Below are 68,129 nucleotides of genomic sequence, written 5' to 3'. Positions count from 1 at the left end.
GTGGAGCTGAAGGGTGGGACTAATAACAAGATAAACAATGTAGGGCATACGGGATCTGTGAAATGTGTATAGGTGCGGAGCTATTGTGAAATAGCACAGTTACAAGTGGAAATCAAACTGGATGGACAACAGAAATAGAGGAAGGACTAAGAACAAACAAGAGAGAATTATTATAAAGTAGACTGTGTCTGTAAAATGTGTATAAGATGTATAAATTGAAGGTAAAAACAGAAATGTTTATCAGTTTACTCCAATTGGGGGATCGGTGGTAGGGTTTGCGGGGAATAATAATAAAGGTATACTCTTTAAAAAAAGTATGTATGTCTATGTAGGTATGTGTATGTATATATGTGTATATGTATGCATACGTGAATGGATATATATATTTACCCCAGAAAATATGGGGGATTGGAAATGATGCAGACAATTACATTGGAAGCAACATTATTTCCGCAATATTAAGCTGATCCACCCCCCCCCCAAAAAAAAAGGAAAAAAAAAAGAGCACAAACAGATCTGGAACCCAGGCTACCTCAAGATGGTTTGCTCAAATGAAACACCAGCACCAGGAACACTGCTCGGATATCAAGGAGGAGGAAGTAGGGATATCTAGGGAATACCCAGATGCATGAATGTTGCATTATGAGGAAACGTTAGAGCTGGACTGAAAAACACAATTAGCCCTAAAGGGAAAAAGTTCCCCAACCACACACATCATAATTTCCAACTTTCTTCTCCCAGGCTAAATTAAACAAACAATTATTGTGATCCAGACAACCACAAAATAAAGAGAAAATCCCACCAGTTGCACAACACTAACCCGCCTCCAGGTGGTAAGGGTAGGCAACAACACGTCTCCCATGCTGATCCTCAACACTGGGGCCCCTCAGGGGTGCGTGTTTAGTCCCCTGCTGTACTCCCTATTCACCCACAACTGTGTGGCCAAACACGACTCCAACACCATCAATAACTTTTCTGATGACACAACAGTGGTAGCCCTGATTACCGACAATGATGAGACAGCCTATAGGGAGGAGGTCAGAGACCTGGCAGTGTGGTGCCAGGACAACAACCTCTCCCTCAATGTGAGCAAGACAAAGGAGCTGATCGTGGACTACAGGAAAAGGCGGGCCGAACAGGCCACCCATTAACATTGACGTGGCTGTATGGGTAGCGCGTATGGCCCAGTACATCACTGGGGCCAAGCTTGTGCCATCCAGGACCTATATACAAGGCGGTGTCAAAGGAAAGCCCAAATAATTGTCAAAGACTTCAGTCACCCAAGTCATAGACTGTTCTCTCTGCTACCACATGTCAAGTGGTACAGAAGCACCAGACCTAGGACCAAAAGGCTCCTTAACAGCTTCTACCCCCAAGCCATAATACTGCTTAACATTGACCCCCCCCCCCCCCCCCCCTTAATTTGTTTTCACATTGCTTCCGCGCGCTGTTTATTATCTATGTATAGTCACTTTACCCCTACCTACATGTACAAATTGCCTCGACTAACCTGTACCCCTGCACATTGACTCGGTACCGGTACCCTCTGTATATAACCTTGTTATTGTTATTTTATTGTGTTACTTTTTTATTCTTTTTGACTTTAGTTTATTTGGTAAATATTTTCTTAACTCTTTCTTGAACTGATTGTTGATTAAGGGCTTGTAAGTAAGCATTTCATGGTGAAGTCTACACCTGTTGTATTTGGCGCATGTGACAAATAAAGTTTGATTTGATTTGATTTGAAAGTCCCACCATTTGCACAACACTAACCCGGATCACACTTGTTTTGTGTTTTGACACTGGTTGTATCCCAAATGGCACCATTTTCCCTTTATAGTGCTCTACTTTTGACCAGGGCCCATAGGGCTCTACTCAAAAGGAATGCACTTTATACTGAATAGGGTGCCGATTGGGACGCACCCTCTCTGTCGGCCATTTAGCTTCACTGCACATGTTTACAGCTCTATTAGGAGGGATATGAGGCATGAGGGATATTTATTTTGAAGTTCTAATTTGTCCAAACTGTCCAAATAGATTTTTGGCAAAATATCGAAGCAAATGTAACTCCATAATTAATTGTCACTTTCACTTTGTGTTAAAAAAGAGAACTCAACTCAGAAATGAAAACCTTTGCTACATGAAAAAAACGTTCAGCATGGAAATATTCCCTCAAAAAATATGGGCAACTGCTTATCGTCTATTCCCGGAAAATTTTGTCTCTCTCATCCTATTCAATTGCTTTATGTTTAGACTATGGATGGACGTGTCTTGAAGAGACAAAATTTTAAAATGATTGTCTATTGTTGAGAAAAGCTTTTGAAGACGGTGCTGCTCTATAAGATGTGAAAAATATTGCTTGGTTAATTTTCTTCCTCTTGGAGTTCCCTTCCAGCAGTAGGTAGACCATCACATATTCCCTTGGCAGGACTTTTAATGGAACGGCTTTAATGGAAAGAGGTGACTAAGAGGAAAAGTGCCAAAGAAACTCAGGCTGTCTCTGCCACTCCACTACCTAACTGTTTGGTCTGTCTGTGTCTGCCTGTCTGCCCATCTCTCTGCCCGCCTGGCTGCCTGCCTGCCCGCCAAAAGGCTGTAAATGGAGGACCTGGGGAAAGATGGGAACAGCATGTTCACCCTCATAGAAACGTTGTACAAACACTCCCACTAACGCTCCGAACACACCGACAGCGTCGTTGCGCAAAATGGTACGCAGCATCATCTGGATATGTGTGCAACAAAAGTTCAACATTCACCTTCTGCTACCATTTCTGTCAAGACGTCTACGCATACAGTTTGACGCATACGTTCGATAACTCCAATATATGCACCACACAGAAAGTACTGCAACTGCCTCTGCAACGCAATGCTGCAAGGCAAACGCAGCGTTTCATTGGAAATAAATGTTGGAAATTGGAAATTGGAAATAAAATAAATGTTCTGGTGTACCAAAATGCAATGACGCTGTCGGTGTGTTTCGAAGCGTTACTGCAAACCTGAGGACTCTCCCTGTCACGACACTGACGGCACGATGACCTCATTCTGGGCGCCGTAGGCTACTGTTTTTCTGTCTCTTATCTCATTGGGCCCTTGACATTTTGTCCCAGATCATATCACAGGCAAATCCTACCAGGCCAGAGGCAACAGTATAGGAAGAATCACTTGTACTGTACAATACAGTGAGCTGACCACAGAGAAAACACTAACAAACACCCTTTACATAAAACAGTATGCACTTCATGTCATAGTATATACACACCCTGTCACACAGTATACACATATTGTGTCACACTGTATAACATTGTGTCACTCCACATGACAACTGACATAGCCATTCATGACAATACCTTAATGATATCTGGGCTAGCAAAATGTGGTTCCCTAGCTGTCAAAGTGGGTGTTATATTGCCATACACAGCTTTGATGCAGGAAGGGGAATGGGGTTACCATAGATGCCAGACTGGGGGCGTCGTTTCCATGGCATCCGAATCACAGCTGTGGTTAACAAACTGAGACGTAGACAGCTCTTTTTACACAATCGCCCCCAAATATCGCTGTTTGATAACGTCTAAATAACATTGTAACAGTGTCACACCCAGATTCCTTGTGAAAGTGCTGCCTACCTGTTGTTCAGTGAGCCAGGCACACAAATAATCATCATAATACACTGTATTTGAACACAAAATGTGTATTTGCCTTTCATCAAGGAGGCCTCTCCAAATACACTGACACAAGCCAGTGTTTAAGCTGGTCAGGAATGCTGTGTCTGGCAGCGAATATGGAAAAGTCAAACAGCAACATGTGGACCAGGGGTGGGCAAATAGTAATGTCAAAACAGAGAGCCACTACTGTAAGCCGTGCTGTTTGTTTATTAAGCAGGTAAGATCGAATCGTACTACCCCGGCTCCGACACTTGTCGGATGTGGCAGGGCTTGAAAACCATTACAGACTACAAAGGGAAGCACAGCCGAGAGCTGCCCAGTGGCACGAGCCTACCAGACGAGCTAAACTACTTCTATGCTCGCTTCAAGGCAAATAACACTGAAACATGGAACACCAGCTGTTCCGGACGACTGTGTGATCACGCTCTCTGCAGCCGATGTGATTAAGACTCCAACACCATCATTAAGTTTGCCGATGACAACAGTGGTAGGCCTGATCACCGACAACGACGAAACAGCCTATAGAGAGGTCAGAGACCTGGCCGTGTGGTGCCAGGACAACAACCTGGTGCCAGGACAACAATGATTTTGGACTACAGGAAAAGGAGGACTGAGCATGCCCTCATTCTCATCAACGGGGCTGTAGTGGAGCAGGTTGAGAGCCAGAAGAGGACTGGCCACCCCTCATAGCCTGGTTCCTCTCTAGGTTTCTTCGTAGGTTTTGGCCTTTCTAGGGAGTTTTTCCTAGCCACCGTGCTTCTACACCTGCATTGCTTGCTGTTTGGGGTTTTAGGCTGGGTTTCTGTACAGCACTTCGAGATATTAGCTGATGTACGAAGGGCTATATAAAATAAACTTGATTGATTGATTGATTGAGAGCTTCAAGTTCCTTGGTGTCCACATAACCAACAAACTAACATGGTCCAAGCACACCAAGACAGTCGTGAAGCGGGCACGACAAAGGAGACTGAAAAGAATTGGCATGGGTCCTCAGATCCTCAAAAGGTTCTACAGCTGCACCATCGAGAGCATCCTGAACAGTTGCATCACTGCCTGATATGGCAACTGCTCGGCCTCTGACGGCAAAGCACTACAGAGGGTAGTAAGACTCCTGAACATGTTTCTGGACATTTTGAGCCTGTAATCTAACCCACGAATGCTGATGCTTCAGATACTCAACTAGTCTAAAGAAGGACAGTTTTATTGCTTCCTTAATCAGCACAACAGTTTTCAGCTGTGCTAACATAATTGCAAAAGGGTTTTCTAATGATCAATTAGCCTTTTAAAATGGTAAACTTGGATTAGCTAACACAACGTGCCATTGGAACACAGGAGTGATGGTTATAATGGGCCTCTGTACGCCTATGTAGATATTCTATAAAGAATCAGCCATTTCCAGCTACAATAGTCCTTTACAACATTAACAATGTCTACACTGTATTTCTGATCAATTTGATGTTATTTTAATGGACAAATAAATTAGCTTTTCTTTCAAAAATAAGGACATTTCAAAGTGACCCCAAACTTTTGAACGGTAGTATAGCTGAGTAGATAGGAACAGACTGGTTTTAATACCTGCCCGACATGTCAAAAAACTAAACAGGTCCATTCTTTATGGAAGTAGAGCTAGTTCAATACAATCACATTTTACCAGGATATTTTTTATAGCCCTTCGTTCTTTTAAAGACTCCCATCTTCCTTCCCCAGAGAGTGTCGGAGAGTGGGCAACGACGGCTGAAAATAGATCTCGGCGAGTACATATGAATCAACGCTGCACCTTATGCTTAATTAAAGATGAACGAGAAATCGGCTGGTGGTGCGGCGGAGGTTTCTAGAAGCCTTCACTTACGTCCCTGATTAGACTTATGTAACACTGGTTAGTTAATACTGCATGGGCCTGTTGAAAAAGTAATGACATCCGAGACTGTGGCGGAATCATTCTTCTGATGACTGCCTTGTGTGAAATCGGGACCCAATATATTGGCAAAGCGCTTGTATAAAAAAGAGAAAGTTGCCCAATTGCAACTACTCAATCACTTACAAAGTACATTTTTATGAAATCGCTTTGAATAGATAATGAAGCCCTCCCAAACAGCATGTCACAGGTTTAGTTTTTCTTGCCTCTCAAGCAACAGTTACAGTGCCTTCAGAAAGTATTCACACCCCTTGCCTTTTTCCACATTTTGTTGTGTTACAGCCTGAATTTAAAATTGATTACATTGAGATTTTATGTCACTGCCCTACACACAATACCCCATAATGTCAAAGTGGAATTACGTTCATAGCAATTTTTACAAATCAGTAAAAAATTAAAAGCTGAAACGCCTTTAGTCAATTAGTTAAATAAGTTCAGGAGTAAACATTTGCTTTACAAGTCACATAATCAGTTGCATGGACTCAATAATAGTGTTCAGCATGATTGTTTTATAACTACCTCATCTCAGTCGAGCAGTGAATTTCAAACACAGATTCAACTACAAAGACCAGGGAGGTTTTCCAATGCAAACACTGAATATCCCTTTGAGCATGGTGAAGTTATTAATTACACTTTTGAGGGTTAATCAATACACCCAGTAACTACAAAGATACAGGCATCCTTCCTAACTCAGTTGTCGGAGAGGAAGGAAACAGCTCAGGGATTTCACCATGAGGCCAATGGTGACTTTAAAACAGCTACAGAGTTTAAAGGCTGTGATAGGAGAAAACTGAGGATGGATCAACAACATTGCAGTTACTCCACAAGACTAACCTAAATGACAGAGTGAAAAGTAGACCTGTACAGAATAAAACTATTCCGAAACATGCATTCTGTTTGCAATAAGGCACTAAAGTAAAACTGAAAAAAATGGGGCACAAAGGTTAACTTTATGTCCTGAATACAACGAGTTATGTTTGGGGCAATGTTATGTTGGGGCAACAAGTTATGTTTGAGGCAATGTTATGTTGGGGCAACAAGTTATGTTTGAGGCAATGTTATGTTGGGGCAACGAGTTATGTTTGGGGCAATGTTATGTTGGGGCAACGAGTTATGTTTTTGTCATCGGCATGGACTAGGCAGTTTTTTGGGGATAAAAAAACCCGGAATAGAGCTAAGCACAGGCAAAATCCTAGAGGAAAACCTGGTTCAGTCTCCTTTCCAACAGACATTGTGCGACAAATTCACCTTTCAGCAGGACAATAACCTAAAACACAAGGCCAAATATACACAAGGACAAATATACACTTGAGATGCTTACCAAGACAACACTGAATGTTCCTGAGTGACTTAGTTACAGTTTTGACTTAAATTGACTTGAAAATCTATGGCCATACTTGAAAATGGCTGTCTAGCAATGATCAACTGTCACGTTCCTGACCTTGTTTTCCTTTTGTATAGTTGTGTTCAGTGGGTCAGGACGTGAGCTGGGTGGGCAGTCTGTGTTGTTTGTTCTATGTTAAGTGTCAGTGTTAATTGACCTTGTATGGCTCTCAATCAGAGGCAGGTGGTTTACGTTTTCCTCTGATTGAGAACCATATATAGGTAGGTTGTTTCACATTGTTTGTTGTGGGTGGTTGTCTTCCGTGTCTGTATGTCTACCACACGGGACTGTTTCGTTTGTCGTTTCGTATATGTAGTCTGTTCCTGTTCGTGCGTTCTTCGTAGTTTGTAAGTTCTCAAGTCAGGTCTGTCTACATCGTTTATTTTGTTTTGTAGTCTGTTAAAGTGTTTCGTGTTTCGTCTTACTTTAATAAACTTCAGTATGTCATATAACAACGCTGCGCTTTGGTCCAATCCCTACTCCTCCTCTTCGGACGAAGAGGAGGAGAACAACCATTACATCAACAATGAACTTGACAGAGCTTGAAGAATTAAAAAAATAAATAATGTGCACATATTGTACAATCCAGGTGTGCAAAGCTCTTAGAGAGTTACCCAGAAAGACTCACAGCTCTAATTGCTGCTAAATATGGTTCTAACATGTATTGACTCAGGGGTGTGAATACTTACGTTAACAAGATATTTCTGTATTGAATTTTCAATAAATTAGCAACAGTTTATAAAAACGTGTTTTCACTTTGTCATTATGGGGCATTGTGTGTAGATGGGTGAGAAAAACATTGATTTAATAAATGTTGATTAAGGCTGTAACACAACAAAACGTAAAATAAGTCAAGGGGCATGAATACTTTCTGAAGGCACTGTATGTTAAACATATATAATAACATTGCCCACCAAACTCACTTACCACAATAACACATCCCAAATGATTATAACAGGTGACATAATGTAGTAGTTTAGTGCTAGTTAAGACTGCATTATGGAGGCCCTTATAATGTGCAATGAATGTATTGCTCAGCAATGTTGGCGTAAGACCTCCTGCTCCAGGCTGAGTGCTGAAGTCTGTATAGTAGTGAGTGTGGTGCCCAGGGGCTTTGGGACATAAGTCATGCATCGTTCACCCATTACGTAACACTGGCCCAGCACTTTCCCGGGACCCCCGGTCGGAACCCAGGAACAGAGTGGCCATGTCTGTGTGGCGTTGATGGATCTTGATGGATGGCTTAAGTGCCGAAACTGTCAGTTTAGTTCTTCTGTATTAGATGCAGGCCGTGTATAACTGCCCACGAGGACATTTCCTCCCCCTGGGAAAAGGAAAAGAAGGGGATGGGGGGTGAACAAGAGAAAAATGCTTATTATGGGAAGAACTGAGGGGTGTTTCTTAGAACTCTGCCTTTTTAAACTGCAATCTATTAAAGATGGTGTGTGTGTGGACTTGTATGTGTGGGGGGCAAACAGGTGGTGAAATCCTGAATATCCTACATATCCGCTGAACAGAAGAGAAAGAGAGAGGAGAGGACTTTCAAAGCACCCCTGTTTTGTTCGCCTTAATGATTTACTGTCAAAGGTTGTAAAAGCCAAATCAAACAGAATTTCTCAGAACAACAAACCCACAAAAACGACACTAGAATATCGAGAACTGGGATCACAAACCAGTGCTCAGATAACCGGCATATCATCAAATGACACTCGTCAGGCATTGGTAATCAATCATCATCAACTCCAATCTGCAGTCTTCCAATCATAGAATTATATTTCTATGCTTACAATAACATTAAACCAGTATGTAACACAGACAGTAGTACAACATTAATCTATGTTGCATAGTAGCTCCATTTGACATAATGATATAATTGCAGGGAGTCATAATATGAATGGGATCATTATCGTGTAGAGACGATTGTTATCACTGTATAGACAACAGTGTCAACAACCTGCCCTTCCGTTTTACTCCCTCTGTTGTAGAACCAAACGTATTATACTAAACTTTTCTTCAGTAGGCACACAGAGGCAGCTAAAATCTGCCAAGTATTTCAGATGTACAATCTGTATTTCAATCTGTGTTCAAACAAACATATCAAACTTTGACAGTGGCCGTGCAACCGTTAATAAAACTCCCTAAACATATTTTTGTCACCGCCACACAAATAACATTATACACACATAATCCCAAGTGACCCATTATGTCATTACACCATCCTCTTTTTAAAAGCTGTTTGGTGGTGTTTTCTCTATCACTGGTCTAGTTTTTTTATGAGGGCCTTTTCATTGCGTGCTGTAGAAGCTGTTAGCGCTGCCTGCCTGCCGGCCACTCCTGTCTGCTAGATGATTCCTGGGCTGGCTTCAAAGAGCTCCTGTCTCCGGATGATAATGAATGCAGCGTGTCTGCCTGTGCTGTGCCATGGCTCACTGTCAATCTGTTCCCACAGTCTCCGTTTACACGTTACTGTAAACTCACTGAGTTCAGAGCTCAACTTTCATAGTCCTCTCTCACTGAATAGCTGCTATGGGCTTTTCCTCAGTTACCTCAGTCACTTTCTGAATTCTGTTCATTCTTGCTTTTTAATGTATTTTGTTGTCTATTTTACTGTAAAGTGTATGAGGATGTTCAAAGCTTTAGTTATATAAATGCTCTTTGAATATAGTTTAATTTGATTTGTTCACTTTGCTTGCAAGAGGGCTGTTAATGGTCAGTCACTGAATGTTCTCACTTCAACGTCCGTCTTGCATGGCATGACCTTATAGCAGCCCTATGCTTTACAGGGAGCGAAGAGGACACAGTTAGTATGGTGAGTCAGAAAAGTGACCTCTTTCTACCCAATTAAAATGACTATCTGTATGATGACTCAACAGTTATGACCAGTCAAGGCAGAGAGTAGGGTAATGCGTACACGTGCTATATACTACTGTTGATATCGTTGAAGAAATAACAAAAAACACATAGATAGAACGATAGATAACCGAATAGTGTAGAGAAACCGGGTCATCAATAAAACAAGAAAGGAGCCCTTTCAAAAGTGACCACACTGTGTTATGGCCGGGTCGAAGGGATTCATTCTATTCATCCAACTGAAAAGGCATTATTTATGCGTCCTGCCTACCTCTCTACCTGCTTGCTCTCTGTCCACACTGTTTGGTCTCCACATGAAAGAGGGTGGCCTGGTGAACAAAGCAAAGGTTTGACAGAGCTCTGGCCACCTGTGGTCGAGCAACCAAGACATTTCATCAGCAAGGGGTTGAGTGAGGCTGTAGTCATGTGAAGTGGGCTAGACCATTTCACCTACTCCTACTGTATGGGGGTGGGTAAGCAAGTCTAACTCGCAAAAAGGAATTTGGTTATTATAGAGAAACATACCTTCTTAGAGGGTTTTGATGGTACAGTTTAACTAGGGAAGGAATTGTAATATTAGGGCATATGATACAAATATCATGTGGGATATTTAGATATTGGCATGATTATTGGACTTGAAGCTTGCAACACACACTCAGGCCATGTCTAGACAACTCATGCAGCTTTAGTATTCTGCTCATGGAATTACAAATGCATCATGCATCTTTTTATTTATTTAACCCTAACAACACTGGGCCAATTGTACACCACCCTATGGGACTCCCAATCACAGCCGGTTTTCGAACCAGAGTTTGTAGTGACACCTCTAGCACTGAGATGCAGTGCCTTAGACCACTGCGCCACTCGGGAGCCCACATCTTTACCTACATGTAAATGTGTCTACAGTATCCACAATGTGTCCGGATTCTGTTTCCCCGCACTGTATTCAAATGCCAGTATGCATTCTACAAACGGTGGAATAGGCTAAATAGATAATAACACAACACCTGATGGCAGTAGCTAACTACTGGAGCTAACTACCCAGCTAACCTCTGTAGCTAAAGTAGCTAGCAAATCAAATCAAATGTATTTATATAGCCCTTCTTACATCAGCTGATATCTCAAAGTGCTGTACAGAAACCCAGCCTAAAACCCCAAACAGCAAGCAATGCAGGTGTAGAAGCACGGTGGCTAGGAAAAACTCCCATGAAAGGCCAAATCCTAGGAAGAAACCTAGAGAGGAACCAGGCTATGAGGGGTGGCCAGTCCTCTTCTGGCTGTGCCGGGTGGAGATTATAACAGAACATGGCCAAGATGTTAAAATGTTCATAAATGACCAGCATGGTCAAATAATAATAATCACAGTAGTTGTCGAGGGTGCAACAAGTCAGCACCTCAGGAGTAAATGTCAGTTGGCTTTTCATAGCCGATCATTAAGAGCATCTCTACTGCTCCTGCTGTCTCTAGAGAGTTGAAAACAGCAGGTCTGGAACAGGTAGCACGTCTGGTGAACAGGTCAGGGTTCCACAGCCGCAGGCAAAACAGTTGAAACTGGAGCAGCAGCACGGCCAGGTGGACTGGGGACAGCAAGGAGTCATTGGATACTTGTCGTCACTTCCTCTTGAACTTGCAGACGTGTTGCTGTGCGTTTTGTCGCCAACCTTACTTTGCTACCTGACAACTTTATGGTTTTTACTTTTTAATTACCGTTTATATTTTTTGGTTTTTCCCTCAACTTTTTTTTCCATTCAACTTTTTCACTCCGGACGCTTTATCTGGACATGGTTCGTCAGCACCTTCAACAGCCGAAGCTAAGTAGTAACATTAACATGATGCCTTCTAATTGCAGTCGCTGTACTCATAATATACAGGAGAACGATCGCCTTACGGCGAGGATAGCTGTGCTGCAAGCCCAGCTTCAGACGTAATCATTAGGCAAGGGTAATTTCAGTGTAGGAGAAGATGAAACAGCGTCTGTGCCACCAGTAAGTACAGATAGTAGTATAAATCCCCTCGCGCAGTCCCCGCAGCCGGACAACTTTCTCATGGCTTCTGGAGGGAAATGCTGTAGGAATGCTCAACCGGTGTCGCTCATTCAGCCGACAGAAACGTTCAACCGGTTTTCCCCATTAAGCAGCGAGTCGGAGTCTGAAAACCCTAGTCATTGGCGACTCCATTACCCGCAGTATTAGACTTAAAACGAATCACCCAGCGATCATACACTGTTTACCAGGGGGCAGGGCTACAGACGTTAAGGCTAATCTGAAGATGGTGCTGGCTAAAGCTAAAACTGGCGAGTGTAGAGAGTATAGAGATATTGTTATCCACATCAGCACCAACGATGTTAGGATGAAACAGTCAGAGGTCACCAAGCGCAACATAGCTTCAGCGTGTAAATCAGCTAGAAAGATGTGTCGGCATCGAGTAATTGTCTCTGGCCCCCTCCCAGTTAGGGGGAGTGATGAGCTCTACAGCAGAGTCTCACAACTCAATCGCTGGTTGAAAACTGTTTTCTGCCCCTCCCAAAAGATAGAATTTGTAGATAATTGGCCCTCTTTCTGGGACTCACCCACAAACAGGACCAAGCCTGGCCTGCTGAGGAGTGACGGACTCCATCCTAGCTGGAGGGGTGCTCTCATCTTATCTACCAACATAGACAGGGCTCTAACTCCTCTAGCTCCACAATGAAATAGGGTGCAGGCCAGGCAGCAGGCTGTTAGCCAGCCTGCCAGCTTAGTGGCCACTAGCATAGTCAGTGTAGTCAGCTCAGCTATCCCCATTGAGACTGTGTCTGTGCCTCGACCTAGGTTGGGCAAAACTAAACATGGCGGTGTTCGCCTTAGCAATCTCACTAGGATAAAGACCTCCTCCATTCCTGCCATTAAGAAACATCTCAAAATAGGACTACTTAATGTTAGATCTCTCACTTCAAAGGCAGTTATAGTCGATGAACTAATGACTGATCATAATCTTGATGTGATTGGCCTGACTGAAACATGGCTTAAGCCTGATGAATTTACTGTGTTAAATGAGGCCTCACCTCCTGGTTACACTAGTGACCATATCCCCCGTGCATCCCGCAAAGGCGGAGGTGTTGCTAACATTTACGATAGCACATTTCAATTTACAAAAAAAAAAAATGACGTTTTCGTCTTTTGAGCTTCTAGTCATGAAATCTATGCAGCCTACTCAATCACTTTTTATAGCTACTGTTTACAGGCCTCCTGGGCCATATACAGCGTTCCTCACTGAGTTCCCTGAATTCTTATCGGACCTTGTAGTCATAGCAGACAATATTCTAATTTTTGGTGATTTTAATATTCACATGGAAAAGTCCACAGACCCACTCCAAAAGGCTTTCGGAGCCATCATCGACTCAGTGAGTTTTGTCCAACGTGTCTCTGGACGTACTCACTGCCACAGTCATACTCTGGACCTAGTTTTGTCCCATGGAATAAATGTTGTAGATCTTAATGTTTTTCCTCATAATCCTGGACTATCGGACCACCATTTTATTACGTTTGCAATCGCAACAAATAATCTGCTCAGACCCCAACCAAGGAGCATCAAAAGTCGTGCTATAAATTCTCAGACAACACAAAGATTCCTTGATGCCCTTCCAGACTCCTTCTGCCTACCCAAGGACGTCAGAGGACAAAAATCAGTTAACCACCTAACTGAGGAACTCAATTTAACCTTGCGCAATACCCTAGATGCAGTCCTGAGGCATGGTCCTAGGGCTCAGGTCCTCCGAGAGAGAGAGAGAAAGAGAGAATTAGAGAGAGCATACTTAAATTCACACAGAACACTGGATAAGACAGGAGAAGTACTCCAGATATAACAGATTGACCCTAGCCCCCCGACACATAAACTACTGCAGCATAAATACTGGAGGCTGAGACAGGAGGGGTAAGGAGACACTGTGGCCCCATCCGATGATACCCCCTGACAGGGCCAAACAGGCAGGATATAACCCCACCCACTTTGCCAAAGCACAGTCCCCACACCCCTAGAGGGATATCTTCAACCACCAACTTACCATCCTGAGACAAGGCCGAGTATAGCCCACAAAGATGCAAGCAACGCTAAAGGGATTGCAAACGGGTTAGCATAACTCTAGCCAAACCAAAAAGCGTTTTTCAAAATATTAGCAAGCTGGCTAGCATTTATGAGGCCATTAAGCATGTTCCTCACATGCTAGGAACATATTTCCTCTAACTTTATAATGAAAAGGTGCCTCTCGGTTCCAAAACAGTTTTCTGGAGACTTGTGGGAGGAGTGCTGATGACGTCGCCCACTGTATATGCTATCGGTAGTGCTATGTGCTGTCCAGACTGAAGAGAAATCCACACCCAATGCATCCCTAACCACCTCCTGAAGCGGTCAGCCGGAACTAAAGACAATCAGACCACAAACCCATCTTTTCAATGTGATTTTCATATTCTGACAGCAGAAGTCGCATGTAAGTGTCAAGTGTAGGCAGTGGTGTAAAATACATAAGTACAAATATCTGTATTTTTCTATTTATATTTTTGACAACTTGTACTTTTACTTCACTACATTCCTTATGAAAATAATGTACTTTTTACTCCAAACATTTTCCTTGACACCCAAAATTACTCGTTACATTTTGAATGCTTAGCAGGACAGGAAAATGGTCCAATTCACACGTATCACAGAACATCCCTGGTCATCCCTATGTCTGCATGTAGGAGTGTGTCCCTGGCTGTCCGTAAATGAAAATGGTGCCATCTGGTTTGCTTAATATAAGGAATTTGAAATGATTTATACTTTTACTTTTTATACTTAAGTATATTTTAGCAATTACATTTACTTTTGATACTTAAGTATATTTTAAACCAAACACTTGTAGACTTTTGCTCAAGTAGAATTTTACTGGATGACTTTTACTTGAGACCTTTTCTATTAAGGTATCTTTACTTTTACTCAAGTATGAAAATTGGGTACTTATTTCCACCACTGTGTAGACACTTAGTGCCCTGGAATACTGTCAAAAAAGTTATTACTAAACTATTATTACTAAACTATTATTACTACTATTAAAAGTGAGAAGCAGAGTCACAGTTGACATGATTCTCCATGTCAGAGAGGAAACACTGTTCTAAAAAATATCTATCTAGCGGAATGTTCCGCGATGTTGTGCCCTGTTGAATTTGGCCCATGTCAAAATCTCATTTTGGAGTGGAGTTCCCCTTCAAATATAGAAATCAAGGATCTCATTATTTTTATGGTTGCTATTAAGAACAACAACCTGTTGTCTTTTTCACAGTCAACTGACCAATAAACAAAGGTTCAATAAAGTTCCACACATACAGTGGGGAGAACAAGTATTTGATACACTGCCGATTTTGCAGGTTTTCCTAATTACAAAGCATGTAGAGGTCTGTAATTTTTATCATAGGTACACTTCAACTGTGAGAGACGGAATCTAATACAAAAATACAGAAAATCACATTGTATGATTTTTAAGTAATTCATTTCTATAGGCTATGCAATTGCAAAAGAAAACAGAGTGATGGCCTCTATTAAAAAGAGGAGGATCCCATCAGCTTTCCATAGGCTAGGCCTGCTATATTTATTTATCAACTTTCCTTATATTATCACGTCTTATCTTTACAACAGGAGTATAGACTACATTGCTGGCATGAAAATGAACCACGGAAAAAGCGTCCTCCGTTCGCTATTTGAGTGCAAAGATTACATGTATTTTTTCCACTGCCCCTGTTTTGCTACAGGCACATGATAATGGTCCATTCTAAATCAAAACAAATTGTAAACATATTATTTTGTTTATGTAAAGACAAGATTAAATCAAGAATAGTCTGATGAGTGACAATATTAGCCTATCACTTTATATATTATCACTTGTGAATGATGCCCAGCATAAGGCAAGAAGCAATTGCTTTATTTAAACTTTTTCAAATCATAGTTGCACACCTCATGTAGCCTAGCCCATAGGCCTATGTGTTTTGATAAGGCTTGTATCATAACTAAAGTGGACAACTCACTTCTTAAAATGAAGCACATTGATCAGCTTTACAAGGGGTGTAGAGCTTAACTGGCATACATAAGCAGCACGTGAATTTCAAATTTGGGGAAGACAATATTCACCATAAAAAGGTACCTTTATAATAAAAACATTTCATGCATAATCTCATTTGCAGTCACTTTTGATAATGGTGTTGTCCCGCTAATGGAACATTTGTGCTTATAGCCTACTGCCATGTGCTTATTGCTGTGCTTAATGTGAAGAAATAGCCTCAACGTTCTGATCTATTGCGTCAGCCACATTGCATAAAATGTTTTTTTAAGCTAGTGGTTGTATTCATTTGGGATCTATCGCATCGCACAACTGTCCCAGACTATGTTTGGAATATTTATTTCTCACACAGAATAGAATAGGTCAACTTTTGTACTATGGGGTATAGTGCTGAAACGTGTAGCGTGTAAAAAGTGTCTGTCCCTGGTAGCAACACTCATTAACGAGTTCCAAACTGCCTCTGGAAGCAACGATGGCACAATAACTGTTTGTCGGTAGCTTCATGAAATGGGTTTCCATGGCCGAGCAGCAGCACACAAGCCTAAGATCACCATGCGCAATGTCAACCGTCAGCTGGAGTGGTGTAAAGCTTAGATTGACATAGCCTGGTGCTTTTTCTGTTCGGTAGGCCTACTCATCTTGTTGGCAGATGAAAAGTAAATGTGGACAGTTCTTCCTATATCTCAATATGCATCTCGGAATTGGATAATTCCGTGTCTGTCTCAACGTGTAGATGTGTCTGTCTTCCCTTGTAGTCTGTGAGAAAGACCCGTTCACGTGATGGAGAGCCATGTGAGTGAGAGGTGCTTCTGAGCGTGCAGCACTCAGGGAGAAGGGCACAATGCAGCGCTCCGGGCCAAGGGCACAACGGCCACTGGCCGCAAAGGCATGGATTTAGGGTGCATTACGGCCACACAAAGGGGATGCTGGTGTGAACTTCGAGGCATTTTCAAGTGCTTGTCAAATTGTGAATGAGAGACTGATAAAGGGTGTACAGCATACGCAAAAAAACAAACAAAGCAGAGCTCATGCCTGTCAAGCAACTTTTTTCCCATCATAATTAGAGACGCATCATGCAGCCTTACAATGTATTAAACATCTGAACATATAGCCCAACCTTTGTAGAACAACTAAAGTTACATTAATAACTCTAAATTAAACATATAGGAGTACCTATTTCTTTGTTGAGGGAGTGTGCATGTGCACACTCCCTCAAATCGTTTGCAGAAAATATCCTTTCTATTTTATTCAGCTTTGTTCAATTGTATTCTTCATACAATAAAATAGTATAAAATAATGCCACAGAATTCTAAGCAAATCTTGTCTGTTAAATTAACTAGTGTAGCCCACAGCCATTTGGCATAGCTAGATCAGGGCCTAACATAGGGACAACTCAGGATGCTATTCTGTTCATGCTTCATGCTTCTTTAGACCTGTCTCAAATAAATAATGGATTTACTGTAAAGGTGTAGGCTATATTATATGGATTTATAAGACTTCTTAAAATGGAGATGTTCCAAAGGTCTGCATCAGTAGCTTGTAGTCTATGTGTGGAAGCCAGGAGATCCTAAATGTGCTTATTTTAATTAACATCAATTGCCGTAAGACCAACAGTTATTTACTTGACAATCACCGGCTGATGAAATTTCGGGACTGCCACAGCCCTAGTGACCACTGCTGATTCTTAGAAACCTGCCATTCTGTGGTTGACTTCCTCAACCTGTGACCATCCAAGAGCCCTTTTTCCTCACCTCACCTATGCTATGTACTTCCAGGCACTTCACAGCAGGCTGCTATTTTAAGATTGCTACCGTATGGGTACACACTAACTGACATCCCAGGTACATTGTCAGCCATGGGGGAATAGTAGGGGAATAACATCACTTCTCTTGATCTTCTTAGTTGCTATCCTAAGGTGAGGACTGTTGGTTTGGGTGAAGCTCAACCATGGTTACATAAGCGCCGAAGAACATAGCCTCACACTTGAACTGAAAGAAAACTGAGCACTGCGATGCACTTTGCAAAGCAATATAGAAGTGCAAAGTAAACACATTCATTGTCTGACAGACACCTCTTCATCTCTGTGATCCATTGTCAGTTGGTGCCAATTGTGTGAATCAATGCTCAGGGGACAGTACACATCCACTGTTGTTAGTGACGTGATGTCAAGTGTGTAATCCCCATTTGACTAACCTGTCAGACTATACTGTATTTTAGGTATTTATGCAGTTCCAATCTTCAGTAAGTCCTCATAGATCTTGTGCCAACAAAGAAAGATTATCATCAATCAAATTGCAAAGCCCGCCTTTAACGAGGGCACAGTAAGTGTAAACTTAGAGCCGTTATTAATCCAGACCTGTTGTCTTTAAATAGCACAGCTAACAACTCCAACTCCAAATAAGCAAACCCTCCAAGAATCTTATTTTATTTGGTGCCCAATACTGCGCATCACACCAGTGCCCACCTGAGGTTGGTTAATGCAGCGGGAGCTGGGAGAGTTATATTGGATGTGACACCCAATCATGGCTATAAATAGCCATCCATTTCCCTCCCAGGAGCTCAGTTATAACTAGCCCGCTCACAGCCATTTGATCAGTCATTTGTAGGGAGCTGACATTGCACGCTGCCTCACTTCACCTCCCTTAATCTCTGACTCACACACACGCACACGCACGCACACACGCACACACACACACACACACACACACACACACACACACACACACACACACACACACACACACACACACACACACACACACACACACACACACACACACACACACACACACACACACACACACACACACACACACACACACACACACACACACACACACACACACACACACACTGCACAGGCAAACCAAGGCTGTATAGCCCAGGGGCCCCAGCTGGGTAGGGGACCCCAGGCCATTGGCCAGATCATTTTGTTTATTTTGGTGGTGGGTTGGGCCCCCCCACCCGCCTCCCAAATAGCATAATTATGAACACATCATAAGAATATAAAAAAAATTAAGAATTACAGGAAATTAGCTTTACAACAGCAACATTTTCTCTCAGCCTCATGGCAAAATGTGTAGAATAGCATGAGATTAGCTATAAAACTGCACATGTTTCTCTTTGCTCCATGTCAAAATGTGTAGAATAGTAGGAAGTTAGCTGTTTTCCTCAAAAAACAGGGGGAGGGGGACTCATGAAGTGCCTTAACTTCATCAGGGCTGTTGATTAGTTAAATTACTAGTCTGCAGTAACTAGCACATTGATTTAGTACTGCAAATGTGGGTTATATTCACTGATTTGCTTGCTTAGAGCTGGAGATGAGTTTTCATGGCCTACATTACAGAAACCATTTACTCCTGAGGTATTAACTGCTGCACCCTCTATAACCACTGTGGTTATTATTTGACCCTACTGGTTATCTATGAATTTTTGAAAGTCTTAAAGAACGATCTTGCCTTGTACTCTTATTATCTCCACCCGTAACAGCCAGAAGAGGCCTGGCCACCCCTCGGAGCCTGGTTTCCCTCTAGGATTCTGCATCTGCACTGCTGGCTATTTGGGGTTTTAGGCTGGATATCTGTATAACACTTTGTGACACATGTTTATGTAAAAAGTGCTTTGTAAAATACATTTGATTGATTGTGTAGCACTGCTTTTACTTGGAAGAGTTATTCATACAATAGAGACAGTACATATGGTCTTGCATACTTTCATTTATACTGTATTTTAACAGTAGACTTACCATATTAGTGAGTGTGATTATAAGAGCCAGATGGACTGTGGGGGTTGGATTTTATTGCTCCTCGTGGAATAATAAAAAAATTAGAAATATATGAGGAATCAATTGGACTAGCAAAAACCATAGCTATAAGAGACTATTTGATCTTTATTGACCCCCATTGACCGATGACGCATATTAGTCTTTGTCCATTACAATGCTGCTATTCTGGGCTTTGGAGTTCTAATATATTAGAACTGTTATTCTTTCACTTTATGTTTGACAAAATTCTTTATTTACATAATTGAGGCCGGTGATGACGGTTATGGTTTCTCTGATGATGGTTCTTTTCAGATACAGGACATTTACTGCATTAGCATCAGTGATGAGTTAATTTGTCTCTGGCATGTAAATTATGCTAGTAGGCTGTAGGGATGTACAGTACTTTTCCACCAAATGAGGTAAGAGTTATTGCCTCATGAATATGCAAACACATCATTTTTCCAGTGTGTCTTTCTTTGACATGATGATATCCAGTCAAATATTACACCAATATTATAATGAAAGAATCTAAACTATTGGGGCTGTATGGATTTCAGCAATACAGGTATGTGTACCTTCTCTTCCAACCTTGCATTCATAATTGGTCACATTCATATTTTACAACAAAACAGTTCAGACAGATTTCAGTTTTAACAATCTTACACAATTGTTTATGGTTTGTGAATAATTCATGTCAGGGAAACGGATATATTTGCCTGTTTCCCTGCATGCCTCTCCAATGTGCAGCTGGTGCCGTTCGACTACGGGAGACGCGCATAATTATTGAGTATCTGTCAAGCAGGCCTATCACTGCGCGGTGTCGCTGAGCCACTATCAATTTGGGAAAGTGAATCATTAAATGAGGACGCAGTAAAGGTGTTTATATTAGTTCATTATGAAAAAGAATGTTGCCATCTGTGGTCTAATGTGTATCACTTCGCAAACACATTAGTAAATGACAGAACTTATGAATGACCCAATGGGGGAAACTTCCCCATATTATAAAACTATATGGATGACATTCTCGTTAGCTTAATGTGATAGCTCATTTTTATTATTCAAACGACTGCAATAGACAGGGCAGGCTCCTCTAACAGTCACCTTGTTTCTCTAGTACGCATGTTCTGTTTACAAGACAATGCGGCGCGTAGCGGTCCCACTGCGTTCTTGTGGAGGTAGTCGTAGGAGGGAGAGGAGATACGAAACATCAGCCCGTGTGGGACTCAAACGCTCAATTACACATACCAGTGAATGCTGCTCCAAATACGTGTGTGGTCTGTTGTGAGAGTAGAAAAATCCACAAGTTTGACTAACGAAATGGTCTGCGGTTCGAAAGGCGCGCCCGCGTCTCCTCACTTCAGCACTCTGGACAGCGCTCCACCAACTTGGAGACGGCGAGACTTGCAGGAGTTACATTCTGTAATGAGGACCAACTGGAGATAAACGACGGTGCAATCATGGTGGATATTACGTGTTTATTATTTACAGGTGTATGTAAAACGCAAGTGGACTTTTCGAAGTGAGACATGGACTTTGTGGAAATTATCTTCGCGTTGTTCATTATTGTGGTCGCAATTGTCTCGTTGTTGTCGAACTTACTGGTGCTGCTATGTTTTGTCCAGAGCACCGAGATCCGCCGACAGGTGCCGGGAATATTCACCATGAACCTGTCTTTCTGCAACATACTTATCACCCTTTTGAACATGCCATCGACATTGGTGGGGATTATCGGAAACCAGCAGCCTTTTGGGGATTGCCTTTGCCATACAGTGAGCTTTCTGGAGACCTTTTTGACTGCGAACACGATGTTGAGTATGGCAGCACTCAGTATAGACCGCTGGATAGCGGTGGTCTTTCCCTTGAGTTACTCCAGTAAAATGCGCTACAAGGACGCAGTGATCATGATGTGCTACTCGTGGCTCCATTCCCTCGCGTTTTCCGTCATCGCCCTCCTGTTCTCCTGGGTTGACTATAGCCACATTTACGCCTCGTGCACCTTGCATTTGAGCGAGGAGAGCGACAGGATAAAGTTCACCATTTTCACCGTCGTTTTCCACGCCACTAGTTTCATGCTCTCTCTACTGATCCTGTGCTTCACCTATCTGAAGGTGTTAAAAGTTGCACGCTTCCACTGCAAGAGGATTGACGTTATAACCATGCAGACCCTGTTCTTGCTGGTGGATATTCACCCAACGTATGTATGTTCCTTTACTTATGAGGTGTGGAATGAATAGCCGTTACAATGGGCTGTAATAACTTTACAGTAGTCTATGATAAGAGGTTATAGCGTCAACCCTGAGGAAACATGCTTAGAAGAAGGTGTTGTAAGGAAATATTAAATGTATATGGTTTTGTCATTTGTTCTGCTGGACTAATAAAAGTTTATTTCTATTTTCAGTGTGAAACAAAGGTGCCTGGTAGAGCAAAAGCGGAGGAAACAGAGAGCCACCAAGAAAATCAGCATTTTCATTGGGTCGTTCATCATCTGTTTTGCTCCCTATGTTATTACGAGGTAAGTGGATTTCCAGTAAACTGCAATACAGGCAGCTGTACAAACAGGTGTTTCATTCACCTACTGTAAACACACACTATTAAAGGGGTATTATAGGGTTTATGAGATTAACACATCACCGGGTGAACAGACTTTGCTCATAAAACTCAGTTAATGAACAGTAAATATATAGGCTATAATCAAATGGTATATACACTGTCTAATATCTTTGCCACGCAGCAAAATAACTGATTGAACAAAGTTCAGTTGAAAGGTGAGGCAATATGCAAGATTGAGCCATATGCATGCACAACGGAAGGTATAATTCAATTTCACCCAATGAGGATTTTTTTGTGTTTATGACAATGATCTCCATCTGTAACTGCAACATCCATCATTAAACAATCCATTATCTGTTGTCATCTAATTTCACTGAACCATGAGATGACATTTATCATACAAAGAGACTTTAATTTCCAAGAACGCACAGCATGACCTAGAGCAGTGGTTCCCAACTCCCGTCCTCCAGTACCCACAACAGTACACATTTCTATTGTAGCCCCGGACAAGAACAACAGATTCAACTCATCAACTAATCATCAGGACCTCAATTAGTTGAATCAAGGTTTTTTTTTTCTGGGGCTACAACAAAAATGTGTGCTGTTGGGGGTACTCGGCAACTGGAGTTGGGAACCACTGGTCTAGAGGGAATGTAGCATGGTAGTTATGGGCAGGTGCCTGACTAGGAATAACAGGGGTTCCATAGAACTCCACATTAATTCAAGAGGAGTGTTTTTAGATGCATCAGTCCGAAACTTTACTTCAGAGCAATAAAAATGCCTCAAAGAACATTACATGAAATCCGATGCAGGTGTGTTAAACAGACCTGGGTGATAGTTTAGATCCTTAAAACTAAACTCTGGACCTCGAAGCCAGTTCCACTACTTCTTTTAATTGTTCCCCGCCAGGTTTAGACCTGGCACACCAGGTGGGTGCAATTAATTATCAGGTAGAAGAACAGAAAACCAGCAGGCTCCGGACCTCGTAGGGTAAGAGGGAAATACCCCTGGTTTAGATAGTGTGTGGGACTCTAGACCCCACCTGACCCCACCTGACAGGTGGGGTGTAGAGGGGGGTGGGGGTGAAATAACAAAAAACATTTTAATGAGGAAAACTGTCTCAGTAATTGGCATGACCTTTAACCCCCTGTGCACACAATGGAAAGAGTCGGAATTACTTGATGAAGGGGAAATTGCTGCTTATTGGCAGGATTGATCCTCTATCACTCACTACATGCGTCATTAGCATTTATGCATACCAGTGGGCAATAATAATGTAGCAATGTTCATGTTATACATATTTCTAATGAATACATATTTTATGTATATTATTATTACCTTTAGTATAATGCTAGTCGCCCACGCTGTTTATCGGCCGAACAATAAAGACACATTTATTCTATTCTTCCTTGCAACCTTAGAGCCTCATGGCATTTCATAGAATAACAACTGAGTTACCACAAAACAATCTCAATAGCAAACAGAACACCTCGCTGCAAGATAAATACCATGCTTTGAATATGGGATAACATTTGCCCTTTCTAAAAGGCTATTTTCCGAACTCTAACTTGACCTCTGCCTTCTCAGGCTGACGGAGCTGCTTCCCTTCGTGGGCATCAATCGCCACTGGGGAATCTTCAGTAAGTGCCTGACATACAGCAAGGCTGCGTCCGACCCCTTTGCCTACTCCCTCCTGCGTCAACAGTACAAGAAGGTCTTGGTTACCGTCATCAACCGGCTGCTGCGCCGTGACCTGTACCCATCGTCTGGCCACAACAGCTCTCTGGACACAGAGAACGACTACTCTCTCCATAGGATCAGTTAATAGCACCATTTTGGACATAACAAATATACCACAGACAGACAGCCCAAAAATAAAGGTTTCCTTATGGCAAAAGGGCAGGAGCTGAGAGATGGTCAGAAAAAGGGATTGTTGGAGAAGAAAAGAGATAGTGAGAGAGAGGGAGATGTTGTGGGAGGAAAAGCAAGAGGGGAGGAGTAGGATATAGGGAGACAGGAAAATCGGAGGGGTAGACAGAGGAAGATGACAAGATGGACTGTGCAAAGAATGATCGCATTCGGGGATGTTTGCTCCAGGCTTATTGGTAAAAAAGCAAGTTTATTGATCTATGGTTCACTGGTAGAACCACACACACAACACGATGGCACATAGCCAGAATCAAATATATCAATGTTATTGAATCAGCTAGGGGCTCCTTGAATCATAAACGGATGAATCACACCATTAGAGACAGAATTATTGTCTCTGCTGAGTAGCAAGGTATGCTAGTGGGCACTTGTCTACCATAACAACCTCTTTATAAAGAAGCTGACATAGCCAAATGTACAGACCTTTTGACACCCATATAGAACACAGGGAAGTGCTATGAAGGTTATTAATCTCTTGTTGACAGATGCACATAACATACATGGTAGTACCATATGTCGACAGACAGTTGGATGCTACGACTAACGAGGAACTCTGTTCCGGTACGCTGATTTTTCGTCACTGATCAGTTGAACGAATCACTATTTCGCAGGTGCTCAAGTCTTTCGAATTTCGGTAGGGGAAGGGACATTGGGCCCATGGACTTGCCTGAAATGGCTGAGAGTTTCCGTTTAGAGGGGTGGCGACTTCGCTAGTCATGTTCGTAAATTTTCTAACACGTCTCACCCCAGAACTTAATGGAGCATTTGACGCAATTATTCAAAATGTTAGTTCTGGGTGCCTGAGCTTACAAGGTTATGGACTGTTAACAGTGCATAGGGAGGATGGGAACGCTTAGCTAGCTGCTGGCTAGTAGCCATTGGGCCACTGGTGCAATTTCAAGGGGCATCAAGCAATTTCTTGAAGTTAAAATGTGTACTTGTCAATGAAGGGTACTCGCTGTGGCAAGTACTGCTAAATAGATGGCCATGTTATGTAGACTATGGACTGTGTTAGACTCATTGGGTTAGACTACTACTGCAGTTGTTCACAATTTCTTCATGTCAATCACTGGAAATGAATGCACTTTGTATTTCTCTCAGAGCTACTAGTTACAGGAGCCAAAGGCAAATATCATGTTTACTATGATATTAGCATGTTGTAACTGAATGTACTACATAAAGATAATTTTGACTGAAATGGCTTTGTACTATTGTGTATAATACTTTATTTTGCCAAATATCCATATTAACATTTCCAGTCATTGCTGGTAATGTTTATATGGATATTTATAAATACCTGATGTTAACTTTATCAAACTATGTTGCACTGTATTAGAAACAATATTATTTATTTGATCTTAAAATGAAATAAATGTGCTATAGGGGAATAATGTTACGTTCAATAAGTGCTTTAAACACGTTATTGTGTGTGTGCCAGAATTCAATATACAGTATGACTGTTTAGCTCCTATAGTTGCTTCATCAGAACTTGTTCCTTTAGATGTATAGACACAAATTATTTAATTCTGTAAGCCACTTGCTGTAGCCTACATTGGCAGTGTGTGAGTAAAGATGTTGGTGAAAAATGTGCAATAAAGCTGTCAAATAACAAGCATCATTTGATACCAGGCCATATGAGACAACATAACAGAGACATTTAGAAGCATATCTCATATCTAATGCCCATCTGGCATTTTATCTTGGCAGATGCATCACCAGCTGTTTTGCAGGTGCTAGACTAGAGGCTGCCTGGATACACAATTCAACGTTTGTGTCACCACACCTCGATCGAATAACCCAATAACTAGTTGCCATGCAGCAAGTAGGAGTACGGTGATATTATTAAAGGCCTCTGTATGATTGATTGTTGATTGGTTAAAAGGGATCAAAGGATTGGCTCGAGCGAGGACTGAAGGGCGGGAAAAATTCATCGAGCAAGCCTATTTATTTTATAGAGCATATGCACTGTCAACATACATGTCCAATAAATGAATGCATTTTAAGGTAAGAAATTAAAGGTTAACATATGTGGAAATGGTTGAGTAAAACTGTTTACACTATAGGATTGGTAAGAGGTGTATTTCAGAAAGTTTATTTGCAGCATGTTTTCAAGCACAATCCTCCAACTCCAGCCTTCTGCCACTTCTGTCCGGAACATTTCCCTCTGTAATTTGATAGTGGACCGTAATACTTGTAATAAACTCACTTTTTAGGGAAGCTCTCAAAGTTTTCGTGTAATTAGGCGCAGTAGGCTTGAGGTGCCACATCACAAAATATGGAATTTATGCGGAAGAAAATTAAGACTATTGTTTTTCTGAATGCACTTGTAACGGTTATCTGGTGTGCCTCTCCGCGCTGCGACCCTGGATACGAATTTAACGGTAAAGTACTCCGCTTGCTATAATAACACACATGGTGTGTTTTGTTCACAGGAGTGATGTGATGCTATTCCTGAAATATGTTTTATCTACAAGGCATTGGTTCAGAGGAATTTAATCTTAAACATAGACAAACTATTGTAGTCTATTTTAATTCACAAGCTGCTAACAGTAACAAAAGTAAAAGTAACCTCTTACTTTTAAATTAGTGCGAAATAAAATGCTTAATTTCTTTAGAGAATGATAGAATTGTAGAGTTGTATAGAAATATTAAGGTAGATATCCATCACTAGTGAGAGGTCATCTGATCCTAAGAATGAGAGTTCTTAGAAAATTAATACGATTTTACTGACAGACCAACCTGGTCTCAGAGCATTTCGTATTATATTTTACGTAAATCCGATACGTTCTCTTTAGTATGATATGTTAAGTTTCGTATGGTATGTATTAATTTGTGATTGTCCATCACCCATTTAGTATGATATGTTAGAAAGTACAATTCGTATTATATGTTACAAATTTGCAAATGTACAATATGTTACGAATTAGAAAAACGTATGCTATGTTACGAATTCTAGCTAGGTGGCTAGGTGACTAACGTTAGCTAGCTGGCTAACATTTAAAGGGTTAAGGTTAGCATCAGGGGAAGTGTTAGCTAAAATAGTTAAGGTTGGGGTTAGGAAAAGAGTTAACTAAAAGGGTTAAGGTTGGGGTTAGGGTTACGGGACAGGTTAGCTAACATGCTAAGTAGTTACAAAGAGCTAGAAAGTAGTAAGTAGTTGAAAAGTTTCTAATGAGGTAAACTGTTAAAGTTATCCGTGATGAGATATGAACTTGCACCCTTGTTTTTGCCTAAAGTAACCATCTGTCTTACGTAACCATACCAATCGTAACATATTATACTAATTTGAGTGTCTTGGATTTATGTTTACTATATTACGTCTAGTCTATGAGACCAGGCTATTTGTGAGGAGAGATGGTAAAGCCAGATAAAGGGTTCATAAAAACAGACTAAAGTCGCCAATAACGGTGGTGATAAATGTTATTCTGCCATCTAGTGTTGAAGGTATGAAATTAACTAACAAAGGTTTGTCTTTTAGGTCGTTTTTGCAAAGAACCAGAACCGGAAAAACGTATGTATTTCTTTCATCAAGAAACCCTTCAAACTTATGTAAATGTAATGTGTGTACAGGGTTGACTGACAACATCTAGTAAGGTAATTATGGCTTTAGGCGGGCAGTAGGATATTCAATGGGATATTACGGCCTTAAGGCATCTCCGAGCTCTCAAGTGTATTTTTGGATGATACATAGCTGTATGAAATATTCACATTTTAATCTCCAGACATAATAGAAATATTTGGACTTCATCCTTTTTGGTACTGCAGAGAGGTAGCTATATATGAGATAATAAAAATGTTTTAGACAAAGGGATGGATTCTTGCATGCATATACATATGACAGTTTAATATCAGGTTATGTATATTTTCCATGTCAAGGAAATGAGTGATGATTGCTTATTGAACATCTTAGCTATATTTCTTAAATAAATGAACTGAGAACAAATGTAAAGATACAAGAGGAAAACACCTGGCCAATACCCCTAAACATACTGATTTACAATGGAGAGAACAGGTGGGGCGGGTTGACACTACGCCCCACCTGAAAATAATTAATAACAAATCAATTGTTCTAAGAATATTTTGCCACTCACATTACAAAAGCATCCAAAGGTTCCATCGAAGTTAATTGCAAAGATTACATAATAGTATGAAACAATACATGGTATTATGAAGTGTTATGTTAATGATGTTATATTACAACCTATTGATGTACTATGTGTATTTTATGCATGAATGATTCAACATGGTAAGCTATGAGTCTACATTCAGATCAGTCACCATATAGTACTGAATCTCTTCCATCTTTCTGAACCTGCTTCTTGGTTGCCTCTCTCCTCTACCCAGCCAAGTGCGTGGACATCATGATGAACTACTGCGACGACATGTCCTACACCCACACCATGTTCCCCAACATCCTGGGCCACAGGATCCGTGAGGAGGCCGAGCTGGGCCCCGAGTACCTCCTCCTCAGTGTGGTACACAACCTGCTCAATGGAGAGTGCACCCCGGACATCCGCATGCTGGGCTGCTCAGTGCTGGTGCCACGCTGTGAGAAGGAGAAGGTGTGTAGCTAACAAAGGATAATGTAATAACACTGGATAATGTAATAACTTTCAATAATGTCATAACTTTCATTAAAGTAAGAACGTTTTATTTTATAATGTAAGGTGCTCAAGCCGTGCAGGAGTACCTGCGAGGCGGTGCGTAAGAACTGTCGCCACGCCTTCGAGGGCATCGAGATGGCCTGGCCCTACTTCTTGGACTGTGACCGCTTCTTTGTCAGCGATCAGGAGGGTTGTTACGACCCTCTGGAGGGCCTACGAGGTAACAACCACAGTTTAACTGGTGTCATATCATAAAAGTGACTATCAATCTATGATAGAGACTACAATAGGACACTAACTACTGTACAGTAGGATGTTGACTCAAATAGTATTTTCAGACATAAAACAATCACCTGAGCAAAATGTACGACTAGAGATAACCATGTGTGTCAATATTATTACAAGATTATATCAATGTAAAGAAAAATAGCACCCAAACCCCCTCTAATAACAGAAGCATCCTTGGAGGGCCAACTGAGAATGGCGTTGCTATGCAGATTTATGACAGTCGCCTGGTTGCCACATGAGCCCTTGTGGTAAGGTGACCAGATGTCCCCGATTTCCCCAATTTTAGTGGCCTGTCCCCAGTTCGAGTTGTCCCCGAAATTGTCCCTGATTAGCCCCTCAGAAAGAAAAAAGCAACTCTGAAGTTAGAGGGCTGATATTTCAATAATCAAACTCTGTATCCAATCAGATTTGCATGTAAAAATTGTGGAAGGGTAATCAGTTCCTGTGTTATAATTAATACAAGTAGCCTATTAGAATGGAAAATAGCGAAAATGTGTAGCTAAATATAGTTCCATGCCATTGTTTATTATATTTTCGTGCAGCTGCCCCCACGTAGGCTTTTGTGACTTGGAAAGGATCTATATTTGCATCAACTATACAAAGCCATCAAAAAGAACCCATAAGCAAGATGTTAGAGATTTGACAACTGCAATAACATCATGTGTCAGCCATATGGGAACACATACAAATTATGTCTCTTTATGTCCACAGGCAACGTTGTTAACATATCTGCCATTAATATCTTGACTCGCACAAGATATACTGTGTGCTTTTTAACAAGTCTATGAATTCACGTGAAGTGATCAGTCTAACTTCAGTTCCGTACAGTTTGTTTCTCTCTGTGGCTGCAACCAACGCACACCCCAGCTGTGAAATTGCTCTCAATGAGTGTTCATGAGTCTTCTCTTCCCTTGTACTCTCTCTATTTAACTCCACAGCTGCGCTTTCACACCATAAACAGGTCCTACAGTAGCCTGTACTGACAAAATAACAGTTGAATGTTCATATAGCCATTTCCCAGAAACATATCATAGATATGAATGTACATATTATACATACAATGTGATATGGTTATAGATATGCACACAGATGGTGGTACCACATTTTGCATAACAGTTTTTAGTGTAGTGTGAAATCTGTTTCCAAACGGATATTAGATTCTAACTGAAACACAAGCTGATGTCTGGCAACCCTACTAAGCTTTATAATTCTTTCCATGCTGATATTTATTTTGAACTGATATCTTTAGTCTTATGTCTCAACTTTGATTGGTTGCTTACCTTTCAGGTCTGGCACATTTGCCTAAATGAGCACATTTATATAGATGTGCAGACCTGGGCTAGAATGTAGACTTTCCACTTTCTCTAATTCATCAGTCTCCTGACATTTTACAGGGCTCTACTCGGCATGAGATGAAAGACTAAGGCCGTATTTAGTAAAATGGTATTCTGATATCCATCCAATTTATTTAAGTGAGGCGGTTTATTGAAGCATGGTTATGCTTTCAAATGTAAACTTTTCTATGACATTGAATCAAAAGTCACGCTTGCTAGTTAATACAAAAGTGTCTTAACTGGCTTGGAACACTATTGATCTTTATATCTTTGGCTACACTTTATAACAACTTTTACGAATAAGCCATTATTATAAAAATGTCACCATCTCTTCTTTCTCATAGTGACACAGGAAGAAGACCAGGCCAGTATAGATAATACCTCTGAGGAGCCTCATACTGTCATCCAGTTTAGCTATCAGTCTAACGCCCAGATGAACAGCATCCTGAAGAAGACTGCAGCGCGATGCCCTGAAATTGCCACAACTTACAGCATTGGCCGCAGTGTGGAGGGCAAAGACCTGCTAGTGATCGAGTTCTCAAACAACCCTGGAGTACATGAATTACGTGAGTACAAAGGGTCCTCAAATATACAGTACAGTGAGAGGGAGTCCTGGGTTCAGAGTTCAACCAGAGATAGTGTGTCTTTTCTGATTGTTGAACTTGACCTTAAGCTGCTCTCTTGGCCAGGTCTCCCTTGAAAAACAGATAATTCATCTCAAGCGACTTTCTTGCTGAATAAATGTTATGTAAGTCCCTATCCTGTTGCCTCATATCAACAGTTGAACCGGAGATGAAGTACATAGGCAACATGCACGGGAACGAGGTGTTGGGTCGCCAGCTGTTGATCTATCTGACCCAGTACCTGTGTTCAGAGTACCTGCTGGGGAACCATCGCATCCAGAGCCTGATCAACACCACGCGCATCCACATCCTGCCCTCCATGAACCCTGACGGCTATGAGCTGGCTGCTGCTGAGGTCCAGGGCACCAACGACCCCGAGAATGAGGAGGTAGGTTGAATCAATGTTGTTGCTATGTTATTTGAACGTAATTCAAACATGATGGTGAATCAACATGGAAGACTTACTGGCATTGAAAGTATACACACATTCTACCAGGTTTTTACCAGAATTCAACGGCAGGTCGCAACGTTAAGTTTATTCAGCACCACAGGAGGTTGGTGGCACCTTAATTGGGGAGGCCAGGCTCGTGGTAATGGTTGGCGCAGAATCAGTGGAATGGTATCAAATACATCAGACACATGGTTTCCATTATTATGAGCTGTCCTCCCCTCAGCAGTCTCCTGTCTTCAACACTGAATTCACATTAGTCGACAACACCAATCAAATATCAATCGTATAATATTCACTGCTCGATACTTACAGTATACTATCCACTGTATGAAACTCTACAGGCTCAGAACTACTACAGCTGGACCCTGGGTCGAGGTAACGCCCAAAACATTGATCTGAACAGGAACTTCCCTGACCTGACCGCTGTCGCCTACGGCCGCCGCAGACACCGGCATTTCCGTAGCGACCACATCCCAATCCCAGACGCTTACTGGTTTGATAAGGTACCGTATGAATTCCTATCGATTTATATGCATGTTTGCATTGATTGTGTGGTGTTTATGCTACTGGATATGAATACATGTGTCAAATATCAAATGACAATTGCCTTACGTGTATTTTGGCATTAGGCCGGACAAAGTTTATTTACTGTTTAACTGATTTTTGTTCTAGAAAGTGAGGCAAAAAAACAAAACAGAAAAACAAATGACTCCAAATTGATACCAAGTGAAAGGGTTTTTCTGTCACAAACATTTAAAGGAATGGACCAAGGCGCAGCGTGTGTTGAGTTCCACATCTTTATTTGTAGTGAAACTTCCAGAAAAACAATAAACCAACAACGAAACGTGAAAGCAGTGGTGCAACGTGCACAACACAAAAACAATATCCCACAAAGCAGGTGGGAACAGGGAACCCTTAAGTATGATCCCCAATTAGAGACAACGAACATCAGCTGCCTCTAATTGGGAACCATACTAAGAGCTCCAACATAGAAATGGAAAGACTAGAACACCCCCTAGTCACGCCCTGAAACTACAGGGTGAGGGTGTGACATTTTCATAAATAGTGGAGAAGGAATAAATGAGTACTTTACCACATTGTCCTACGCACCTGTGCAAGCTCTAGGACTAATGTGGGTTTCAAGAGTTATATTATTCCAAGTGAAAACCTACGCTAGGAAATCCTTCCTGTATTATTTTGAAAAAGAATGCAGATGATGTTACAATGTTAATTGTTATAATCATGGGAAATTAAGCAAAGGCAGTATATATTGTGACAGTTTCTTTATTCTGAACATATCACCGATAAACATCAATAGCAGTATTATTAACATATGATGTATAATAGGATACAATATAAACTGTGTGAAAAAATTATTGACTTAATGTATAATCAGTTCATTACTTAAATGTATAGCCTAACTCGACTTCAACAAAATATGAATACAAGACAAATATTAAAAGGCCTATCGTAGACGAGACATTATAGGAGAAATAGACTACTGTATATAAAGAGGGCCAATCATTCAAGTTAGGTCTGTCAAATGAATGCATCACTGGAAAAAGTGCAATCCAATCCCTGTCATCTACAGGATAAAACTTTATTTAATGTTCAGTGGCTTGCGAAAGTTTTCACCCCCCTTGGCATTTTTCCTATTTTGTTGCCTTATAACCTGGAATTAAAATAGATTTTTGGGGGGTATGTATCATTTGATTTACACAACATGCCTACCACTTTGAAGATGCAAAATATTTTTTGGGGTGAAACAAACAAGAAATAAGACAGAAAAACAGAAAACTTGAGCGTGCATAACTATTCGCCCCCTAAAAGCAATACTTTGTAGAGCCACCTTTTGCAGAAATTACAGCTGCAAGTCTCGTGGGGTATGTCTCTATAAGCTTGGCACATCTAGCCATTGGGATTTTTGCCCATTCTTCAATGCAAAACTGCTTCAGCTCCTTCAAGTTGGATGGGTTCCGCTTTTGTATAGCAATCTTTAAGTCATATCACAGCTTCTCAATTGGATTGAGGTCTGGGCTTTGACTAGGCCATTCCAAGACATTTACATGTTTCCCCTTAAACCACTCGAGTGTTGCTTTAGCAGTATGCTTAGGGTCACTGTCCTGCTGGAAGGTGAACCCCCGTCCCAGTCTCAAATTTCTGGAAAACAAACAGGTTTCCCTCAAGAATTTCCCTGTATTTAGCGCCATCCATCATTCCTTCAATTCTGACCAATTTCCCAGTCCCTGCCGATGAAAAACATCCCCACAGCATGATGCTGCCACCACCATGCTTCACTGTGGGGATGATGTTCTCGGGGTGATGAGAGGTGTTGGGTTTGTGCCGGACATAGCATTTTCCTTGATGGCCAAAAAGCTACATTTTAGTCTCATCTGATCAGAGTACCTTCTTCTATATGTTTGGGGAGTCTCTCACATGCCTTTTGGCGAACACCAAACATGTTTGGTGGACAGATACTCCAATCTCCGCTGTGGAGCTTTGCAGCTTCTTCAGGGTTATCTTTGGTCTCTTTGTTGCCTCACTGATTAATGACCTCCATGCCTGGTCCGTGAGTTTTGCTGGGCGGCCCTCTCTTGGCAGGTTTGTTGTGGTGCCATATTCTTTAAATTTTTAAATAATGGATTTAATGGTGCTCAGTGGGATGTTCAAAGTTTCAGATTTGTTTTATAACCCAACCCTGATCTGTACTTCTCTACAACTTTGTCCCTGCCCTGTTTGGAGAGCTCCTTGCTCTTCATAGTGCCGCTTGCTTGGTGGTGCCCCTTGGTTAGTGGTGTTGCAGACTCTGGGGCCTTTCAGAACAGGTGTATAAATACGGAGATCATGTGACAGATCATGTGACACTTAGATTGCGCACAGGTGGACTTTATTTAACTAATTATGTGACTTCTGAAGGTAATTGGTTGAACCAGATCTTATTTAGGGGCTTCATAGCAAAGGGGGTGAATACATATGCACGCACCACTTTTCCTTTTTTGATTTTTTTGAATTTTTTGAAACAAGTTATTTCATTTCACTTCACCGTTTTGGACTATATTGTGTATGTCCATTACATGAAATCCAAATAAAAATCAATTTAAATTACAGGTTGTAATGCAACAAAATAGGAAAAATGCCAAGGGGGGAATACTTTTGCAAGGCATAGAGTAGAATATTTATGTTTTTCTAATTCAAGATTGATTGACAAGAAAGAATTGTAATAAAATGAAATGTTAATGTATAATGAGTTCATTACCTGAATGTATCATATACTGAGCCTATAGGCTAAACAAAATATGAATACAAATATGAATAGGCCTATCATAGACAAGGCCTTTAATTTGAAGAAAGAGGCACAATCATTCAAGTTAGGTCTGTCAAATGAATGTAGCTTTGAGAAAAGTTAATTTCAATCCGGCCATAGAGTATAGCCTATCTATCGTATAATCTACCGAATGTTTGTTTGATTTAAAATGCGCAATTAGAAGCATCCTTCCATTACAGAGCAAGCTTTATTAAATTCGAGGTCAGTAGGCCTATACAGTCAATCACTCACCGCATCCTCCTTCAATTGCCTCATCCGGCTGCCAGGAAAAGCACCCACCTTGGAGATTGTCGACCACATCATTGTGGAGGTCCTTATCTGCGCGAAGTGTGTGCGTGCCACTGGCGATGCATTTTGCAGGATATGCTGTTCTCCGGGCGCATGATAACTTCAAACACATTCTGTCTACAGGCAGTAGGCTTCCGGTCAAATGTAAGTTATGAACCACAAATCATTATACAGCCGTCACACTTCGATGTCACTCATTTTGACTTCAATTTGGTTTTGCAAAATACTCTCAGCTTGCACTGGGGAATGCCCTGATCTCTGGCCAGTCGTTCGGTTCGATGATGACATTGTTGTTTTGGGTTATTAATTGCTTCTAAAAGGTCAACAAATTATGCATTAACCATGAATTTAACCGATTGTTTGTTAATAACGAGACTCCCCACCACGTTTAACCTGGACACATAAATAGTGAGAATTTGCGGTGGCCTCAATTATGCTGGCATGCGAGAGAAATTAAACATATTCACATACATGTCCCGAGCATGTGTGTCACTGTCCAATTAGAGGCCTGAACATAACAATCGCGTGATCTGAGGGGTTTGGTCTTTGATTCTCACTTATCAGTTTGGGAAATCCTCAAGGTAGAGCGGACAGTGCATTACAGAATAAGAACAAAGTACCTCATAAATTGAGAAGGGTGCAATTGTGGCCTGCAATTTGGGGCATTCCTGCATCTACAGGAACCCCTCTTTATACTTCAATTTGTCAATTTTTAAGCTAAGACAGGCGGGAGGCATTCATGCAGAAACCAATGGGATGCTCGATGGGGGGTGTTCATGAAGGAACCAATGGGATGCTTGATGGGTGGCATTCCTGCAGAATCAGGAATGCCCACATGCAGGATCGCCCTGCAGGAACGCCCTGAAGCGGGCTGCAGTTGCACACTATTGCATTTTTAAAAGAAAAGTCAAGCAGGGCATCCGTTAAATAGTAAATCAAGTTTGTGTGTCCTTATTGATGTATCGTCAATATTTGATATCAAGATATGTAATTGAGCTTTGAGCTTCACCAATCATTTCCTGTTGTCATGCCATCATTATTTTGTTGTTGTGATATGACCAGCTGAAGATGGTGACATATGATTTATAAGCCGGTCTGTATGTGTTTTATATAAATCAGGTAGCTCCAGAGACATACGCAGTCATGAAGTGGATTAGGTCCATTCCCTTTGTGCTCTCAGCTAACTTCCACGGAGGGGAGCTGGTGGTGTCCTATCCCTACGACCTCTCCAAACACCCACTAGAGGAGAAGATGTTCTCCCCCACGCCAGACGAACAGGTATGTAGGACTGACAGCAACATGTACTCTTCACTCCAACATGAACAATACTCTCCAGAATGGACTGCACTCGATGACCTGAAGTGTGTCTATTGCAGAGAGCTGTCCAATTGATTGTTCATGCTCTGCATTTATGATGATTCATGACCACATTCTTGAGAAAAATGTTTCATCTACAAGATTTCCTTTGCGGTCACATGTGTAGGAAATGTATCTTAGCTGCTTACAAATCAAACTAACATTTCAAATCTATTTAACAGTAAACAGAACTAGCCGTTATCTTTTTTTATGAATGAGAAAGACATATGTTTTATTTTTTGCTGCAGATATTCAAGCAGATAGCGAGAACATATGCAGATGCCCATGCTACCATGTCAGGAAATAACTCTGAAAGGTGTGGGAACTTTGGCAGCATCGGCCAGGACGGCATCATTAATGGAGCAAAGTGGTACAGTTTCGCAGGTGGTAAGTTTAAAGTAACTGTCCAGTGTTTCCAGATTTCTAATAAATATGACCTATAAATATAGCTGCGAGCAGCAATGAACAGGGTTCACAGGATGACAGAAAGGAGACAATATCAGTTGGATAACAAAGCAAGCACTCCATCATGTAGGAACTATCTCCCTTTGTGTGCCATCAGTGAAAGTATTACCATGTTTATCTCTCAAAACCACAAGGATGACGCAAGTGAAGTTTAGTCTAGGGCTGTAGCTTGAAATACAGCAGGTATTCATTCTTAAATTAATTACTTAATGTTTTGATTTTATATACAATTCTAGGGTCAATTTCACTAATGTTAAGATTTGTTGAATATTTTCAGCTTATTTTCATGATATTTCACATTGTTCGTCTGCATAATTTATATCTAGCATTCATTTGCATAAGACAAAGTCCATTTGATCAATAGTTATTGGTGCCACTGGTGCCAATGACCTCTATAGTGCCACCAACTGGTCAGGTGCAGCCATCTAAGATTGCAGTGACTATAGCCACACAGCTTCTAAGGACATATACATAAGGTATACATACCAAATTTCATAGCTCCATGTCCATCATTTAAGTTCTTATAGCCCTGGTGTGATTTGGTGCCATCTAGTGGTTTAGCGTGGCCAACTTTGAATGCAGCAACTAATCATTCTCAAATTCATCAGAGGCTAATTCATTGAGTGTATCTGGAGTCAATCTGACTCATTAGGGATGTGCATCTCTCCTTACAAGCACGATTCGTTACGCATCTAGATACATGTGCTCCGATACAATACAGGAACCATACTTTTAGTTTGAATCAATTCGGTGTGATTCAGTTTGATTAGTGTAATGAATCAATGTGATTCGGTTCGATACGATTCATGTGTGTCTAGGGACCTGAGCTAGGCCATAGGGCAGACTGAGCATCTACCACTATCAGATAAGGATGGGCTATTTATGTTTTTGTCCCCCTTACTTTTTATCTGAAATCCACATCACTCACTGATTAACTTGTCATATAGCAGATTAAAATGTTTTGAGCTAGTAATATGTCAATATTTATCTTTTGAAATTAGCTATGACATACAGTACATGGCAAATTAATATAACACAGCTTTTGTTTTCACCCCGTCTCGAAAGGTAATGGTTTTGACCGTTTGGAGCTTTACTGAGGAGAGCTGTGCTTCTTTCGTTCCAACCAGTGCGGCTCTCAAAAAGTATTGCTGACCTTGTTATGAAATGACAACTACCCTGTTCATGTAAAAATGACCAAATGCACTGGTTAAAGTACTGGTTAAATACAAACGGGTTAAAGCAGAACTACCAAAAATATTTAAATCTCATATGCAGTTAAATCCATAAAAGTTCGATAGGCTGAAGGATAGGACGCATCAATTCAGTCACAGCAGATTATCTGTATTTTCAGAACAATGTTTCGTAGCGTTTTAATCGATTTTCTTACCGTTTGGATCGGTTTGGGCTCCCGTGGACCGATGCACTTGTATCTTAAACATTTGAACCGGGATTAAACATTTGAACCGGGGCCGATGCTTATCAGCGAATCGTTACATCCCTATTACTTATGATTCATGAGAAGTTTTTTGTTTGTTTGTATTTTTAGTATTGGGATAATATGCTAATGTCAAAAATGATGTGCTAATGTGCATCTATAGGTACAGTGTAGCCGTATTTGAATGCAGCAACAATTATTTTTCAAAACCATTAAAGACTGATGTAATGAGTCTAAATACAAAATCTGGAGAGAATCTGATGTATGGTTCATGAGGAGAAGATGATTGCAGATGATTTTGAGCGTAAGCGTTTCATATGCAAAGAATGAGTTGTCAATAATTTCCTTGTTTTTTGAGATATCAATACCAAATTCAGTGTCTTAGGGACATCCATGATAGCGAGTTTCAAGTTGAATAGGCCAAATGGACATGTTTAAATGGACAGGTAAAATCTCATTTTCTCAAGCTAAGTTAAGACATGTAAATAAAGGTTAAACAAAAAATAAAAAAATATGTACCATGGGCCTACATTCCAAATATAGTGCCATTTGGACTAATGGTTCATGAGAAGATTTTTGAAAGTGTTCTTTAGCATATTTTAGCGTATGTACTCATATGCATCTACTGGTATTGTGTGGACATCTTTGAATGCATCAACGTTATTTTCTCAAACTCTTTAGGGACTATTGTAATGAGTCCAAAAAACAAATTTGGAGTGAATATGACTTTTAGATTATTATTTGTATTTGTATTTTTTTAATACTGAGCAAAAATATAAATGTAACATGTAAAGTGTTGGTCCCATGTTTCATGAGCTGAAATAAAAGATCCCTGAAATGTTCCATAAGCACAAAATGTTTCAGCATGATAATGCACTGCCCCATGTTGCAAGGATCTGTACAGAATTCCTGAAATATGAAAATGTCCCAGTTCTTCCACAGCCATTGAAGAGTAGTGGGACAACATTCCACAGGCCACAATCAACTGCCTGATCAATTCTATATGAAGGAGATGTGTCGCACTGCATAAGACAGTGGTCACACAAGATACTGACTGATATTCTGATACACACCGCTACTTTAAAAAAAAGTATCTGTGACCAGATGCATATCTGTATTCCCAGTCATGTGAAATACATAGATAAGGGCCTGATTTATTTATTTAAATTGAATGATTTCCTTATATGAACTGTAACTCAGTAAAATCTTTGAAATTGTTGCATGTTGCGTTAATATTTTTGTTCAGTGTATTTTAAGCATGAGCATTACATAGTCAAAAAAGTTAGTCATAGTTTCCTTATTCTTTAAGATGTCAATGCCAAACTAACATGGCTCATCATGGTAATGTCTTTGATGACCCTAAAAAGTGTCCAGTTGATAAGCCATGATGCGGATTTAAAAAGGATTTAAATGGATGCATAAAATCTGATTTCCTGATTTATCATTAACTCAGCCATCTCTTAACCAATGCCTTAGCTGTTCTCAAACTAAATTAAGAGATGTACCTTGGGCCTACTACATAACACATGTGGTGTTATTTGGACTTATGGTTCATGAGAAGTTTTCCCAAGGTTTTCCAAAATCTATACTGATGGACCTTATGGTTCCTTGATACAAATGTGTTAATCATCAGGAAAGACGCCTACATACAATGTTTCAAGTATCTAGGTCAAATGGGGCGACAGATATGAGGGTTTAAGTGAGACTGACAATAACAGCGCCACCTATAGGCCAATCAGTGCCATTATTTTTTACCAAGTTATTTATGGCCTCAAGGTTCTGTGTCAAATTAGAAAAATGTTACCAATCTATGCTTGAGTTATTTGACCATATCAAGGGGGAACAAATGTATAATGACAATAGGTTTCACAGCTTCGCTAATTGGAATAGTTTTCCTTCCAAAAAAGCTCATCTCAGGAGCCTGACATCATCCTCTATGAGAAAATTGCAAATATTTAAAATGTTGTTTTTTTCTCCACTTTAAGCTGTGGCCACGAATAGCATATAGGAGTGTAAGATGAGTCAACAACATTATTTGGGTATGAGTTAACAGAATATTAACTTTTATAAATTAGATTTCCAATGGACATTTACTTTAAAAAACATGGTCAAATCAGTCTATCAGACTGTTGAAGTGATTTCATAACATTAGATTAAAATAGCTGATGAAGGCTCAATGAAAACCTGCACTTACTTACTTAGCAAGTTGTATTATGAAGTATGAATGCCACCTGGTGGTATTTCTAGTTATTTTCTTTCTACAGTAATGGATTATTGCGATGATGAGTTTGTCATTTCTTTCACTGGTACATATTTCCTCTTGTAATGTGGCCAGGTATGCAGGACTTCAACTACCTCCACACTAATTGTTTGGAAGTGACGGTGGAGTTGGGTTGTGATAAATTCCCAGCTGAGGAGGAGTTATACAGAGGCTGGCAGGACAACAAAGAGGCTCTGCTCACATTCATGGAGTCGGTGAGAGACCTCAAACCCAGCAATTCATTCCAAAACATCCCCCAATCAACCCTTCTGTTTTCAATCACTCATTTTCACAAATCTGAGAGGACTTCTCCACTAACACTACTTCTCGATGTTTCCCAGGTCCACCGTGGAATAAAGGGAATAGTAAAGGATGCGGATGGGAATGGAATCAAAGGCGCAAGGATATCTGTCCGAGGAATAAGGCATGACATCACAACAGGTAATATCTATAGTCAGCTTTACAGATTGCGATTGGTCATTTTTATTGTATGCTTTGGGAATCTAAGTGGTAGTTATTAGATGAATACATACAGTTGAAGTCAGAAGTTTACATACACTTAGGTTGGAGTCATTAAAACTTGTTTTTCAACCACTCCACAAATTTCTTGTTAACAAACTATAGTTTTTTTGCATGACACAAGTCATTTTTCCAACAATTGTTTACAGACAGATTGTTTCATTTATAATTCACTGTATCACAATTCCAGTGGGTCAGAAGTTTACATACAGTAAGTTGACTGTGCCTTTAAACAGCTTGGAAAATTCCAGAAAATTATGTCATGGCTTTAGAAGCTTCTATTTGACATAATAATAATTTGAGTCAATTGGAGGTGTACCTGTGGATGTATTTCAAGGCCTGTCTTCAAACTCAGTGCCTCTTTGCTTGACATCATGGGAAAATCAAAAGAAATCAGCCAAGACCTCAGAAAACAATTTGTAGACCTCCACAAGTCTGGTTCAGCCTTGGGAGCAATTTCCAAACACCTGAAGGTACCACGTTCATCTGTACAAACAATAGTGCGCAAGTATAAACACCATGGGACCACGCAGCCGTCATACCACTCAGGAAGGAGATGCGTTCTGTCTCCTAGAGATTAACGTACTTTGGTGCTAAAAGTGCAAATCAATCCCAGAACAACAGCAAAGGACCTTGTTAAGTTGCTGGAGGAAACAGGTACAAAAGTAGCTATACCCACAGTAAAATGAGTCCTATATCGACATATCCTGAAAGGCCACTCAGCAAGGAAGAAGCCACTGCTCCAAAACCGCCATAAAAAAGCCAGATTACGTTTGCAACTGCACATGGGGACAAAGATTTAACTTTTTGGAGAAATGGCCTCTGGTCTGATTAAACAAAAATAGAACTGTTTGGCCATAATGGCTATTCTTATGTTTGGAGGAAAAAGGGGGAGGCTTGCAAGCCAAAGAACCTCATCCCAACCATGAAGCACTGGGGTGGCAGCATTATGTTGTGTGGGTGCTTTGCTGCAGAAAGGACTGGTGCACTTCACAAACTAGATGGCATCATGAAGAAGGAAAATGGTGTGGATATATTGAAGCAACATCTCAAGACATCAGTCAGGAAGTTAAAGCTTGGTCTCAAATGGGTCTTCCAAATGGACAAAGACCCCAAGCATACTTCCAAAGTTGTGGCAAAATGGCTTAAGGACAACAAAGTCAATGTATTGGAGTGGCCATCACAAAGCCCTGACCTCAATCCTATAGATAATTTGTGGGTAGAACTGAAAAAGCGTGTGCAGGCAAGGAGGCCTACAAACCTGACTCAGTTACACCCGCTCTGTCAGGAGGAATGGGCCAAGATTCACCCAACTTATTGTTGGAAGTTTGTGGAAGGCATCCCGAAACGTTTGACCCAAGTTAAACAATTTAAAGGCAATGCTACCAAATACTAATTGAGTGTATGTAAACTTCTGACCCACTGGGAATGTTTTGAAATAAATAAAAGCTGAAATAAATCATTCTCTCTACTATTATTCTGACATTTCACATTCTTAAAATAAAGTGGTGATCCTAACTGACCCAAGACAGGGAATTTTTACTGGGATTAAATGTCAGGAATTGTGAAAAACTGAGTTTAAATGTATTTGGCTAAGGTGTACGTAAACTTCCGACTTCAACTGTAGCTTTGAGGATTTTAGTAGTAGTTTGAAGTAGTTTCATTTTCTATAATGCTAAAGCTCTAAGAGATCCCATTTTAATTGTGTAAAATAACAGTCATGTCCTGTTTGAGATGTCAGGCTGTGTGTAACCCATTGATTCAAAAGATCCTCTCTCCCTTCCACCCTTTCTTTCTAGCTGAAAACGGAGACTACTGGCGCATGCTAACTGCTGGCATCCACATCCTGACTGCCTCTGCACCAGGCTACACCAGGGCCATGAAAAAGATCCACCTCCCGGCACGCATGCAGAAAGCAGGCCGGGTGGACTTTGTTCTGCAGAAGGCAGTGGTGGAGCCTGACATAGAGGAGGACTATAACATCCCTTCCATGGGAACCTATGAGCGCTTTGACCCCTACAACCAGTTTGAGCGCTATGCCATTAGGGAGCAGAACCAGAACAGAGAGGAGAGGCAGGAGAAACCGTGGTGGTGGAGCTACTTTAGCCGCGCCCACGGATCTGCTCCCACCTGGCTTCTCAGAATTGATTAGAGCTCCTCCACTCCAATAAAATAGAATATTCTATGGCTAATTATATGGCTCCCGTTCCTCCTATAGCCCCCTTTCTCAACTCTGGTCCCTGAGTACCATCAAGGTTTGCAGATGTCTATTACAACTCAATACTAGCAAACATAATTAAATTAATCAAAGGCTTGATAATTAGTTGAATAATGTGTGCCCGTACAGGACTTGAATAAAAAATGTGCAACCCTGGGGGTACTCGGGGACCAGAGTTGAGAACACTGCATTACAGGATCAAAGACAGGCTACTATTTGAGTTGAATATGATTTACATAATGTTATCATAAAAGTAACACATTTTAACGTTACCATTATTATCCGTTGCTTCAAAGTTGTCATAACTGAAGCAAAAGAGGAAATAGCTAGTTGGGTGGCCATCAAGTTGTTCATGATTGCAATATGTAAGCTTAATAAGGCATAGTTAATTTAAATTGTTTTCTCCTAAAGGTAGCCCCCATTCTCAAGCTTTTGCCCTGTTATACTGCTTCACTTTATGCCCATAATGCAACACCGGAAGGTTGAAAGGCTCAAACCATTTGTCTCTCCACCCTCACATATTTGTACGTGTTTACAATAAAAATTATTAAATAACAATAACTATTTCTACTACTGGCTTATTGTATGTTAAATAAAAGAGAAACACATTGTTAACACATTCTCTTCAGTTAAATTTTACTTCCCTTTAAATCTTCCAAAATGAGGTAAGTTTAATTCTTATAACACTGTAAAGTAACTAATTCTCAGACAGTAACTGTCCCAGTTCCACTTTACAATAAGTGTCCCTAAAATGTGTTTACATGGTAGCAAATGACTCCCGTCTCTTTAAAAGATGTAATGGAACTGATTGGCCATAAGAGGGCAGCCTAATTTCACTTGTTGTCACCCATGTTAAATATTCAACTGAACTGCCATCCCAAGCAAGACAACCATTCCAGCCAACCCCATACTACACCCCTCCCCTCTCTACCACACGACCACGTATAGCATCTGTTAAAGTAGAACCAGAGGCTGTGATATGTCAGTCTGTGGTACCAGTCAACCGTGCTTTATGAACTAGAAAGAGTGTCATTTCACATAGCGCTCGGCATCAATTTACTCTTGTGGATCTAGTTGTTATCTTCAGTATTTGTCTTACATTTTATCTAGATATGAATTGATCTGAAACGAAATGTTCAGTCATATCTTGTTATGTCTTGTTTTGCCACCAATGCCACAACTGATGTTAACTTGTGAATATCATTAAGGTAATACCCCCTTAACAGGTATGCAAACACTGTGCCTGTGCCTTGAAAGAATAGAACAATCCCCTTTGTTAATGTTAAAGGATGCTGTATAGGCTTGCAATAGCTTACATTATTTAATACCATGTGCACCACTCCACAGTATTCAGCTAGCAATGAGAATAAATGCTTTCTTCAATCTTCCCTCCATACACTTGAGCTGATGTTCAGTAATGATTAGTAAACGGAGGCCTAATCTCATTTGTGTTTGTATATATTTCCAGATGTCAGCATTCCTGACATACCAAACAGTTGACCACTGTCTGCTGTACTTACTAGGCTGTTGTCCCTCGACCCAATCTGACCAAACATCATCTCCTTGAATCACAAAGCTAGACCAAACCATGGCCAACACATCCCTCATTGAGCCGCTGCTGGTAAGAATTTATAAGCACTTCAATAATGCATAAATATACATTATTTTAAAGGGATTATTCACACAAATTATGAAATGACTTGTGTGTTTCATTACCTTGAAAGCATGGGCAAAGGGAGATTGCGACCCACACTTAGTCAAACATGGCTTCCCATAGACCCTTTTAGAATTCATGACCAAAAATGTATTCGAGTGGATGGATCCCAATTAGCATTTTGTTGTTTGCATGCACAAATCACACACATTGCATAGTCATTTTTTTCTCAGTAATATTGTAATTTAGGTGGTCTATCTCTTTTAGATAACCCAATGGCATGGACTTCTCTCTCTTGCTCCACAATGTTGTGCATTTATCATTCATGGAATTCAGTCTGTTATAAATAAATAACACATAACATTTACATTTTAGTTATTTAGCAGATGCTCTTATCCAGTGCATTCATCTTAAAGCTACATGTAACCTTTTGGGCGACCTGACCAAATTCATATAGAAATGTGAGTTATAGGTCTTTCATTCCCATTGAAAGCAAGTCTAGGTGTGCTATGTCTATGCCTCCCGTTCTTAAATTTAGTTTTTGAGAACGTACTTCCGGTTTTGTACACCAGCGTCAAAAGCTGAAAATACAATATTTTTGGTTATGGAAAAGATATTTCACAGCGGTTTAGATGGAACAATGATTCTCTACACAATGACTGCTTGTTATGTTACATAAACTGAAATTAGGATAAATATGATAATTTTAGCAACCAGGAAATGGCGTGGCAATTTCTGCATAGTGCATTTTTAAAATAGCTTGTGGGACAACCACATACAGTTAACTGACATAATGGAAACACTTGAATAAATGAGGGATGACAAAATTTGACAAAATGACAAAATATTTTGGAATCAGGTGCTTCCACACAGGTGTGGTTCCTGAGTTAATTAAGCAATTAACATCCCATCAAGCTTAGAGTAATGTATAAAAATGCTGGGCAGGTCATTATTTTGGCTATTATTTGGCTACCATGGCTATGTCCCCATAGGATAACAATGCCCCCATCTACAGGGCACGAGTGTTTACTGAATGGTGTGATGAGCATGAAAACGATGTAAACCATATGCCATCGCCATCTCAGTCACCATATCTTAACCCAATTGAACACTTATGGGAAATTCTGGAACAGCGCCTGAGACTGTTTTCCACCACCATCAACAAAACACCAAATGATGGACTCATGGATGAATGGTGTCTCATCAAAAGCAAATTGTATTTGTCACATGTGCCGAATACAACAGATGTAGACCTTAAAGTGAAATGCTTACTTACAAGCCCTTAACCAACAATGCAGTTCCAATAGAGTTCTAGACAATTGTAGAATCTATGCCAAGTTACATTGGAGCTGTTCTGGCTTCTACACCTGCATTGCTTGCTGTTTGGGATTTTAGGCTGGGTTTCTGTACAGCACTTTGATATATCAGCTGATGTAAGAAGGGCTATATAAATACATTTGATTTGAATTTGATTTGATTCTGGCTCAGGGTGGCCACGTGACCTATTAAGAGACTTTATGTTGGTGTTTCCTTTATTTTTGAAGTTACCTGAATCTCAGTAATAGTATGTGAATTTTTTCTCAATCAGCAAAGTCAGTGCTAGTAGGAAAAAAAGTATCAAGTGCAAGTGTTAGTTCAGGAAATGCAAGTGAGTTATTTTCTTTTGGGGCGGGGGGTAAGGGGGGTGGTTTTGGGGTTCTGTGGGATTATTTAGCAAACTCTTTGAAGTGGTAGGGTTCAAAACATTTTGGAAGATGGGCAGAGACTTTGTTGTCCTCAGGTTGGTGTGTAAGGTTTGAGCATAACCTGAAGGTACTCATCTACGTGAAAGTAGGGTACTGTAGAATAGAACAGAGTTTATTAGTCTTTGTTTAAGTCTGAGGTATAAGCAGGATAATCAACTCCACTTCTATGGAAAATACCACTTCCAAATTTATGCCTCGGGAGCCGTATCACCTCCTGCATTATGGTATATTTCCATAAAACTGCACAAAGCCTCATTGATGATCCCTTACATAACACAAGAAAATATAGCAGAAAAGTTTCATAGAAAATATTCACTGTGTGTGGGCACAGTGGACACAAGCACTGCAGGCCTACCAACTCTCACTGTCGGCCTACACTGACATTAGGCTGCTCCTGTACGTCTGACTGGACTGATGCTCAAGACAAACTGAACAGCGTGCACTGTTCAAACTGCAATCTCATGGGCCTGAGGCCAGCCAAGGACTTCCTCTCTGACTATGAGAGAGGGAATAATGGGAAGAAGGTCACATGCTTCCTAGTGGATCTGAGGACAATTCTATATGTGATTGACCTGTTTGCCTTGGTGGGACCTGCTCATGTGAGTTGGGGTGCTGGGTCACCAATTACTAAGGAAGGCTGAGAAAGTTGCATGGAGCTGCCCTTCTCTGCTATGTTAAGTTAGCATCAGGCTGCTTAGGTAAGTAGAGCCTACTGCAAAGCAATGCTTCGGTTCAGTTCAATGAATCTGCTGCTTTTATTCACAAAGCAGCTGTAAAAGTCTCTCCCTCAAGCCATATGCCCCATCCCATTCCCATTCAGAGACACCACCAGTCTGGATTTTGAATTGAATTCAAAAACATGAACTGATGGTACCATAAATGACATCTTATTTTATTTTTGTTTTAAAAGAAAAGCAAGAGAAAAAAGACATTAAACAAAACAAAGTTTGAAACTCATTGTTACATCCCTAGTAGGCCTACAGTACTGTTTATCAACATGAACATAGCATTGAATCTAAACACCGATAGTGAAATACTTCATAGTTCACCTGAAAGCTGTAACTATTTTGAGTAGACAGCTGTGTTCATAATCAGTCCTGAAGTAGATATAACCACATCACAGTTGTAGAAATGTCACACCAATGCCCTAAATAACCCTTTCTTGTTGAAAAGAATGAAATGAACTCAGATGCCCCCACAGTCAAAACAAACAAACTTTAAAACTGTGGTAGGGATGTACCTTTAATGTCCAATCCACCATTTCACAAACCCCCCCCACCCCATTCACATTCAGAGGCACCACAATTCTGGGTTTGGATAGTGGAGCTCCGAGTCGCTCCTCTCAAACTTTTCCTGCGGCCTCATTGTCCTTCACGTGGTACAGCTGAAGCCCTGTGATTGTGGCTAGATTAACTTTTTATGGGCTTCACAAGGGCGATTCACTGTGCTCAGCCAAACTAACATAATTGCAAAAACAGCATTTGATTTCCTAATAATGGCTCAGTGTCACGTCCAATTCAGTCTGCTTGTTCAGCGGCAGCAATTACTGAATCGTACATGTGCAGACAACTCCTCCAGCGGGCGATAATAAGCCACTTTCTTTGTTACAGACCCTGAACAAACTTGGGTGAAACACGTGAAGCAGAGATAATGCGCCAAGTCGAGCGTGAACGCATACAGAAACCAGCAGATCGTTCGTTGTCGAAAACTCCTCAACTATAACAAAAGCAGGTCCAACTGGGTTAAGGTGATTCCACTTTAATAGTGTTGGGATCCCTGACCACAATAGAAATATAACAAGACGAAATACAGCTGCTCGTTTGTGGAAGTCACTTCCTTGAGAAACTAAAGAGGGCGCTTACGGCTTGATTGACCACCAGTGGTTTATGAACCGGGGAGGCTTATGGAAGGATGGGTGGGTTTCTATTGATTTATTTGGTGTTCCCTCCAGAAGCATGACGACCGGAGGTCACTGTACAAAAAGGCCTGTTCAGACGTGACCCTAAGATTAATTTGACTCCCTTGTGAATGATGACTGAGATACAGCCGCCAAGTTTGTCTTTATTTTGTTTGTTTTGATCCATCTCTGAAACGCTCTGCTACTTCCTCGCTGTTCCTGACCAAAGGCGAGGCCCTATAACGAGTGGGCCTTTTTTTCCAGGTCAAAACCTGACCCTAGTAGGCCCCTCCTCTTGGCAGAGGAGCAGCTTAAATGTGTGAGACAGCTAACCCTCTACCCAGTGTTAACCCAATTCAAGCGTACCTACTTATTTCAATTGACAACACTATCAAACACTGAAAGGGAAGGTGTGATTAGAATGAAGGATTTATTTTGCTATATAATACAGTACTTTATGGGGCTTGAGCAGGCAACGGGGCCTAAAAATAATTTTCACATTAATTTCAGAAAGGTATGAAATTGTAAACATTTTACTCTGAATCCACCTAATCCATAGGCCTGCTGTAAATAAACTTAAACTAGGCAGAAGTGTACACATCACCTTAACCTTAGTGGTAGAGTTTGGTTTCAAACATGTTTTTCACAAGAAATAGAATACTGCTGGAGGTATGTATTTGACTGATGACAAACACGCAGCATCAAACAACCTCTATGTAATGTAGACATTCTGTTATTCTCATGTGAGTTCTGCCCCCTTGAGACAGATACTATAAAAGCCCCCGTCTTCCATCTGACAATAGCTGTATGCTGTACGATACATCCAGACGTTTTTGCCAAACACCTGAGAGGATTTCATAGAGAGCAATGGTGAAAAATAGGGCACTCAGTTCACAGAACCCAGACGGCAGTGAGGCGGAGCAGTCTAACCCAACAGAAGGTCTGAGGAGCCTTAGGCACAACCACTTCAGATCAAATTGCAGCAAGAGAAGCATCCTACTACATTGTAGTAGTGTGTAGCTCTACTAAGGAAAACTGGAAGAATGTACCTCATCTATGCATTATAAAGCGAAAATGAATTGATCGTAAACGTAATGTTCAGTAGCATAGCTAGTCATACTGACACAAGTCAAATTAACATTAGGTTAAGCATGATAAAGTAGTTAAAACTGGGCTCTATAAGAATCATTTGATTGTTTAGTCTCGACCAATTTTATGTATTTCCTTGCTTAAAATAACTGAAGCTTTAAAAATCTATTTACATGCATCCACAGTCCAACCCAATTTTCCAAGGTTGAATAGGTGCATGCCTTGAAGCAAATGAAGTTCAAACAATACAAGTGGACTCTGAAGTCTGTGGGAACATCAGGGCACTGGGGAAGATAGTAATGAATGCATATGCCTAAGGTAAAAAGTCATAATCGGATCATTTGCTTGAGCGAAATGAAATTTACATTTTTTGTAAAGTAAACATAGCAGGAGATGAATTCCACAGTCCACCATGCCCCTATCCTTGGTGTGTGTGTGTGTGTGTGTGTGTGTGTGTGTGTGTGTGTGTGTGTGTGTGTGTGTGTGTGTGTGTGTGTGTGTGTGTGTGTGTGTGTGTGTGTGTGTGTGTGAACTCGCTGTGAATATAATACATGAACATGGATTATACAACACACCCAAAAAATTATATGATCTGAGATGATAATTCATTATAATTGCATAGCAATTTTTGTTGTATGGTGAATAATCGAAATGCCTTATTAATAGTACTACGATGTGGGTTATGGGGTTTTGTAATTGAGTCTTATTTACATGAAACACTTTTAGTCATTAGGCAGTACTTTTTGCTTTTGCATAAATGTACTTAGTGCCGTAACTATTCCATTCAATTGGATCCAGCCCCTAGGCAATGGTGATGCAGCCTTTTTTGATCACTGAAGTTCTCATGCACTTACATAACACATTAGCCTACCAAATACATGCTTGTGAACATTATGCTTGCTTTTGAATACGATACAGGGAACCTTTTATGAACTATTTCTTTAGGCTATGCATTGTACTGAACACTCAAGAGTGTGCATTATTTCCGCAGTGCAATAATGAATAAATGCTTGTAGTATAAACACATTAAAACAGATAACAAGTAGATGACTAGGCTTCAGTGGTAGTTTCAATGTGCAAAACAAAAATGTGATTGCTTACTTTTTGTAAAAGACCTGTATTACATTTTGCAAGCTGTTTTAGTGACGCCAGGCAGACGTACGGTCACATTTCACTAGAGCCACTTTGGTGACATATTGTTGTGGTGCACTTGGCATCAGATGGTGTCCTGTGATGCACTGAGATCGTAGATCATGTGTCAACACTCTGTCTGACTAAGATTTACAGTGACTGTGACTGTCTGCTAAAACGTGATCCTCTTTTGGGGGGGATGCCAGTGTCTGCAGCTTATGAGTATAGGTATTTATTCATGTTTTGGCTTTTCTACACCAGGATCTATTTGTGATCGTTGGAGAAAGCATGCCACCAACAGTATTCTATTACAACCCCCATTCATGTTCAGTTTCTCGCTTTGGCTTTCGGGTTTAGTGTTCTCAATATCTTGTGTAAAAGCTTTAAGATCTTGATATCAGCCTTTTCTCTATCTTTGCTGGCTTAAAAACAAATCAGGGCCAGACAACAATGGGCTTTATTTTTTTAAGCATAATGACAACCCCCCCTTGCCTCCAGAACAGCCATTCAGGGCATGGACTCTACAAGATGTTGAAAGGGATGCTGGCCCATGTTGACAGCAATGCTTCCCACAGTTGTGTCAAGTTGGCTGGATGTCCTTTGGGTGGTGGACCATTCTTAATATACAGGGGAAACTGTTGAGCATGAAAAACCTAGCAGTGTTGCAGTTCTTGAATCAAACTGGTGCGCCTGGCACCTACTACCATAACCCCGTTCAAAGGCACTTAAATATTTTGTCTCGCCCATTCACCCTCTGAATGGCACACACACAATCCGTGTCTCAATTGTCTCAAGGCTTAAAAATCTTTCTTTAACCTGCATCATCCCCTTCATCTACACTGACTTGTGGATTTAACAAGTGACATCAATAAGAGATCATAGCTTTCACCTGGATTCACCTGGTCAGTTTATGTTATGGAAAGAGCAAGTGTTCTTGTTTTGTACACTCAGTGTACACAGTGTTATGTTGGGGCAAAGCCTGTACTAATTGGTTCTGTTTTCTATAGAAAACAATCCAAACATTTAAAAAAATACACAACATTTGAATTTTTGGACCATTTACATGGTCAATTTATTCATACACTTTCTTCAATTTTTTTTTTAACTTTTCAAACCCATTAACTATTAACCATTCTATACTATACTTCCTAAAATGCCTTGCAACAAATTAGAACACATAATTTGTCAGAAACTATGATGAAAATGATGACGAGTGTCATGTTGTCTATTGTACACAGTCGACTGACTCACAGTTGATGTCAAGTGTTCGTGTTCAGGCATTTGACTGCCCTGAATGTTCCTGAGGCAGCCTGTAGCTGTGACTGTGTCACTACTGAACAGACGTTGCAGAGGTTTGCCTGTCTGAATAAGCCACAGGGGCTGAAGCAAGAGCTGCCATATGTGTCCTTCCAACATCAAATGCATTACACACTGTACAGCACTTTTCCTCTGAACTCAGTCCCTTATGGCACTATGTACGTTTCGTCTCTTTGCAATCTGTTGAGGAAAGATTTCTCAGTGCCCTCAGGTTTTCAGAGTGAATAACTCAATAAGCATGGGAGGGACTGTGCTAATACACTGAAGCTCATACACCCAACTGCTCTCTCGCAATGGGGGGTTCTCTCTCTTGCATATGTGAGCTATTCTAGACACAGCACAGTCTAGACACAGCCAAATTAAAGGGCAGGAATAAAACATAAAGCGCAATCAAAATAAGTGTTCTTGATCTTAATGCACATTATTGCCGTGTCCCACGGATAAAACACTTAAAAGTGAGTCAGGAAGAAGAGAAAAGCCGGAGGGCTCTGGAAGCTGGGTACATGTCCGTGATGCACCCGGCTACTTTAGCTGTCATGCAGCAATATCTCAGTGCATTCGCTGAGTGCACTGATGCTTGGCCTAAGCCATTTAGCAGCGCCCTGGTTAACTGAAACTGACAAAACTTCTGATTCCAGCCTGATCTTAGAAAAACACCCCTGGCGAGTGTGAAGCTGTCTTTGTGAATTTCGTCCCAGCAAAGCCCCATAACTGCATTTGTAGCTGACAAAAATACAGATGAAGATTCCTTATGATGTTGCCAATGTTGCCCAGAGAGGGATATTAAATGACAAATAGCCAAGGATGCAAAAGCCAAGGCTTTGAAAGTGCTATAACTCAAATTAAATAAGACAACATTGGGGCCTTTTGAGCTAATGGGTGCTCCATAGGGTAAAGTGCAGGCTGGTTTCAGCCTAATATTGGCCAAGATTTGCCTGTTTAATAGGGTAGTTACCCAGATCCATGTGGTTCCACATCAGTACGTCATAAGATGTTCTGATGTTTACAATCAACTGGAGAAGTGTAATTGTCCAATGGGCATGTGAAATGTCTGAATTAATCAAGCACTAAATTTCACTGAACATAACAAATAAGGCAAGTGGTACAATGGTTAATGAGGTAAAAGCACCAGGCACTTGAGAATATGACGTTGAACTGTGGCTGCTAAGGCCTACAGGGCAGCAGAATACTTCTGGTGCTAACATACATGCAATTGAGGTCATTTAGTCAACTTCCATCTTTTCTCTGTAATCTCCAGATTATATTAGATAATAAGAGGGTGAAAACGAGACTAATGATGTAGTATTAGTGGAGTACAGTAGAAATGTGATGAAAGCTACAACAGCAGGGGACCAAATATGGAGCCCTGTTGGTCACCAGAATCAGAAGGCTGTTAAGTCGAAACATCTGTGTATGATCCCCTGTGCAGTGAAACTGATTCATATTTTTGTGTGCGGATCTATTATATTTTTTGTTTATCACTTCTGTAAATTCATTATTGGAGCGAAAAGGAAGACTGACTAGTTGTGTTTATCATGGAATAATCCATTGCCCGGAAACACTTCCCGTGGATCAGCTTTCCTTTCCTAAAGTCCAAACTTAATATAAGGTACTGGAGCAGTTCTGAAAGGTAAACTCCACCCAAAAACAATCTTCTGGTATTTGTTTAATTGGTCCATTGTTGACATAGTCCCAAAATGTTTGGCATGTCAGCAATCAAGTTTTCAAGATGTACATTTCAAAATACAGAAATCTGGCCCGTGTGATGCATTTTGTAACTTCCTGTATTTTGAAAGTTACATATCTTGAAGACTTGATTTCTGACATGCCACACATTTTGGGACTATATCAACAATGGACGAATGAAACAAATACCAAAAGATAGTTTTCGGGGGGAGATTTCTTTTAAAGACAAAACACCTATGCTGTTTTTGAGGAACTAACTTTGAATAAGCACCAATTGCAAAGCCTTGCAAAAACTTTCATGTGCACATTTGTGTAAGCAGCAGTGTCTTCCAGATTCACTCTTGCTTCTTGTTTTCGGAATATAAATGAGATAACGATATTTCACATCTCTGCTGTGATGAGACAAAAAAATTGCCCTAAGCTATTTCAGGCATATTTAAGTAAAATTCTTCAAAAACCAAAGAGAAGTCGACATGGTTGTTGAATGTTACAGACAGCACCTTTAAGCCACTCCAAACGCCTGTCACTTTGACACATAATTTCTGTACTTGTCAAAGCAATATCTCATTCTAAACTGTTGCCCATGCCACCCTGCAATTGTTATGAAGGTATAACATAACACACAAGCACCGAGCCTGGACAATTTGTATTATAAACGTGGTAAACGAAAAAAAATGTAATGCTCATCATAGCGTGTACAAGCTAACAAGTTAATTAAGCGTAATCCTCTGCACATGAACTTTAAGCTCGTATTAGTAGTCAAAACCGATCTGCCGTTAGGTGCACTGAGATAATTATGTGATGATAAATCTTCTACGCAATTTCTCAATGCTCTTAAAAGATAGCGGAGGATATGGCAGATAACTGCTTGAAGCCTTTGCGAGTCAGGCTGCGGCTAGGCTAAATGTGGCAGCAAGTGTCAGGTCAAATCAATATACGCTTCCCAGGGTTCCTTTGGTGCTGTAATCCAGGCCTTGGTGGGCACTGACCCAGAGGGATGCCTGAGCTCTTGTTTTCTTGTCCCATTTTTTCAAGAGCAACTGCACTTATGGATATGACAGCAATGAGCAGAAGCTAATTACCTTAAAAAAACACAGTTTGTCTGTGCGCTAAACCGCTTAGCTCATATCTGAGACACTTTTAACTTCCCGTTTCAACACTTGACAGCTAAGGTAGAGGGCTGCTCATGAGAAATGGAATATAATGGTACACTATATATACAAAAGTATGTGGACACCCCTTCAAATTAGTGGATTTGGCTATTTAAGACACACCCGTTGCTGACAGGTTTATAAAACCGAGCACACAGTCATGAAATCTCCATAGACAAACATTGGCAGTAGAATAGCCTTACTGAAGAGGTCGGAGACTTTCAACGTGGAAAGGTCATAGGATGCCACCTTTCCAACAAGTCAGTTAGTCAAATTTCTGCCCTGCTAGAGCTGCCCTGGTCAACTGTAAGGACTGTTATTGTGAAGTGGAAACGTCTACAAGCAATAACGGCTCAGCTGCGAAGTGGCAGAAAACACAAGCTCACAGAATGGAACCACCGAGTGCTGAAGCACGTGGCGCATAAAAATAGTTTGTACTCGGTTGCAACACTCACTTCAGAGTTCCAAACTTCCCCTGGAAACAACGTCAGCACAAGAACTGTTCGTCAGGAGCTTCATGAAATGGGTTTCATGGCCGAGCAGCCGCACACAAGCCTACGATCACCATGCTCCATGGCAAGCGTCGGCTGGAGTGGTGCAAAGCTTGCCGCCATTGGACTCTGGAGCAGTGGAAACTCGTTCTCTGGAGTGATGAATCACGCGTCACCATCTGGCAGTCTGATGGGCAAATCTGGGTTTGGTGGATGCCAGGAGAACGCTACCTGCACCAATGCAGAGTGCCAACTGTAAAGTGTGGTGGAGGAAGAATAATGGTCAAAGGTTGTTTTTCATGGTTTGGGAAGGGCCCCTTAGTTCCAGTGAAGGGAAATCTTAACACTACAGCATACAATGACATTCTAGATGATTCTGTGCTTCCAACTTTGTGGCAACAGTTTGGGGAAGGCATTCCCATGATTTTGGAATGAGATGTTTGACGAACAGGTGTCCACATACTTTTGGTCATTTAGTGTATGTGACGCTTTACATATTCTTTAATTCTGAACATTGTATATAGTGAGTACATAACATGTGTCCGCCATATAAGGCCAATGAGCCTAATCTGATGAAAATGCACTTCAGACAAGGAATTCTAAGTACTAAACAGAGCACATGAGGATAGCAATGGGAACATGGTGCCCCCACAACTGCATACTATGTACTGCATTCACATGTTGCTAGTAAAATTATTTAATGTGCCAAAACCCTATGTCTTCGGACATAGATTAGTGGTTAACCGCCTGCTCCCAAGTCTTCGTACCAATGTCAGGGTGCAACAAGAGGGTTCACTGTAGTTGTAATTTGATATACAGCAGGCCTATATAAATATGAACTGCACGTTGCCAAGGTTTACCATCCCGGACACTAGGTTACTGTTTGAGAGAGTAACCTAGTATTTTCTATCTAATCTTGTATTATCTGCCTTAAAATAAAAATAGATAATCCTATCGTAGTGGTTATCAGTCATGAAATTGAGGAGACTCCCATAGCTGGATGCCGCTGCATCAAATTCAATTTGTCAACTCATGCGTGATGCAAAAATACTTATCCAGCAATCAGAGGTCAAACAAGGAGGTCAAACCTTTGCTAATTACACTCATTTAAATGTAGTATTCTTGAATACATGTATTATAGTTGGGAAAGGACCACGTATGTACTAAAAGTTATTGACGTCCAAGTGTGAACAGATGTTTAAAATCATTCATTGCAACAGGAGTTCATCAGAATTTGTCCTCAACGGGCAGCCACAGTTGTATTCTTTATTCACCAGGACAAATAATTTAATCCATCAGGAGTGATTGAAGGCAGGGAGAAACTTTGCTAGAATGTTACAGCTCCCCTTGTAAGTGCTACTCACTCACTTAAGCCATCAGCCGCGTCATTAAAAATGTAAAATTAACGTTTTTAAAGTGGAACACGATTCCATTCCGTGCTCTGGGGGCACTGAAGCGCATGCTTGCATACGAAATGCTTTTGGTCATCCCCCTAGCAACAGGGAAGAGAAGAAAAGGTGCACTAAGTGAAACGGGAGAAGATTGTTTTGATTCTTTATTTAGAGAGTTATTCTAGCCAGTGAGTCATACAGATGCCCTGCTGATGTAAATCTGCCTTGCTCAATTGAGGCTGTTGTGGATAGAATATCTGGGGCAAACAGTAAGGCTCTGTGGGAGAGTAGAACACTTCATTCAGGGTTTCCCGTTTGTCTTTAGACAGGTTTCTATCATGGTAAGGATACTAGAAAGCTACACTAATCACTGTGAGAGGATGAGAAGTTGATAATCACGCTATGTCACACTCACACTTGGGAATGTTATTAGACTGCATACATGAGGTCTGGGGAACCATTTTGAAATGGTATGATTCTTGAAATCAAATTTTAGTTGTCACATGCTTCATGAACAATAGGTGTAGAGTAACAGTGAAACGTTTACTTAGGGACCCTTCCCAACAATGCAGAGAGAAAAACATTGTTTTTTTAGAAAAATAATAACACTAGGAATAAATACACAATAAGTAACGTTAATTTGGCTATATACGCGGGGTACCAGTACCGATTCGATGTGCAGGGGTATGAAGTAATTCAGGTAGATATGTACATCTGAAGTCGGAAGTTTACAAACACCTTAGCCAAATACATTTAAACTCAGTTTTTCACAATTCCTGACATTCAATCCAAGTAAAAATTCCCTGTCTTAGGTCAGTTAGGATCACCACTTTATTTTAAGAATGTGCAATGTCAGAATAATAGCAGAGAGAATTATTTATTTCAGCTTTTGTTTCTTTCATCACATTCCCAGGGGGTCTGTCACGACTCCCACCGAAGATGGCTCCTCTTCCTGTTTGGGCGGCGCTCGGCGGTCGTCGTCACCGGTCTACTAGCTGCCACCGATCCCTTTTCCCTTTTCTGTTGGTTTTGTCTTATTGGTTACACCTGTTTCCTGTTTAGGTTTTAGTTGGGGTATTTAAGCTGGTAATGCCCGCCTGCTCTTTGTGCGGGCTTATTTTCCTCTGTTCATGTTTGTGTTTTTTTTTGGTTTTCTCCGGACTGGTTGGTCCTGGTTTTGGGCCGGTCTTGTTATTGCGCCTGGTGTTTTGGCGTGACCATTTTCCTGCGCCGGAATAAAACATTGTCCTTTACCCTCTGCTTCCTGCGCCTGACTCCGCACCCACTACGCATAGAAGTGCGTTACAGGGTCAGAAGTTTACATACACTCAATTAGTATTTGGTAGCATTGCCTTTAAATTGTTTAACTTGGGTCAAATGTTTCGGGTAGCCTTCCACAAGCTTCCCACAATAAGTTGGGTGAATTTTGGCCCATTCCTCCTGACAGAGTGGGTGTAACTGAGTCAGATTTGTAGGCCTCCTTGCTTGCATACGCTTTTTCAGTTCTGCCCACAAATTTTCTATAGGGTTGAGGTCAGGGCTTTGTTATGGCCACTCCAATACCTTGACTTTGTTGTCCTGAAGCCATTTTGCCACAACTTTGGAAGTATGCTTGGGGTCATTGTCCATTTGGAAGACCCATTTGCGACCAAGCTTTAACTTCCTGACTGATGTCTTGAGATGTTGCTTCAATATATCCACATAATTTTGCTTGCTCATGATGCCATCTAGTTTGTGAAGTGCACCAGTCCTTCCTGCAGCAAAGCAACCCCACAACATAATGCTGCCACTCCCGTGCTTCACGGTTGGGATGGTGTTCTTTGGCTTGCAAGCCTCCCCTTTCCCCCGTCATTAGGGCCAAACAGTTCTATTTTTGTTTCAAAAGGCCAGAGGACATTTCTCCAAAAAGTACGATCTTTGTCCCCATGTGCAGTTGCAAACTGTAGTCTGGCTTTTTTATGGCGGTTTTGGAGCAGTGGCTTCTTCCTTGCTGAGCGGCCTTTCAGGGTATGTCAAAATAGGACTGTGGATATAGATACTTTTGTACCTGTTTCCTCCAGCATCTTCACAAGGTCCTTTGCCGTTGTTCTGGGATCGATTTGCACTTTTCGCACCAAAGTACGTTCATCTCTAGGAGACAGAATGCATCTCCATCCTGAGCGGTATGACGGCTGCGTGATCCCATGGTGTTTAAACTTGCGTACTATTGTTTGTACAGATGAACGTGGTACCTTCAGCCATTTGGAAATTGTTCCCAAGGATGAACCAGACTTTATGAGGTCTACACATTTCTTTCTGAGGTCTTGGCTGATTTCTTTTGATTTTCCCATGACGTCAATCAAGGAGGCACTGAGTTTGAAGGTAGGCCTTGAAATACATCCACATGTACACCTCCAATTGACTCAAATGATGTCAATTAGCCTATCAGAAGCTTCTAAAGCCATGACATCATTTTTGGGAATTTTCCAAGCTGTTTAAAGGCACAGTCAACTTAGTGTATGTAAACTTCTGACCCACTGGAATTGTGATACAGATTATTTTGCTTATAATTCACTGTCTAAAAACAATTGTCGGAAAAATGACTTGTGTCATGCACAAAGTGGATGTCCTAACCAACTTGCCTAAATTATATTTTGTTTTAATGACTCCAACCTAAGTGTATGTAAACTTCTGACTTCAACTGTAGGTATTGGTAAAGTTACTAGGCAACAGGATAGATAAACAGTAGCAGCAGCGTATGTGATGAGTCAAAAGAGTTAGTGCAAAGAGGGTCAATGCAAATAGTCCGGGAAGCTATTTGGTTAACTATTTAGTCGTTTTATGGCTTGAGGGTAGAAGCTGTTCAGGGTCCTGTTGGTTTCAGACTTGGTGCATTGGTACAGCTTGCCGTGCGGTAGCAGAGTTAACAGTCTCTGACTTGGGTGGCTGGAGTCTTTGACAATTTTTAGGGCCTTCCTCTGACACTGCCTGGTGTAGAGGTCCTGGATGACAGGGAGCTCAGCCCCAGTGATGTACTGGGCTATACACACTACCCTCTGTAGCGCCTATAGGTTGGATGCCTGTCATGCCCTGATCTGTTTCACCTGTTCTTGTGCTTGTCTTCACCCCCCTCCAGGTGTCGCCCATCTTCCCTATTTTTCTCTGTGTATTTATACCTGTGTTCTCTGCCTGTTCATCTTGTTCGTTCAAGCTTACCCGCGTTTTTCCTGTCAGCTCTTTTCATTTCCCAGCCTCTGCTAGTCCTCCAAGTCTCTTCAGGTACTCATCGACTCGGGGGCTGATGTGAGTCTCATTACCCTAGCGTCCAAGCTGTGCATCCCCACTCAACCCCTCCCCATTCCCATGGGTGTTAGAGTGCTGGACGGGCGCTCTATATGCCGGGTCACCCACGAAACCACCCCTGTCAACCTACGAGTGTCGGCAAACCACAACGAGGCTATCCAATTCCTGCTGGTTTAGTCTTCGCAGGCCCCCGTGGTATTGGGATTATCTTGGCTGCAGCGGCACAATCCCTCCATTGACTGGGCTACTGGTGCCATCGTGGGCTGGAGCCCGTCCTGCCACACTCATTGCCTGAAGTCAGCTCCGCCTGCCCAGGGACGTCTCCTGGGGACTTGGAAATTGCCCCGGACCTCTCCGTCAGCTCCGCAGAGTAGCAGGACCCCCGGGAGGGGTTCAGCAAGGCCCGGGCCACTTCGCTTCTGCAGCACCGACCGGTATCCGAGAAGGTCAAATCGGAGGCACTGGCACGTCGCAATAGGGCCACGGCTACACCCACGGAAGCCGAGACCTGTCCCCCCCGTGCCAAGATCATTAGCCCCTCTGCTGTTCATCCTCTGTTGCCCTGTACACTCCGTATTCTTTCTACCGTTTCTCTGTCTAGAGTCAAAACCATGTCTGACTGCCCCCTGTCTTCTGTTTCTAGGCCCATCCCTCCCCCCGTGTCAAGGGCCAGCCAGCATCCACAGTGAGACGCCTCCTGAGGGTTCGACCACGGGACAGGGGTTTCCAGTACCTGGTTGAATGGGAGAGTTAAGGCCTGGAGGAGAGGTACTGGGTTCCCGCTAAAGACATCTTGGAACCGGCCCTCATCGCCGAATTTCCCCGCCGGCACCCCAGTCAACCAGGTATCCGCCAAGGTAGAACGCCAGGTGGCTTCCCGAGAGGGGGGAGGGTACTCTCACGCCCATCTTCCCTATTCTCCCCTGTGTATTTATACCTGTGTTCTCTGTCTGTTTGTTGCCAGTTTGTCTTGTTTGTTCAAGCTTACCAGCGTTTTTCCTGTCAGCTGCTTTCGTTTCCCAGCCTCTCTTTGCTAGTCCACCCGGTTTTGACCTTTGCCTATCCTGACCCTGTACCCGCCCGCCTGACCTCTCTGCCTGACCCTGAGCCTACCTGCCGTCCTGTACCTCTGCCTTACCCTGGATTTTAGACCCCTGCCTGCCTTGACCTGTCTTTGTCTGCCCCTGTTTGCTACAATAAACAGTGTTACTTCGACAGTCTGCATCTAGGTCTTACCTTGATCCCTGATAATGCCAAGCAATTGCCATACCAAGCGGTGATGCAGCCAGTCAAGATGCTCTCAATGGTGCAGCTGTAGAACTTTTTTAGGATCTGAGGGGCCCATGATAAATTCTTTATAACTGTTTGATGTTCTCTATGAATCGAAAAATAAAATGTTATTTTGGTAGGTTTGTTCTATTGTCTATGGAGGTGTGTCCCAGTGTGAGAAAGGGCTTTTTGTCCCCTTTTCTTATTAGATTTTTTTTACAAAATGTCATGGCGTTACTAATCATGTTAATAACTGACTTTTGTACACAGTGGAGGTGAGGTGAGCTTGGTCATGGTTGGGCGCCAGCCTACTGGGCCACACGGTTCTGTTTTGCCTCTCCCGCATTTGTAGGATCATGTGACTTGAAAAACTATTTATGTATTAAAGTGCAATATTAATTTGTATCACTCCTCTAGTGTTACGCTATACTGTGCTATAACACATTTATATCACAGCACTAGCTGCTCCTGAATTGTGTGTATTGTCGCATGTCATTTTACCTACATTACATTTAAAAGTTAAAACTCTTTTTAGATTACTGTACTATGTTATTTATTTGATGTTCTGCAATTCATCATAATACATCATCATAATTCATTACATTCCAAAACAGATTATATGCAAAAACAAGAATACTTAGTCAAAAGGAATGTAACGTAACAAATTATTTTGCCCACTCTCATCATCAATCATAATTACTTAACAATTTCATCACCTTGGATCAATTTGTGCCATTGAGATCAAACAGTAGTCCTAATGGAGGCCCAGGTCTCCACAAAGGTAATGTATTTCATGTGGGGTGACCCATTTCGGTAGCTGTGCAAACCTCTACCATTGCTTTCACCACGCAACCTCTTGGTTTGGCACTGAAATATTATATCATCAAATTGTTTATGAATTACCCTGTAAATACATCATTAAATCCTATATTGGACATTATTAGTCTGTCCTTTAGATGACAATAGCCATTGGCAATATGCCTGCAAGTCCACTTTATGTTCATTAGCATGAATGATCTAAATATATTTTATAACACTATGACTAAGCCATAGGGGTGTTTTTTTTTTAACCATAGTTAGCATTAGCTATTTACCCTTTGTACTTAATGTAGGGATCTGCCTTATAAATATGAATGTTATTCTTTATTGCTAATGACAAGTGAAAGGGGTCCTTAAAGTCATCAGTGCCAGAGAGTCTTAAGATAAACTGTGTCTTCAAAGCTTTCACCCACACTGCAATTACTACTAATTGTCACTGCAGGCAGAGTTCTGGGAGAGAGTGTCCCCCTGCTCTCTTAATGGGTCGCAGAATAACACTGATGCTGGTCAGTTCCCACAATCCAACAGCTCACATCAAAGAGAACGAAATAGGAAATGGAGGACAGGAAACGGAAAAAGTGGTGTAGGTACAGCCAACAGGGGGCTGATGACCAGTTTGAATTAAACACGAACTGGAGGCCGGTAACACTTCTTCATCTAGATTACAAGGTGTGACACATTTTTTAGGTATTGTACTGTACAATGACTTGTGTTTGAATAGGGGCACTCCGGGCCTTGAGTTTCAATTTGAGGATGTTCTGCCAATCATTACACTTTTAACTTATTGTAAATGAACAAAAGTGGGAGTATTAGAAAAGGCTTAAATGGAATTGGCATGTTCATGCCTAAGAGGAGTAACGTTATAGTGTTGAGGAATATGAAACATGGTGTTGTATAGATGAAAAAGGCATTGGGGCCCCTCCACTATGTCTTACATAATATGTTTGTGGTTAGCAAGAGGTGCTTGTTTCAGACCCCATGTACTGTAGTTTAAGCAGCACGTCAGTTTAAACTAATGTGAGTTGAAATATTGCTGGGGGACTGCTGGGAATGCTAATGCCTTGGGAGACGTATCCTGTGGGTCCGGGGCTAAAATCAAACCCAGATAGGCATGAGAAAGACCAGGGCTGCAACAATGCCACTAAAGGAAGGGTGCCTCGTAATGATATCCTTTTGAAAGTCCAGCTTTGATCATAAGGCTTGGTAATTCATCATTACCTACACATCTTTTGTTGTTGATATCGGTGCCCATGGGACTACAGTAAATAAATTACAATATATCTCCTTCTGAGGTGATTTGTTAGGTTTATTATACTATATTCCTTTGAGTGTAGGCTACTCCTCGCATTCCCCAAACGGTGTCTTCATTGAAACAGTAATATTTCCTAAATTGTATTCTCTGAAATTATGTTTTTTTTTACTTTCGCTCAAATAGAAAGACAGTCAATGACTTATAGGCCATTTGAAGGGAAATGTCAGCACCAAATTAACGTTAGCTAATATTAACTTGCAATTGACATTTTGAAGACAGTTACACATAGTGCCTCAGGCATGACTCTAAACCTACAGTAGTGTTATTTAACTGGGGAATAAACTATGTTTTGAAATGTTAATACATTGTCAATATTCTATATTCATTAATGTTGAAGAGGATGAAGCCTCTGAGATTATTACACTGGTTTGAGTAGGCAGAGATATGGAGATTGTACTCCTATTAGAGAGACTTTGAGAGAGACAGTTCCTCAGTTTAGGGCCTTTAATGTTGATCGTAGATTAGCAAAGGTTCACACTTCTGTGCCATTATCACTCAGCTATGATTATCCAGTAACCTATCCATTTATCCATACACAGTGTGGTCTGGAAATAATAAAATAAAAATATTAATTTAGCAATAACAAAACAAGATACAGCTCCTATCTCTTATGTTAATATAGTGACTGATACAAAAATACAGGTAGCTAGCTACAACAAGACTAGGCAGCTAACAATGAAAGGCAAAAATGTAACTAACAATGTTACAGAGCTAGCATAAAAACGAGATACATAAATGCTTTAGTAATGCCGAAAATATGATTTAACTATTTAAGGGTTGTTGCGTACATGATGACGTTATATTTGGTGAACCTGCTGATGTTTGGGAGCTGAGCACTGGAACTAACGGACACAGGTCCACAGAAGGCTGATTCCTTCAGTTTGCTGTTAATGGGCTCCAGCTCATCAGAGATCATTGTTGGCCATTGTTGGGGGAAATCCACATTTGTTTGGGGAACTCCACATTTCTGAAGGGCTCAAGAGCATGCGGGACTGTGGTGGGGCCTTGTAAAGACTACGATGGGTCCACCTGATGGGCCTTCACATACTGGCTGTAAAGGTATCAGTATGTGAGGCATGTCCGAACCGATCAGCAGCAGAGGTTGGGCAGGTTCTGGAGGTGGTTGTGTTGCCTTTGGAAAGCTGCAACTGAATCGGAGTGTTCGGTAAGGCCTAAGTTGTCGGCGGTGGATGCCTGATGTATCTGATACTTCTTGGAGGGTTCGAGCAGAAGGGAAGCATCAAAGGATACTAAGGCACCTTGGAGTTGTACAACATCTTGGCAAACAGTTCTAAGGGTGAGTCAGTGAGGTTCAGATGTAACACAGCTTGTGGCAGGCCAACGCTTTGCTCTGAGCCATCGTCGAGCACGGTGTACCATGGCTCCATCTCCGTTGTGTAGTAGAACTTTCACAACCTTCAACATCACTTTCTGGTCTTGCTGGATGGATTCATGAAGCACCGTTAGGTGCAGCTTGTTGCATTTCTTGCAGGGTCATTTGAGGTTGCAAGCATCCGGTTTGTGGGATCGTCCACCGTTCCAACACAGTTGTCCGTCCTTTATCCACTCAATGATCTCTCCTGTGTTCAGCCTCTTGAACTCAGAACAAACATTTAGGTAGTGTTCTTTGTTATCACAGTGAGGACAGTATGGTTTGGGCTTGGAAGGGGGAATGGATGATGCAGACTCCTGAGAGTTGGGATCTTCACTTGAGTTGAAGTAGGTCAAAGCGAATCTCTCCTTTGGTCGAGAAGAGGCACGTTGGTCTTTCTTAGCTGGCTTGAGCGTGACACATTCGTAGAGGGTCACAGCTCTGCTTACAATACGCTTAGCCTGGGACTTCCTCTGCAACCAGGCCGCCAGATCAGGTAAAGTGTACGTTTGGTCTGTCCCTGTCTTGAGAATGCTGTGAGTAAAGCAATACACTACAAAGGCATACCAGTAGTTCTGTGGCATCTTTCTTAAGAGCCGGTCGACATGGGATCCGCGTCTGAGCTCGTAGCCGTTCTGGCCTTCAAGGGACCTAAGCATGCCTACGAAGGCGTAGGTAGACAGTGTGAAAATCATCTAAAGCTTCTGCATCATCGAGCTCGACGGCGGGGGAGTTTAGGATGGTGGCTAGCTCATACTGGATGAGTTGCCGGGGCTGACCGTACTTATCCTGCAAGGCTTATAAGGCCGCAGTGTAAGGTCTCGGCTCGTGCACGTAGGTCTTGGAGAGCTGGAGTGCACTTGGTAGTTTTAGGTGTCCAAGGAGCACTTGATGCTTGTAAAACTCATTCAGGTGTCTGTGATTGCTCATCATGTTCACCAGTGTCATTTTGAGGAATGCAAAGTCACTCTTTCTGCTGCTCTTGAAATAGGGCATCAACGACTTTGGAAGGCCATATGATGAGGCGATGTTCCATGCCAGGTGGCAGAGCAGGTACAGGGAAGTGTGTGGTCTGGAGTGTTGTGCTGGATTGGGATAACCCGGATGGAAGTAGGGTGCTACCGTAACCGGGTATGGTGGAAATCCCAGAAGAGGCACTTCTGGAGGTGGAGCAGGGTGCAGAACCATGGGAGCTGGAGCAGGGTGTGGAACCACAGGGGTTTGAGAGGGGGTGTGGAACTGCAGATGCTGGAGCTGGGATGTGGAACTGTGGGTGCTGGAGCTGGTTGCGGAGATAGTCATGCTGGATCAGCCAGCAGGAGCTTGGTTGCTGGTCCAGGGTACCATGGAGGGAGACGAAGGGGAGGTGAGGAGCGTCTTCCCTTTGGATTGGTGTTTTGTGGTTTTTCCTGTGGCAAAGACCAGGCATGCTGAGGGATGTCTCTCTCTGGGATTACGGGGCCGCATGGATGGGTCAGGTGTGTACTTATGTGCTGTTGCCATATCTTTAGGTGGTTACTTAATCCGGCTCTGAAGGACCATGTTGAAGAGGATGAAGCCTATGAGATTATTACCCTGATTTGAGTAGGCAGAGATTTGGAGATTGTACTCCTATTAGAGAGACTTTGAGAGAGACAGTTCCTCAGTTTAGAGCCTTTAATGTTGATCGTAGTTTAGCAAAGGTTCACACTTCTGTGCCATTATCACTCAGCTATGATTATCCAATAACCTATCCATTTATCCATACACAATGTGGTCTGGAAATAATAAACATGAATACAATGGCATCAAGACTAGGAAGCACAACAAAGCAAGAAACAGCTCTCAATACAATGATGATCTGTTATGATAACACAGGTAGCTAGCTACAACAAGACTAGCCAGCTAACATGGACTGGCAAAAATGTAGCTACCACTGTTACAGAGCTAGCATAAAAACGAGAGATTGTGGCCAAAGCAGCAGATGGCGAGCTGAACTTGGTAATACATTGAACACTCTGCAAGCCCATGCTAGCTGTGCCGTCATCATTTACCCTTAAAGGGACAGGCTTTCTTACAAATATGCAAAAAGTGATGTTTTTTAGTTACTATAGTAAATGTTTTGATACACCAATAAACAACAGTATTATTTCTGTGATATCTACTGTATATGTTGACTACTATACAGTAGTAGTAAAAAAAAAGATGGAGGACATTCCCCTGAAATCCTTAATAATGTCACACCGCTCTATATGTTTTCAAACACGTTTTCTTCCACTGCTATAGCCAAATAACAGGTGCAAATTGCTAGTGTATACGCAGGCAACTAATGAGGTCTAAGATATTTTATTCTCCTGCTACTGCTGTCTGCAAAATATTTCTGTTGAGTGTAATCGTGCTATGCTATCTGGCACAAACACTCTCTGGCGGCAGCGAGGCAAAACCTGCAGAACTGCTCCACTTAATGCAGCGTGATGTGAGAGGAGCAGACAGGCGAGAGTGGAAGGCCCTCCAGTCATGCAAAATGCAAAAGAAATAGGACTTTATTATAGCCCCCTAATGGTGACATAACAATCTGTTGAAGCACTTCGGCAAATCTCAAAACATTTCGGGGGATAAAATAAAATAGCAAGGGAAGAATGGGGTCTTGAGGATGACATTGGGTGTGTTTATGATTTGCTGGATTTTTTTGTGACTACTGGAATGTTGAGTGACTACTGGTTTGATTGCTTGTTTGAGAACAATTGCTCTTAGACAGCTATATTGTGTGTTTGTGTGTACAGTATGTATGTGTGTATGTATGTGTGAAAAAGAAACCCCCTGATATATGACTGGTATAACCCATTACCTACATAATATGAAAACATTATAGTCTCAACCTTAAAATCTGAGACAAATATGTATATATTGAACTTCTATTTCTGACATGATTAAATTAATTTGGTAGTCTATCTGAACACACAATCCCCAAAGTACCTACTTTCAAGGATTTCTTTGTGCATTCATTGACATCTTACACTAAGGAATACATGTCAACTTGCCTAACTTGCCTAACTGGCCTGGATAATGGAGTGAAAAGATGAGAAACCACTCAACTTCAAAGATTTGAAGTAAATGTACTCATATTTAATGTACTTTGGGGAACACTTGAAATACACAGAATATTTATACATCTTGGGATTTACGTTAGTGAGACGCTTTAGTTGTCCTCCTGAAAGTACAGACGTGGACTCATCAAACTGCTTGTGATCTATTTTTTATTAC

The 68,129-nt window shown here is 41.3% G+C and overlaps 2 protein-coding genes across 3 annotated transcripts; both read left to right on the top strand.

Moving 5' to 3' along the window:
- The first annotated feature begins 20,412 nt into the window (after nucleotides 1-20,412).
- Nucleotides 20,413-25,726, top strand: LOC129835160 (G-protein coupled receptor 26-like). Its single transcript, XM_055900583.1, has 3 exons — nucleotides 20,413-21,829; nucleotides 22,034-22,147; nucleotides 23,773-25,726. The coding sequence occupies exons 1-3, from the start codon at nucleotides 21,162-21,164 to the stop codon at nucleotides 24,008-24,010; spliced, it is 1,020 nt and encodes a 339-aa protein (XP_055756558.1). The 5' UTR covers nucleotides 20,413-21,161; the 3' UTR covers nucleotides 24,011-25,726.
- A 451-nt stretch (nucleotides 25,727-26,177) lies between these two features.
- Nucleotides 26,178-43,895, top strand: LOC129835159 (carboxypeptidase Z-like). 2 transcript variants are annotated; one of them, XM_055900582.1, is made up of 12 exons: nucleotides 26,183-26,495; nucleotides 27,593-27,625; nucleotides 28,459-28,676; nucleotides 28,782-28,938; nucleotides 30,685-30,906; nucleotides 31,122-31,351; nucleotides 31,756-31,917; nucleotides 36,147-36,305; nucleotides 36,632-36,770; nucleotides 40,619-40,758; nucleotides 40,885-40,984; nucleotides 42,862-43,895. In XM_055900582.1, exons 1-12 carry the CDS (start codon nucleotides 26,390-26,392, stop codon nucleotides 43,212-43,214), a joined length of 2,019 nt encoding a protein of 672 aa, XP_055756557.1. In that variant the 5' UTR covers nucleotides 26,183-26,389; the 3' UTR covers nucleotides 43,215-43,895. The 2 variants fall into 2 exon arrangements, with proteins under 2 accessions (XP_055756556.1, XP_055756557.1); XM_055900581.1 differs by having other exon boundaries at nucleotides 26,178-26,495; nucleotides 40,619-40,984.
- The last annotated feature ends 24,234 nt before the right edge of the window (nucleotides 43,896-68,129 follow it).

Source organism: Salvelinus fontinalis, chromosome 36 (assembly GCF_029448725.1).
Source record: "Salvelinus fontinalis isolate EN_2023a chromosome 36, ASM2944872v1, whole genome shotgun sequence".
In the NCBI taxonomy this organism is placed as follows: Eukaryota; Metazoa; Chordata; class Actinopteri; order Salmoniformes; family Salmonidae; genus Salvelinus; species Salvelinus fontinalis.
Note: the sequence above shows the minus strand (reverse complement) of the source record. Positions and strands in the feature narration are given on the sequence as shown.

What these genes read in the sequence shown, in the direction of transcription:
- LOC129835159 (XM_055900581.1), top strand. Translation starts at nt 26,390, where the DNA reads ATGGAATTTATGCGGAAGAAAATTAAGACTATTGTTTTTCTGAATGCA. An exon ending in AGAACCAGAACCGGAAAAAC is followed by an intron (nt 27,626 to 28,458) that starts GTATGTATTTCT and finishes TCCTCTACCCAG; the next exon opens with CCAAGTGCGTGGACATCATG. An exon ending in CACGCTGTGAGAAGGAGAAG is followed by an intron (nt 28,677 to 28,781) that starts GTGTGTAGCTAA and finishes TTATAATGTAAG; the next exon opens with GTGCTCAAGCCGTGCAGGAG.
- LOC129835160 (XM_055900583.1), top strand. Translation starts at nt 21,162, where the DNA reads ATGGACTTTGTGGAAATTATCTTCGCGTTGTTCATTATTGTGGTCGCA. An exon ending in CTGGTGGATATTCACCCAAC is followed by an intron (nt 21,830 to 22,033) that starts GTATGTATGTTC and finishes TTCTATTTTCAG; the next exon opens with TGTGAAACAAAGGTGCCTGG. An exon ending in GCTCCCTATGTTATTACGAG is followed by an intron (nt 22,148 to 23,772) that starts GTAAGTGGATTT and finishes CTGCCTTCTCAG; the next exon opens with GCTGACGGAGCTGCTTCCCT.